This window comes from Mytilus edulis, chromosome 6 (genome assembly GCF_963676685.1).
Source record: "Mytilus edulis chromosome 6, xbMytEdul2.2, whole genome shotgun sequence".
Lineage (NCBI taxonomy): Eukaryota > Metazoa > Mollusca > Bivalvia > Mytilida > Mytilidae > Mytilus > Mytilus edulis.
Window position 1 is genome coordinate 70,097,629 of NC_092349.1, and position 72,089 is coordinate 70,169,717.

Consider the following 72,089-nt stretch of genomic DNA (forward strand, 5'->3'; position numbering starts at 1 on the left):
ACTTCTAAAGGACTGTTAGCGTTCTTTTGGTTTGGCGTGATAAGTCATTGTGTTTCATAAACGTTTCTTGCATGAATATTTATTTAAGCATCTTGAAAGAAGGTGTTTTGCCATTTGTTGTGACTAATCAAATAGTGTGTTGTCATTTGCTTAGGGTCTTTCCTCGGAGTTCGGTATTTTTGTTATTTTACTTTTGAAATCATTATTAAAGAAGAGGGACGAAAGATACCAAAGGGACAGTCAAACTCAGAAATCTAAAATAAACTGACAACGCCATGGCTAAAAAGGAAAAGGACAAACAGACAAACAAAAGTACACATGACAAAACATAGAAAACTAAAGAATAAACAACACGAACCCCACCAGGTGATCTCAGGTGCTCCGGAAGGGTAAGCAGATCCTACTCCACATGTGGCACCCGTCGTGTTACTTATGTGATAACAAATCCGTTTAATAGTCTAATTCGATAGGTCACATTCATGAAAGGGAAGGGGATTGTAGTTACGACGTAAAGAACATATCCGATATCATTTGTGAAACGGTTAAACCAGAACGGTCAACCAACTCGTTATGGCGTCCGTAAAATTTACGAAGGGATGATTTCAACTTCACCATTTGGAACTCTTGATTTAATAACTTCCTTGTGAGCAGCTACTCTCTATCAAGAAAATCATGATAGGAAATGCAAGCACGGGAATATCGTATCAATTGGGAGATATATACCCCGAATGCAGGTGCTGCTGGAATGTTGCTACTTAGAAATGGAAAGTTCACAATTGGAAAGCTGAAATCATCTCTTTTGTCGTAAAGTTTTGTTTTCAACAGACCCTCATTGTCATTTTCTAGATGTAAGTCAAGATATGAGGCTGACTTAACTGTATCTGTAGTATCCTTTATCTCTAGTTCGATTGGATAGATGCGTTCCACATAGTCACCAAATTTCTAATTATTTAGTGAAAGAACATCATCTATATAGCGGAAAGTAGAGTTAAAGGATATTGCTAACTTCTTGTCATTATTCCTAAGAAGTTATCTCCTGATTAACGTTGATATAAATGACGAAATGTGGTATGACTGCTTTTGAAACAGCTTTTCAGCAGTCTTAATTTGACCTTGCTACTATAGGTTTCTATACTTCAGCAATGAGCTCAAGTCGTATCCCAAGGCCGCAGGGGTCGAAATTGGCACTGGGCCGTTGGTCCGAGACCATTAGAATTTGCTTCGGACAAGTAGATTTTGTCGGCTGTTGGTTCGGCTGACCAAAAGAAATTTGTCGATACAAATCACTGATTGCATTGCAATCTCGATTTGTTCACAAAAAAATATTACCTGTAAAATCATTTACACGGTACTGGGGATGACATGTAAAAAAAAATTGAAAAAAATGTAAAGCACAATGGCCAGATTGATGAGAGTACAATGAAAAAAATACATACAATGTCACAGACATCAATCAATGAAAACAAACGAATTAGAGACGTCAGGTTATTATGTTTGTGAGTGCTACTCTTTAATACTAACATTGGACAATGGTGTAAGAGGACAATATAAGAACTAATTGTATAAATCAGTTAGAAATAACATGACTTTGACTCAAAGACACAACTCTCACTGGTTTTTTTTTCTTTGGAAGCCCAAACTTGCTAGAATATATGTTTGCAACCTGGAGGTTAGCTTTATCTCTCATCCTTTCTCCATTGCAGCTGTTTGAAATTCTAATTAGTCAACTTTTCTAAGTAACGATTGGCAACATTTTTTGCAATTGTCTTTTTCCATGTTACTAATTCTCTGGTCGAGTAGTTTTTATTATTTGCCTACACATTGTCTACCTTTTTCTGTCCGTACATAATCTGTTACTGTTTGTCGATATGGACCTAACTTATGCCAGAACTTAATTTTAACACATTATGCAAAACCGGTCTTACATATTTGACTTTTCAACGTTCATCGTCCTGGTCATTCTAAAGTGTTTCTTTTTGCTAAATTTGAGTTAAAGTCTTCTTTATCAGAGTCATTGGAAATATCTGAGGTTTATTTATTTCGTCTAGACATTTCATTTGTAAAATAGTAGACATGGCTTCCCTATCAAAAATTAAAATTAAAAAAAAAACGAACTCGGAGGAAAATTCAAAACGGAAAATCTTTCATCAAATGGCAAAATCAAAATCTCAAACACATGAAACGTTTTGATAACAGTTGTTATATTCCTGACTTGTTACATGCAGTTTCTTTTTTGAAAATGGTGGAGTAAACCTGGGTTTTTAATAAGTTAAACCTCTCATTTGTATGACAGTCAACCCTTTGTGATTTTGTCACACATTTTATCAAGAGGTCTTCCTTACGATGAAGTTCTGTATGATAGAGTTGCACGGTATTGCTTGAACATACTTAGTCATTAAGATTTGTAAATTGTGTATACTTGATGTCCCATATAAGTATAAATATATATAAGCCAAGGTGATCGAGTGGTCTAGCGCACCGGATACAGTGCAGGCGATTTGGTGTCACGATATCTCAGTAGCATGAGTTCGAGTCCCTGCGAGGGAAGAACAAAACATTTGCAAAAGCAAATTTAGAGATCTAACATTGTTGGGTTGATGTTTAGACGAGTTGTATATACACATATGGTGTGTTCAAAATGTAATGTTAATTTATAATTTGCACAGAATGTTTATGCAATTTACCACTGTTTTATGAACCGCTTACTACAAAAAGATGACAGTCCACAGTCTTTCGTTTCGAATATTTCTGTCATATTTCATGACTACATGAGACAATCTAATTATGGGAATTGTGTCAAAAAACATTATAAGAAAACAAAAAAACTTTACAGGATACGGTTTTTGTTATAAGGAGAATAATAAAAATAGAATTTTAACAATTCAGGTGTACGTGTTTCCCGTTTTAACAAGGGAAAACACTAAATTTGAGGTTGAAGTATAAAAATCAGAATTTAAGACATTAAGCTGATAAACTTGTTTTTAAATCTAAGACATTCTAAAAGCTGATTTACTTTAGGTTTTTTTTTATAAAAAGTACTAAATGTTAGGTTAAAGTATATGAATTTGAATTGAAGACATTAAGCTGATAAACTTTGTTTCTTTTAAAGATCACTAAATGCTCGGTTGATGTATATGCCTTTGAATTGAAGACATTAAGCTGATAAACTTTGTTTCTTTTAAAAATCACTAAATGCTCGGTTGATGTATATGCCTTTGAATTGAAAACATTAAGCTGATAAACTTTGTTTCTTTTAAAAATCACTAAATGCTCGGTTGATGTATATGCCTTTGAATTGAAAACATTAAGCAGATAAACTTTGTATGAATGTTATACTGGGCCAGAAGACCTGAGGATTTCGTTCCAACATCAGTAAAAGATAGTAAATCTCTTGTATAGTACAATTTTTTGTATAATTTGCCTTTTGCTCGTCTTTTGCTGATCTAAAGCATCAAGAGGATATAAATAGAGATGAAATATACTAATGAATATTCAATCTTATAAATCTATCTAAACAAACTGCAGTTGACAATGCCATTACAAAACCAAATAATTTAAAAGACAGTCAAGCAAGTCGTGATTGCATCCATAAAATCGTCGAATGGATGATTTCAACGTCAGGTTTAATAGATTCATTGTAAACAGAAACACGTCATAAACAAAAAACCATGATAAAAAATTATAAGCTCTTTATTATCAATTTACCTGGAAGATATATACTCCATACATATGTAGGTGTTGCTGGAATGTTGCTACATAGAAATAGACAGTTCACTATTGGGAAGCTGAAAACTTCGTTTTAGGGGTGAAGTTTGTCAACCATGATTGTCAATGTCTAGTCGCAATTCAAGATATGAGACACACCTTACGGTATCGGTTGTATGTTTTACTTATATTTCAAATGCCATGGGATCTATGTTTTAAAGATAGTCTTCAAATGTTTTATTATTTAGTGAAAGGACACGACATATAGAGAACCGTCAAGTTTAAGAATAATGCTAGTGTTTTCCTTATCTTTCTATGAATTCCTATATGAAGTCTGTCTCATATGATTAAAGGAATAAGTCGTCATGAAAATTAATATAGTTGATTCACATTGGAATGCCGATTACTTGTTCGGAATTGTCGCATTTATAACATAAAATTGTGAATGGAAATGGGGAATGTGTCAAAGAGACAACAACCCGACCAAATAAAAAACAACAGCAGAGGGTCACCAACAGGTCTTCAATGTAGCGAGAAATTCCCGCACCCGGAGGCGTCCTTCAGCTGGCCCCTAAACAAATATATACTAGTCCAGTGATAATGAACGCCATACTAATTTCCAAATTGTACACAAGAAACTAAAATTAAAATAATACAAGACTAACAAAGGCCGGAGGCTCCTGACTTGGGACATGTTTTTTTCTTCACCTTTGCTTCGTATAACATATCGTTAATGAACATAAGCAGTGAAATAACACAAAAAACTGAATTTCTAAGAACATTCTAAACGGAAAATCCTTATCAAAATTAATTACAAAATCAAAAGCACACACTTATTAAACGAATGGAAAACAACTATAATATTCCTGACTTGATACAGGTATTTTCTTATGTGAATTTGTTGATTAAACCTGTTGTTATAGCCATATGTAGCTAAACCTTTTACTTGTATGACAGTCGAAATACAATAAATTGATAAAAATACTCAACTGTTGTCCTCGTATAATAAGCTCAAAACAATATTATTCTTTATATATAAACGGATTACATAAACTGCTTGAAAAATGAATGAGATAAATCTATATAAATATTTGTAGAAGGGCAAAAAAACCCAGAGGGACACTCAAACTAATACCTCAAAACAATTCGACAACGCCATGGCCAATTCATGCAATTGGAGACTCAACATAAACCCCCACGACACCTATATGTACTAATAAGGAAATCACAAATGATCGCGTATATATTCCAATTCTCGTGTCCCATCCACCTCCCCCGAAAATGGCTTACCGAATTGGACTTAATACCGGTTGTGTATTTTCATGAGCAACACGACAGTGCCACATTTAGAGAAAAATCTGCGTACCCTTCCACAGCACCTGATATCACCCCCCGTTTTGCGTTAGTGGTTCGTGATGTTTATTCTTTGATTTTTCTATTTTATGTGTTGTAAAGAGTTGTTTGTATGTTTGTTTGTTTGTCGTTTTCTTTTTTGACCATGGCGTTGTCCGAATGTTTATGAGGTATGAATTTGTGTGTCTATTTGGTTTATTTGCCTCTCTTCAAATATTTTCTAAAATCCAAAGAAGTTTGGCTGTACCTGTAGATCCCAAATTTCTACGCTGATGTTGCTCATAGATTCCATAAGATTAGATAAGATCTATTATCTTTGCTAGCCCCTCGGGATCTAGGTCGTATCCCTCGGCTAGGGAATGACAATCCATGATACTTTCAATAAACTTTTTCTGAAAGTATATCTATAAAACACTGTACTTACATCTTAGAATATCGTGTTTATTGGTACTCGCATTTATTTTGTTGACGAAAAGTTTAAACATGACTTTATATATTGTCAAAACTGACAGCAAAGCCACGTATCAATTCTTTAGAGGGTACGTACGTTTAAGCACAAATTTGTATAATGAGAAGGATTTTTTCTTTATAACTCCTTGATTGTCTCTTAAAAATTTAAGAATAAATCAAAACTAACTAAATATTGTCAAACACGGCAGCTCATGCGATTTTTTCAATTCTTCAGAGGGTGCGTAAATTTAAGCCTAGATTTAAGATAAGAAGGACATTTTTTTTATAACTCCTTTATTGGTTCTTGACAACTTGAGAAAGAATTAAAACTACCCAAATCGTGTCTGCTCATCCTATGTTTTTTCTTCTTAAAATTGCACAATGACATTTGTTAATCTCAACTTTTTGATCAATTGTTTCATTACATGTATGTTTCTTATTAATCCATACTTTTATTAACTGACAAAATTCGATAGGCATTAAAACATTAGATGATATATATTTCGCACAAATAATGCAACATTCATTATAACACGTTTTTCTCTTGACAACGACACAAATGCATTGGAAATTCTAACAGACTACATTTAAAGAGTTTGATGTTGATAAGTGTTAAATACAAGTTAGCTTCATCATGGGGTTTTGGTTATGTGATGAATTGTCCGTTTTCATAGTGATTATTTGATTATCAGACCAAATATTTCATGATTATTCGATTATTTGATAATCGAGTACTATATTCTTTATTCTATTATCATGATTATTATCTTGTTTGAAAATAATTAATCATTATTTGCTAATATTGGCTAAACATTTGCGATTCTGTGATTACTTGGACACCCCAATGAGGGACTTCACAAGTAGTTACATGAACAAGAACTTCAATTACAAAATAAATAACTTAACGGAACACATACAAATTATAAATTTTACAATAAGCGGGGTACACATGTAAGAAGACCACTAACTAAATGTGCCTTAATATACAGCTACGCATAAACAGACACTTTTAATTGTGATGCAATCAAAGGTTGGGATATAAAACATCTATAAACACATTTGTTTGTTTTAGTTAATTGGCGAATTAAAAAAAAATCCTCTTTTAAAATAATACCAAGTGCAAAACTCACCAAGACATAAAAATAACTTCAAAGGTCTCAGAGTAGCGTGTTCGCTTCGATTGTGGATTGTGGTTGAAGCCCATGCCGGGTAAAATAAAACACCTTTTAAATTGGTATGTGTTGATTCTCTGCTCAGTTGTCAGAATAATGTGTCCAGGTATTGTGACGTGTTTTTCCATCGGCATTTACCTTGTGAACTAGCCCGTCAAAATCCAACCCAGTCTGTCTTTCTTATACAAAGCAAAGTAAATATTAATTTCTCATTAACATGCTCTCGACCCGAATACGCATATAATTTACTGCATAACGTTAAAATAACATCTATCATCATCATTATGAGACAAACAACCCATGCAGTACACTATGTTCATTAGTTAGCACTTAAGTGTTAGGCATAAATCGACTGTTTTAAAATGCAAAAGAAGAGCGTATCATTCTTCTTAGCGCAGACAATTATTCAGTTGAGTGTTCTTGTTGTTTAGTTGCTGTCTGATTATATTACATGATTCCTTTCTTTTAATTTCTTGAAATACTTATAACATTACTTTCAGAAATTGAGAACCTTACTTGCAGTTTGCAAAACCTTTCGGAATTTAGGGTCCTTTGTGTTTTTATTGGTTAGAGTGTCATTGATGAGTCTGTCTTTTGTTGACGAATCACTCGATCACCTTGTGTACAAAATTACAAGCCTGATATCTTTAATGGTTTTTGTATGCCCAGCGACTGAAAGAAGGGGGCATGTCGTTTAACTGATGTCCGTCCGTCCCATTATTTGAATTTTGTTATGACAGATATCACCTACAGTATAAATGCTAGGAGATTATAAATAAATACTAACACGCATACCAACAGAAAAAAAGTAAAATGAACTTCGAGGATAATTCAAAAAAAATGTCCCTAATCAAATGGTAAAGTCAAAAAGGCAAACACATCAAACGAATGGATAACAACTGTCGTATTTCTGACTTAGTACAGGCATTTTCTTAGGTAGAAAATTGTGGATTAAAACATTTTTTTTAGCTAGCTAAACATCTCACTTGTGTGACAGTCGAATAAAATTCCATTACATTGACAACTATGTAAATTAATCAGTCTCTGTACGAGTTTAAACCCCAATGTAAATGGATTGCTAATTATATTACCGAACGGTGTTAAAGTGTATTTGTCAGTTCGTGCTTCTTTTGTCGTCTGGCCAGAAAAAAAAGATAATTAAGTTTCGGAGTCCTGATAAATGCTTAATACGTTTTTGTATTTTTTTTAAAATAAGATGACAGTGCTTTTGTGTCGCTAACTGTTATTCTAATTTCTTCATCAAGTCCATGTGCGAGTCTTGGTATTATAAATATATAAATATATACGGATACTATGGATATATATAGTAGGGTTCAAATCCATTAGGATTTGAATGCCGGCTCCAATTAGTGCATAAGCTGCCTTCATTCCAGCACTTATCATTGAATTGTTAACATTCTTTGTCCAAACTTTAATGAATTGCCTCATTCAATACCCAGATGAACAGCAAAGTGTGACGTTGGAATGTCTTCTGAGTTCATGGTGACTTTACTAGATTGTTGGTCATTAAATTGAACCACAGATGATTTTGTTTTACTTTCAGTAGTGTCCTCTATTTGAATAACCCTTGAATGATTTAGACGAACTAAAGTTTTAGAATGGAAACGAAAATATTTTAGTTTTTCATTTGTAAAGGGGCATAACTCCAGATCAATAAAATTCAAACTTGATATGCGTTTTGTTGCGCAATGTCATTATATATATATATATAATAGGAACATCAGTTGTTCGACCTGTTAGTCAAATGCGTTTTGTTTAAATATACTTTTTCCCTTTTTTGGTCTTTTGGAAAATGTTGTTTGTGCTGTATTTAGACCCTTCTACAACGACATTTGTTTTACATGCACACGTATAAAAATTGCAGTTTTTATCCAACGCATTGCAATCATAGGTTTGAACGTCTATGACTCGTCTATATTGTTTTATTTATATACAAGTCACATTACCTGAAGATCTGCGGAAGCAGTGAAAGTACTAGTAAAAAAGTGATGCACTGAAACCGTTATTATCTTTTAATAATTTTCGTATATATATATACATATATATAATAATAAGCATTACTTAATAAGAGTCATAGTATTTAGTTAAGGTGAACTAACTTTGAGAACGGAAACGGACAATTCAGCATTTTTTCCAATACCTGTTGTAAAAAGATAAACTAGGTTTTTTTTAACTCTTGTCCTTGACAGCTTATTGTCTATGTGCGTGCGAGTTAAAATTTAATTGTATTTGAATTTCAAACTATATTTCCGACAATAGTTAAAGTTCTTTTATTGATCTCCGCTTCTATTAGAATCTGGCCAGACAAAAGATAATTAAGTTTCTAAGTCAGATGTTCTGTCGCATCTGATTAATCCTTAAACCGTTTGTGTAGTTGTTTAAAATAAGATTAAAGTGTTTTTGTGTCACTAACAGAAGGACGAAAGATACCAAAGGGACAGTCAAACTCATAAATCTAAAACAAACTGACAACGCCATGTCTAAAAATGAAAAAGAGAAACAGAAAAAACAATAGTACACATGACACAACATAGAAAACTAAAGAATAAGCAACACGAACCCCACCAAAAACTAAGGGTGATCTCTGGTGCTCCGGAAGGGTAAGCAGATCCTGCTCCACATGTGGCACCCGTCGTGTTGCTTATGTGATTACAAATCCGGTAAATAGTCTAATTCGGTAGGTCATATTCATGAAAGGGAAGGGGATTGTAGTTACGACGTAAGGAACATATCCGATATCATTTGTGAAACGGTTACTCCATAACGGTCAACCAACTCGTGATGGCGTCCGTAAAATTTACGAAGGGATGATTTACTGTTAATATATCTATTTTCAAGTTCATGTATGAGTCCTGGAATGATAAATATACAGATAATATTGATATATACAGTGAGGTTCAAACTGCTCAGGCTTTGAAGGCCACTGAGCTCCCATTAGTGCATAGGTTGTCTTCCTTAAAACACTTATCCTTGAGTTGCTATCTATTGTGCTAAACTTTGATGAATTTTCTCTGCAATACCAAGATGAACAGCAGATTGTGACGTTAGAATATCTTCTGAGTTCATGATGATTTTTTTTGATTGTTTGTCATTTATAAACTAAACCACAGATGATTTTGTTTTACTTATACAGTAGGATTACCTACTTGCATAATCCCTCTTATTTCAGCCAAACATATATCATCTGCTACGGTGTGTGTGCAACAATAATTTTTTCCAATGTATCTTACTAAATTTTGAGTCTCTATATGATTCAGCATTGGACTGATAAAAGTTTATATGCTGCAGGGGAGGTAACTCCATCTTTTGTATCCCTTGATGTTCAGAGAAGATTTTTAATAGCTTCACTTTTACATTTTATTCTTGATGTTAAATCATAAGTCATGAGTAATTTTGAATGCCACTTTAAGTAAGCTTTTCTAGCAGTTAGCTGTGCTAAACTAAATCAAAAGCCCTCTGGGTGTCAAGAAATGTAACATATATAATGGGATGTGCAAATAACTTAAGACCAGATATACCCCTAGTGAAACCCATTTGTAGTAGCACGTCTTCAGCATCTTCGCTAGCCAAGGACTACGATCAAGTCCCCTAATCTCCACTGGATCGTAATACTTGGCTATCGATGGTTATTTTGGAGTGTTTCATCTTTCTTTTCCAAATACGATGTTTCTAATATTTTATTTAGAATGCTGGTTATGATCAATTTTAGATAAAATCTTGTGTCTTTTAATTCCTTCCCTTTACGCTAATGCACCGGAGTAACTATACCAAGTTTCAATAAATCAGGTATTGAACATACATCAAGCTCCAATTCGTTGTTATATGAGACATCTTAATTATTAGAGCATAAAGGAAAAGCCAGTTCTTCAAACTAATCAGTCCACCTTTCCCTATTAGTTCACGGTTGTCGTAGGTACTGCTCTTTAATTTCAAATGCGATGTATTTTCCATACCAGTTCTTCGTTGATCGTTCGCCAATTTGAAGAAAAATAATATAGTCCAAGTATGTGAAAAATTTGCAGCCATTTTTTAAATTTGAACAGTTAATGCACATAAATACGTCACAATATATTTGTCTGAAAAATTTTAAGAAATTTGGACCATTTTTCATTTTTTGGGGTGGTTTCCATGGCAACGGCGGCCATTTTGAAAATTCTAAAGTCATATGTCTTATCTCCAATTACCAGTAATCATTTATAATAAGTTTTTGGAGTTTTTCAAATGATAAGGACTGGATACTGTGGTAGTGCGTTCAGTTTAGTTTTTCCAAGTTTATAAATTTTCTATCCAACACAGTCATTTTCTCCATGCTGTTTAACATTAATATAAACTCTGACAAGAGCCATAACAGGATCGTGTTGAGATGTGTTCATATAGTCTCTTTCCAATTTCAGGAACTAATCAATAAGATGATGGCTTTTTTGTAGTATGTAGTCAGTTAAAGACGATAATTTCCTGCTGTGGTGAAAATAAGTGTCACATGCATTACTGTCTGGTATGTTGAGTTCAAACTCATGCATACAAGCTTACAAAACAGCTTGTCTCTCCTGTTTATATTTGCCTTCATTATTTATGCATTTATGTCATCTATACTATTATGATATCACATGTTGGCTTAAATGTATATATCATTTCTTTACTTTCTTTTAAAACCGATATGAACTAATTTTCTTCATTTTCCGAGCCTCTACTGGGCATATATGTTAACGGCAATAAGTAAAATTAGGCATTATTCATAAATCCTCGGTAATAAGCTAACGCCGGGGCACTAAGTAGTTGCCGGAAATTTTCAGGCTTAAAGCTTATTTCCTGAAATCTGATGATGATTATTCGACCTATGATTGCCAACATTATTTCAGGCAATATGTTAATTTTTGGATATTTCTTTATCTTCCAAATCCATTTTATTTCTGTGAAATATTCTTGTTGAATAATATTAAAATAAAAAAATTAATATAACCTGATTTAATTATTTATCGTCTTCTTTGAAAACAAAACTCGTAGGTTTTTTTTGTTATTGCTCTTCAATGGTCAAGCCGGTTTCAGTTGGTCAAATTATACAACTGAAGATATGAAATTTTGCCATTCACATCATCTTTCCATCTGTTTTATTGGATATGTAAATTTTCTTAAGAAACAAAATCATTCTTTATTTTTTGCGGAATTTAAAATTTGAATCAGGGAAAACAAAAACCATATACCAAAGACAAAAGTTCCGTGATCATTTGGCTATAGACTATAACAATTAAAAATGGTATGAAAATATGTGCGATACCATTGGAGATTTCAAAGACTGGAGTTGGTTTCACAAAAAAACTTAGGACTAAGATTGATCTTAAGTATACTGAATTGTTTATGACTTATTATAAATCTTAGTCGTAATTAATTCTGGATTAAAGAATACTTAAAATTGTTAAATGACACTTAATTAAAAGTAGGCGCAATTAAGCTTTGAGCAACGGATTTTAAACTGTTGTTTAACTAATTATTATTTAACAAGTTATTAAGTATAAATTTTGTTTATTAAAGTGTCACATATTGATTGCCATAAAACATATACAACAATTATAATATTTACACATAAAACAATCAATATCCAGCCATAAATACTGACTTATGAGACACTAACATTATAAAACTTTATACAATTACTGATCAATAGTTAAAACAACTAAACATTACTCATTAAAATTGTTTCTTATACTTATAAAATTTTCCCATATCGTAGTTCTTATACTTGTAAAATTTTCTTATATCAAAGTTTTTAAAAACAAATTAAAAATCTGAATATATAATAATTAAGTATCATTCATCTTTTAAATAACGTTTAACTTGAATGACGTTTGTGCAACCCAGTCCTGGTAATTAAAGTAAAAGAGAATGATGAGGGAAATTTAAAAGTTGATGTTTTTCTAGAGAAAGCTTTATGGTATTTTGGAGAAAAAACATATACAGAAATATGTAAAAGCGGCATTATTACATTATTAAAGACCGTAGAATATTACAACTTAATAATGGCTTTGCAAACAATTTTCAGGATTCAATTGTACTTTTTCTTTCATTTTGTAAAAATTGTAACATGATGACATTTGCGAAGTGGACATTTTTGAGAATCTCCGCGAGCCAAGGATTACGGTCCATTCCCCTTATTTCCTCCGGATCGTAATCCTTGACTAGCGAAGGTTGTTTTTGAGTGTTTCATTTTTCTTTTCCAAATATGATTTTGTAATATTTTATTTATAATACTGGTTATGGTAATGTTTAGAAAAGCTTTTGGGTCTTTTAATTGCTTCCCTTTACGCTTATACAAGTTTCAATAAATCTGGTATCGAACGTACATCAATCATATTGATAAGTTTAGTCACTGCTAAAATTATAAATGGTCCTCCATTCTTTAAATGTTCACCTGTCTAGTTTGCACAATCGACAGCTTTAGTTGTGTATGAGACATCAAATGACTATAAGAGCATAAAAATGTTACCAGTTCTGTGATATAGATACAATGGATAAGCGTTGATTCTTGAAAAAGAAACCATGAGCCCGCAGGGCGAATGGTTTGTTTTTCATGAATCAACGCTTATCCATTGTATCTATCACTTAAACTATTGTGATAATGTCTTTGAAAATTAACGCCTATTCTTAATTAGAAGGTATTGTAAGTGAGTCTAATTAACCACGATATTGTGTCAAACGATCCATTACAATAAATTAGTTATCACAATAAAATGTTAAAAAAATACAAATATATTATAACACAACACGTCTGCGCTTAAAGATCTTCATATTATCAGGCATCCGAATGTTATCTGTTTTTACAAAATAAAATATATTCGAACTTATTTGTATTTAAATTGATCTTAATGGAAATGGAGAATGTGTCAAAGGGACAACAACCCGACAAAAAACATAAAGTGCGTATATTAAGTATGTTTCTGACATTTCCAGCAATAAGCCTAATTCAAGTAATATCAACATTTTCTAGCATAGGAATTTGCGAATTAAAATTTGTAAAATTATGTAGTAAAACAGATGAAATCATAAAATATTAATTTATAAAACAAAGATGGACCAATATTATGCAATCCATTTTTGTTTTGATTCAAGCATATGGAATAGCCAACCATTATCCGATAATAACGACCAAAATCGCTTTTTTTTTACACAAAATATCCATAATAACATTCAAAACAAGAACAAAAACTGGAAATCTAGACTATTGGAACAACAAAGAGAATTCAGGGATTCGAACCTAAACAGACAAGTCCTTAGCTTTAACACATTTATCTTAACTACGAAACCTCGAGGCTACCAACTCATACTATACAATGACCTATTATGTATATATAAAGGTACAAGCCATGTGTGTTCGTTGTACCGATGAACCGATGTATATCTTATATTCATTTATATATATAAAATAGACTTTTAAATCGTAACCGATTGGTAGCCCAGAGGTTTCGTCGATATGTTAATGTCAGTAACAAGTTACAAAATTTATGGACGGGTTCGAATCCGAGTAAAGGCATATAGAAATTACAAAAATTAAAGGTAAGTTTTTAAAAATAATTCCATTAGTGAACAGAAATCAGGAAATTAGTCAATTCAAACTTAATGATATTAGGCACACAAAGGAAACAATAGAATATAATCTGGTGAGTCCATTTCAGCGACGGATTTAGGAAGCGTTGATTCTAGAAAAAGAATCCACGGTAAATGAATAGGCTGACGTCACCACAATGGTTTAATTAAAATGATCCGCCCACCTTTCCTAATTGATTTAGAGTTGTCGTTCTTTCATTTCAAATGCATGGTCTTTTCAATATCGGTTCTTCGTTGATCGTTCATAGTCGAGTTTTGGTCGCCTTCCCTACCTGTCCTAATGTTTTCAAACTTTGTTTTCTAGGTACAGCCTCTAGATGTCTCTGAATTGACTTATGTTTGCTTTTTCCATTTTTACATATTTTTAAAGTATATGTTATCCTGATCTTTTGGTCGACCAGCCTTCTTCTAATTCCAGAAATCTTGTTGACTTGTGTATGCATTTTTGATTTGATCAGGCCAGTATCTCTTTCTTCAGCGGATTTTATTCTTTTTTCGGTTTTGCACTTTCCTTAGCTGAAGTGTCGACAGAGCATTTCCGTGAAGATATTTACAGTACTCATCATAATCAAGATTGTCATATCAAGTTTTTGCAGTTTTTCAGATAATATAGACTGGTTATTGTGGTAGTGTTCTAAGTTTAGTTTTTCCCAGTTTATTTATTTTTTTCGAACCAATATGGCCGTTTTCTCCATCCACAATTTTCTACATAAGAAAATGTCTGTACCAAGTCAGAAATGACAGTTGTTATCCATTCGTTTGATGTGTTTGAGCTTTAGATTTTGACATTTGATTACGGACTTTCCGTTTTGAATTTTCCTACTTTTTGCGGTGATAAAAACTCTGACAAGAGCCATTTTCGATCAATTTTCTGGCCATTATATTGTGTTTAATATAATTTTCATTGATGCTTAAGTATTTAAAAAAAATTGGAATATTGTATAAAAGCTCTGTTTCGGCTCAGTATGAAGAAACTTTGAAAGGTTGAAAGCCTCTTTTAATAATAGATTATCTAAACGTATATACTGTGACATATATATTTATACATTGTATTCAATAAACCGGCTCCAAAAATAGTCGGTAACTGCTCAGTTCACCCATAACTGCAATATTTGCTGCTTTTTTACTTACCCCAAGTATAAATTTACAAAAACTTACGTGAGCTTTCTCTACTATTGGAGTCTTCCTTTCCTTTTAATTTTAATTCTAGACTAGCAATGTATGATCAGAGACATATACACACATATATATGTCTATAGTATGATGTGAAAGCTTATCTAATATGATTGGGTCCCTCAAAACATAATTATAAAATAAATAATACAAGATTCAATAGTTTATTATTATTATTATAGTCTCACCACATAAATACAAGTATAAACATGAACACAATACAATATTAAGTACACAATATAAAAATTTAGAATGCATGTGCCATTCTAAAAGAACTATGAGAGATATAGATTCCACCACTGCATCGAGTGTAATACGATATTTATCCACTCGAGACAGTTAAATTTTCAATTTTAAAGTCCGAGCCGCCTCGGCGAGGACTTTAAAATTGATAATTTAACTGTCGAGAGTGGATAAATATCGTATTACACGAGATTTGGTGGTGGAATCTGTTTCTCTAATGATTTTCTAACATTATGCAGGCAAACTTATTCCTTCTTTTCGAATGATCTGCAAAAAGATGTGTTCTTTCTATGTGACGTCGTCAGGCATGGTCGCCTTTTTTCATGTCGTCACAATAGGAAATTCAGAGGACAGCAAGAAAATTCGACGTCACAATCGGATTTTAACCAATGAAGTACTGAGATCAAACGAACCACACGTTGATTAAATTTTTTTATACAATGGGTGCAGAAAGGGATAAATTGACGAAGAATTAGAGAAACTGTTATATACAATTATTAAACATTAGAATTCAAACATAGTTTTGTTATTTACACAAAATTTAAAAATGCAATATCACCTTGCGCATTCAAAGATAAAAAAAAGATTTAAAAAAAAAAAAAAAAATAAAAAAAAAAAAAAAAAAAAATAATATAATTATTATTCAACAGTATAAAATACTATTTCGTCGCAATAAAATATCATGGCAGGATTTGGCAACAGAACTACAAACATTTTCATTTTTGAACAAAAATATAAATTTTTCATCATCTGATAAAGTTAAAAACATATTTTAAAACTGATAGTGTTGATAACTCATATCAATAAATAAAGACTGTCTTAGATCTTCATATAATGGACATGTTAACATTTGAAAGAATCAATAATAAAGATAGTTGAACAACTAGTTTATATATATATAAAGTGTATTTAAAAATCAATAATTATGAATACTACAAAAAAAAAACATACATATTCGGAGGTTGCGGTTTCTCAAAATAGCGGGTGAGGGGAGATAATTCAAATTTACTAAACAGTTCTCGAGTGTGGAGGTTTGATCAGATAGGGCGAAAATGTCGAAAGATGACTCGCCAGGTAAACGAGAAAATACCTGATTTTGTTCATGCGATAAATTAAATATAGACATGAACTGCATTTCTGAAGAATGACTTCTGTCGGGGAGCAGGGACGAATTTGTGCTAAGTGTTCTAAAGGAATAGAGAGCGAATGTTACGTACAAGCTTTGAATTTCGATTGGCATCAAACCTGCTTCAGGTAAATGTAAACATGATGTGTTACCACAAATTAAGTGTATCAGAATTTAGAGAAAACAAGGTCTCATTTGTAACCCTCATTTGTTTGATATCTTAGTATCAATAAATTTAAATTATCTAAGTTAATTTGAAGTTAAAAAGTATTATGAAGATGTCTTCAAAATTATCTTCTTCCTTGTTTGATATGGATTGCAACAATTTTGAATACATCATTCACAGGCACTTGTTTCTATCCATTGGAAGAACCACTATCAACGTATATTTACATACGTTGATAGTGGTTCTTCCAATGGATAGAAACAAGTGCCTGTGACATCATTACATATATGTACTAAATATTTGTATTGTTGTTATATTCTGTGGAAAGCTCATCAGAGCGTTTATTTAGGTTGTTTGCAAATGTGCTGCATCAAAATAAAGATTTACCATCTTACATAAAATTGAAAATGGAAATGGGGAATGTGTCAAAGCGACAACAACCCAACCATACATTGTAGATCAGACAACAAATGGGTCTTCAATGAAGCAAGAAACTCCCGAACCCGGATTCAATAATACTACAAATGTCATCAATGTACAATGATGTAGGCATATTCAGGAGACTACCGGCAAGTGGGAAATTTCCCACAATTTCTCCATTTGAGCGGGAGTGGGTCCAAACCCAGGATAAAGGGGGTTCCAACCGTATGTCCCCATTCAAATGCATTGATTGTCCAAAAAAAAAAGGGTGTTCCAACCCCTGGATCCGCCACTGTGATGTACATGTACATTTTAAATGTATATCATGTCTATAACACAATAAATTTATTGGTAAATCAGTCCAGATACATTGTAGCTTTATACATTGTATTCAAACTGCATAGCTACAATGTTCACTTGACCATGATATCTGATGCTAAAAGGCCCTGGGGAGATCACTTTTAAAAAATAATTTGTAAACATAGTAAAATGGCAAATATATTGTTATAATTACATACATGTATACACATGGTGTGTTAGTGACAATACATGTACAATGCACATTCAGTCCAGTCAGTTCCAGTCTGGTTTGATTTTGATAACTACTTAGGAGTATTCTGGCTTTTATCTGTTTGATTGTAATGGATTGTAGGGGGTCTCATGAAACAAGGTATAACTGGTATTCACCTATTCATTACAATTGACCTTTAAATCGACCTTATTATTCAATAAATCAAATGATCATGATGATATAATTTAAAGCTCCCTGTATATTTTTTTACGTCACTGTACAGATGTCATACCTTTAGTGAATGTTTTCCTTGACGTAACTACACTTTGTATTAAAGCTTATAAACTTCATAAATAGATAAGATTTTTATATCAAATAATATAAACATTTTGTTTGCTTTTTCAAGTGTTGTCAATGTCAATCGATCATAACTTCAACTCTCTTGAAACATTTTTAAAGTGTGTTTCTGGCCTAGATATCTTTAACCTTAAAATCAAATTCTGTAGATTTTAGTCTTTATGGTGCCTTGTACTTCTTATACCACATGTTTTTAATTGCATTTTTCAGTCATATGATCAGATCAGAATATTTTTATTAATTTGTTATTTGTATCATGAAACTTTTACACAATTGGGCCACACTTTTGGTTTGCCCAAACCCTACCCAAAGGTTGAGACAGTGGGTAGGTAGGTAGGCCTTTTTCTTATTTTTTCTTCAAAAAAACAAATTGAAGTATCAGATGTTTATAAGTCTTCATGCCTATTTGATTAAAAAAAAACTTCTTCAAATCAGGAAAACAAAAGAATTTAAGTAGGCAGCTTTTTTCTGGGTAGGTAGCGTTTGGGCAAACAAACCTATTATTTATTATGGCCTTGTTTAAGTCAAACTGCTATATTCTTTCAACACTATTTTTACTTTTTGCAATATACATGTAGATGCAAAGTTGATGACCATGTTTTTATGATTTGCTTATAATGAGAGTTTTCTACCATGGATGATTAAGTTTTCAAGCATTTGCTGCTATCTGTCGGATGGTCTTTTCAAGTTAAAATTTTGGATTAAGGTAGTTCACCATGATGTTGTACTTGTGTGGTCAAATAAACTTGAAATTTTTTTCACCAGGGCTCAACAATAACGCTTGTCTTATTGTCCAGTACCGGAGGAAAAAAGGTTGTGACAATTAAAATCATATCAAGCTTGTCCGAAGGGACAAGTAAAATCATTCTGTAGAAAATAAATTCAATTAGATTTTGCAGGTCTTTATTGTCTCAGACTTAAACATTATGGGTTTTGCTCATTTTTGAAGACATACATTGCTTAAAATTCACTTGATTTGAAACCTGTTAGATAATTGTCTCATTGGCAATAATACCACATCTCAATAATGTTGGTATCTTGAACCCCTTTATTGTTAGAGCTTCCTTTGTAGCTGTTGGGAGGTGGTTCCACTCTAGTACATGTTGTATAGTCTGAGGACATTATAATGAATGATTAATATAAACTAATCTACAACTGATTACTGGCTTCCAAGAATTTTATTTTGCATCCTTCTTGATAACACATTAGTTTATAAGATATACAAATGTATATATGGTATATACATGTAGATATCAGGCTAAGTCAAGTTTATCATGTTTCAGTGAAAACTTTAAAATAATGTTGAGTTTACAAATTTCTAACTAAGGTATTTTTATTTTCATAAACAATAGTGAATTATGTTTGTACAATTCCCTGTTATGTTAGTTTTAAATGTGTGTCGGGTACAAAATGGATATAATCCAGTCCATTATTAATTTAATCTTTTTATTTATTTACACCTGGCCAGGTCTGAAACGGAGAAAAACAAAAACCAGATATGCATATATACAGCACGTGTAACCTGCCTAATCCGACACCTGAGTGTTCCATCATCCTGCTTTAACCGACTTTTCATGGTCCCAAAATATACGTATCCTTGCAGAAAAATCCTGAGTATTCCGACATCCTGCTTAATCTGACATTTTTTTCTAGCCCCCTGTGTGTCAGATTACAGAGGTTACACTGTATAACTTAAATTTATTTATTTACACCTGGGCAGGTCCGAAACTGAGATAAACAAAAATAAGCTCTTCATATGCCATGTATACCTATCATGCCTACTACATACACATACATGTAGTTGAAAGATTTAAGTATTGGATACTTGTAATAGACCCTGTTTAACATTATGACACCTGCTACAGAATATAATTAACATTCTTGCGCTGTAGGTGTTTTAAGAAATCAAAGTTTTAAAAACATGCTCCTCTACGTATGTAAAAGTCAGAACATATCAAATTAAATAAATAAACAGTTTTTGATTGTTTTACTATATGTTTACATAATTGTGGTTGTGTCGCCAATTTGAAGTAGGAGTTCCGTCATTAGACTTTTTGCTGACGTTTAAAGACAGACAGGTATATTTTACCTGTATTTCAGTACTGATTTGATCGTAATATTTTGCAAGCTATTTTGAATGAATTTCAAAATTTTTCAACAATGAAGCCAGATAAGAATGGATATTCTAAATGGTAAGAAATTATTTTATAGCTTCACGTATTAATTGAAGTATTTTCATGATTGTCTTTAGAAAATTTTATATTGTCAGACCCGTTATGAGAAATTATTTTAGATTACAATATTTTTTATCAATTTAAATTGAAAATTTAACTATTTATTACAATTCAAATTCTTTTTGACCACACAGTAAAAATTTACATTTAAGGGCTATAACTGTATGTTTTGACAATGGTTTTGTTAATTTGTATATATGTATATATATGCATATACTATATAAATATGTAAACAAAATTGTGGTTAAAATATTCTAAAAATGAGTTGACGCAGAAAATGACTAACAATTCTGTCTAAATCAGGTTAGGCGTTGGTCACCGTAAGTTCAGATTATAATGTGTGCATTTATCATAATTATAATCTTGGATGATTATCATGCAGAATAAACTGTAATCTAATTTCTATACTATACACTTTATACTAGTACATACATGTAAATGTATGTTCTTTTATTTTGATGATCAATGCATTTGAATGGAGACATATAGTTGGAACACAGTCCCCCTTTTATCCTGGCATAGGATCTCCCTATATTGCTGGATCCGCCCCTGCAGAGAGTAAGAGTTAATTGAACATAACTATATATATATTGTGCATATTGTTTGTCAAAGGTATATATTTTAAATGTTAAGATTTTTGTTCATTGATTAAAATTGTTGTGGTTAGGGGAATGCTATCAATGTGTGAGGTTTTAAATTCCTATCTCATACTTCATACATGCATTATATAATCAGTTAGATCTATGTGCAGACAATGGAAATATTTACAATTCATGAATTTTTATCAAGTATGTCATATTGAATTTTTATCAAGCATATATAGTCCATTGAATTTGGTACTCTTTGAATGAAAGTATTTTTATATACATGTGTTATAAAATTTTCATACTGACTTACTGTATCAGATACAATATACAATGTATATGTAGTCTATGAAAAATTTAACAACATAATCAGGTTTTTAAAACAATAAATTTAATGGTGTATTAAGAATTAAAAAGATTTGATTGATATGCTTTGTGGTAAACCTATATCAGTTATACAATCTAAAATCAACACATCCCCACCTACAAACAAATGGACACATCATATAAATAAAATTTATATCTTGTACATAATATTTGATTTATAGGAGTATATAGATAATTTTGTACACTAAACTTTCATTCATCAATAACCATGTTAAACCACAAGTAAGTTATTTATATTTATGGATAAAAGATATGGTTTTTATTTTGAATGTGACAGCTACCCAGAAACAGAATAATAGTTAGAGGTCATTATATTGACTTCAACAATAGAGTAGTATCCGCATCAAATGTCTGACTGTAAATTCCTCTTGTGTCCAGATAAGATGTTAATTAATTCAACATTAAAACATGTAAAAAGGGATAACCAAATTTTCAAAGTTTGATCAATAAAAAAATGTTTACCAAACTAAATGTTCTGTTCGTAAAATGCTGATTTATTGTCTTACAGAGATCATACATGTAGTTGAACAGGCATACTGTGTAAAAACACTTAACATTTTCAATCTAGGGGCCCCGTGTAAGAAAGGATCCCAAAAATAACATAACAAAGCACTGTGAATTTTGCTAAAAGTCCCCAACAACATATTAAGTGGCTTGTGTTACTGAGCCCTGCTAACACGTTTCTCTGCGTACAGTACATTATAATGTTACATGTACATTCACTATTCACCCTGATGTTCTGACATGCTAACTCAATTAACAGTTAAAAAGATATAATTTGATATGTTCAGTAAAATCATAGTTTACTTAGGAAATCTGTCTGTGACTCTTTTCACAAAATATCTAAGGTGAAAAAGAATTGAAGGTCCATGAACCTTTTTGGTACAACATAGGATCAATTTATATAGTTACTTGTTTTAAGAAAATAGCTACTGCACGTTAATTGACACTTTAAAACTGAAAAAACAACAGGATGCTAGTACGTAATTTTTAAGAAGGCTTTAAGTTAACTTCACCTTTCCGTTGTGGTGAGGTTAAGAACATGTACATGCAGGCAAATAAGGAGGAAAAATTTACAAATACATGAATTTTTATAAAGTTATCTATAAATTACATACAACTTAATTGCGGTATTTATTGTTTGTTTAGCTTTCTAGACATGCCTTATAATATCTATACTATTAAGCATAAGAAGACCTCATTTATGTCGCTTCTCTTCCTTCCACAATAAATTCATCATCATGCCTCTGTGTCCTACATACCACATATAGTCGCATTTGTCATGCATTCTTATGATCATTCAAATTGGGTTTAATATTTTGGAAGAAATAGAAAAAAAATGCATCCGGATATTGTTTCCGTCATTGGACGAAATTTTAAGTCCGACTAGACTTCCTGTTTGCGTTTTTCCATACTTTGAATACACAAATACTATGAATAAAGTGTATTTGCTATCTGCTATTATTTTCAAATTAACTATCCATGGCGGGCACAGAGTTTATTAAATAGAGAGGATATATATAATATGTCAATGACCGCTGTATATCAATTAGTAAACTGTGAATTGATCTATGAGTAAAAAGAAAATACACTTTATGTATAGTTATGAATATTTATAATAAAATACATATAAACGCTAACTTTATTTAATTAATTGAAAACAAACCAAATGGGAATTTTGGTGGGAAAAAAAGAGGAGATGGGCTAGAAAAACAATTGTCATATCCCAATGTACCTATGACTTTTGATACCTTTTCTGAAAGTTTCCAGTCATAAAATCTTTTACAAAAATTCATCGGGTCACTAAGTATATTAAATAGAGAGGGTCTCAATAATATATCAATGACCGCTGTGAATTATTTAATAAACTTAGAATTGAAAGTAAAAAGCAAAGACACGTTATTCATAGTAATTAAATGTTCATACTATACTAAATGTATGTTCATATTAAAATAAATAGAAAACCAAATTGTGGGAAATTTGGGGGAAAAGGTGGAGGGGTTAAAAAACAATTGTCCTGTACCTAAGTACCCATAACTTTTGATACCTTTCCTGAAATTCTCCAGTCATTTATCATCCTTGCTTTAAGTATTTCAGTTTCGGTTATTTTTCGAAGAAAACAAAAATAAAGACGTACAGATATTGGACTGACTTTTTGAGAAATATAAAAGAATTCCGCTGCCCTTTAGGCCTATTCTAAAATTAAACATAATTCGCATAAGTACTTGGGATAGAACAACTATTTTCTGTTTTCTGTATACTATAATCATGTATATACTATAAACAAAGTGTATTTGCTTTTTACTATCAATTCCAATAGTTTACTATCCATGGTGATCACTGTATTATTCTGTATAATACATACATAAACTTTGAATAAATTGTATTTGGAAAAAAATGTGCCCACTCCCCAAGTACCTTTGACTTATGATACCTCTCCTGAAATTCTCCAGTTATAATTTTTTTTACAGTTTTCATACGCTCTCTTTCCCGCGATTTCACAGGTGAGTTCTAGTAAATTTTAAATTGGGTATGCAAATTTCAGATGTCTTAAATTTTTTGTGAAGTTCACAGTATTACTGTAAGATGAAATTCAAATGACCATTGGTATTTAAATAACCAAAATAATTTGCTGCTTCTTTATTTTTTCCTGTTATTCAGAAGAATGAACGCATTGAACAAACTTTCCCCACAATATTCCAAAACTGTTTCTTTGGAAACAGACAAGTTGTCATGTCTAAATAAAACATAGAATCAAAACAACTTCTCATTTAACTCAACTAAATTTATAGTAAACTATATATTACCTAAAAACTGGTTATGAAAATATCAAAATGATGAGTTGTCTTATTTCTTTGGAAGGCCAAAACTGGTTATGAAAATATTATATTGATGAGTTGTCTTATTTTGTTTCAAGGCGGCTAAGGGATATTATTTTTAAATGATATATATGATTCACTAGCCTCACAGACTAAAAGTTTTATTTAAAATTAGATTAGAGGAAGGAAATATTTCTTTTCATTGTTAGTCATACAGGATCAAAAGTTTCACATGTTCAATTTAATATGTTGTATATATGCTGTAGATTTTCAAATTTATGGGAATAGCCTTCATGGCTTCTTAAAAAATTTTCATGAACTTTGTGTATGGTAAATGTATTTAACCTTTGAATATAACTTTAGTTTTATATACATGATATATATATATACAGCAAAAAATTGCTTTGGTAAATGATTGGGGGAAAAATGATATTGATTAACTATATAATCATTATAATAGATGTTTTATATAAATGTGCATCTGCAATTATGTGAGTCACAATGGTGCCTCCAATTTTTTTTCATCTTTCAACTTGCAGAAATTTATTTTGAAAGTTTCCATAATTCAAAATAAAAACAACCAAAGATTAATAGAAACACTGAATTTATATAGTCTGATACAATAATTGAAGCTCAGAGTCCACTCATGAGCAGCTTTGAATAAACAAAAGATTGCAGACTTCTGAGATCTGTTGTCAACAGTTCCCTAAATGACAAAAAGTATCAGGAAAAGACATACACATACATGTACAACAAGGTTCCTGACATCTGACTTCCTATTTTTACCTATAAATGGGACATGTATTTTATCTAGAGGAAGTTTAATACAGACAAAATCTCTACTGTACAAAGGTAATGAGGCATATTACAAATCCACAGCAGAGATTTTCTTTGAAGATTGGTTAAATAAATTGTGGTTTGTGGTAAAATATATTGTCCATAAAAATGTCAGATATATCCATATAAAAGATAAACCTTATGGTTTAACCTGAGTAACCTAAGGTATATGTAACAAATAAAAAAGAAAGTCCTATCAGTTCAACCCTAAATTAACCTTGAATATATATAAAAAAAAAAAAAAAACTTTCATTACCCAAATTTATACTAAACTATTGCATGCACTTGTTACAAAAATCAAAGATATAGGTAATATAAAAAATGCTTGAAACAGGTGCCTGAAAAATTTAAGTAATAAATAATAAAAAAGAAATACCTATGGTTTCACCCTTATGTGACCTTAGATAAATTGTCTAGTACATGTAATTAATAAAAGGTGAAATGCAGGGTATTGTACTTCTGACCAGCAAACTCATATTTTAGTATATATATTTACCATGTAAACTTCCCATTGATAAAGTTATCACAGAAATAATATACTGTAAACATTGACTCATTACCTACTACAAATTATTGTTTACCTTCTATTTATGTTACAAGTCACACCTGTGTTAAGTCAGCTTTTTATTAACTGATTAACATATTTTGATATTTTGTGTTTAGCTTACTTTATTATAGAGTAGATTTCATTGACATATATTATTAGTTACATAGTGTGCTAGTGACCTTATACAGTATATATGGGGTCAGTAAATTCCATATGTGGTGAGAGCGAAGCCATAATATATGTAACAATTAAGTATCTTTTATTAAAGATCAAAATATAGATTTACTACTTCAAGTAATTGTTTGTTCATGTTTATCATGTATATAATTATAATTATGATGGTAAACAATATTTAATTCTTCTTGTCCTTGATATCATATGGAATAGTTGCCACTGGACATTACTAGTTAACACATATATATGTTATTATTATTCATTGTTTTTGAAATGTTTAAATGAAAGTCTGATTTGGGGTTTTCAGTTAGAAAATCAATTTGAGATTATTTTGGATAAATCTTTCTGTAATTGAGTTTTTGTTATTCCTATGTTTAATAATTTGATTGTGATTTATAAAGCCCATGGGGAAAATCAAATTTAACTATTAAAAGTAGATTCAAGGTGACCTTTACACATATTATTCATGTATTTAAGCATCAAGGGTAGTCATGTAACATCATACCAATGATAAAGTATAAGAAATAAATTAGGAAAATAGTATTTATAACTAATTTTGTCATACATTGTCATAGGTACATGAAAATTATGATATAAACTAGTGGCTCTTTTTGGTTACAGAACATTTTGAATTGAAGGTTGAAGCCAAGGTTTCCTTAAGTTTTAAATTTAAATCTGGAAGATGGACCACATCAAAAAAGTTTTTCAACACCTGAGCTCCAAAAAATGTGCTGACTTTGAAGCCTACATTTATGATGAACTTTTATGAAAAAACTATTTTTGCTTGGCAGTTTTTGAAATATATCCATTTACCTTCTTAGTAATTTATGATTAAGTTGAAATTCTAGGCCATATTTTAGTCAAAGTCAAACTTGTCCTTTAAAACATTTATGAAGAAGTATTGTGAATCTCAAAATTATAATAAATATTTTAAAAATTTAAAAACAATCGGCAAACAAAATGTTATTACAATGTATTTACATACATATGTAACCTTAAAGGAATTTAGAAAGTTGTATGCATAATATCTGTACTGGCCACTGTTTCTAAAACCTATATGATAAATGTATTTGATTTACCATAAATTTAGTATTTTATTGGAAAGATAACAACCTAGATTTTCTACTAAATGTTATTTTTATTGGACTTTCTGTATCTTGTATCATTATTTGGATGAAATAAACCTTTCCTTCAGTCTAAAACTAAGTAAAAAGATATTTAGGTATGAATATAAATGAAAAGTTATCGAAAAGTACAATATACTATTTGAATCAACATTTACATGATTTAGTTACAAAAGAATATCTGTTGTATTAAATTCCGTCTGCACTTCAATTTGACATGCATGCATGGGTGGTGCAAACTATGCACATTGTTAATCCGGAAACACTACTTCAATGTTTTGTGTTTAAAATAATGATGTCATTACGAAAAATTGATAGGAAATAGGTGGGTGAATTCTAAAGAAGTCATGTTTTTTCCTCTTTAATCATTGCATAAGCATGCCTTGTAAATGTTTGTTTGAATGTGGTTTCTTGAAATATGTATGTATTGATCATGGCGATCTATTTTTGAAAAAATATTGTTAAAATTGATAAAATTTTGTTTATTTTTTTGTTTGAAATTTTAAAGTCTGTTTTAATTGTTAATTCTATGGAAAAGCAATTATATATTGTTAATTCAGATATTATTGAGCTGTTTATATTTATGCAAAAAATGTGACTTTTGGGGGTTCAAAATAGGAAAAAAATATATAAATTCAGTATAACTAAGTGTCAGTTTTTCCTTCACACTAACTTTTAAAAAATTGCATTGATGAGATCTTCCGTCTTTACCAGTAACCTGTAATTTGCAATAATACATGCATTAATTTCTGAATTTATATAATACTTGTGTTAAAGTTAGCACTGTTACCTTAAATAGGCTGCATAAATAATTGTTTGATCAGCAGGGTTAATTTTTGAGGAAATGACCACTTAATTAAATGATTTTTTCAATTGTCCATTATTATATACAAATGACAACATATATACTCAGTATTGTTAAAATGTGGATGACTAACAGCATAAAGTGTGAGAACAATTATATTTTGACATGATGACCAATTTATGTCACAAAACAACAAAAATTAGCTGATTTGTCCACAGATAATATTGTACAACAATATCGGTTAAGAATTGTATCTTTTTTATCCTCAGGCCAAAATATTTATATAAATCTACAACATATTTGAATGCAGTTGTTAAAGTATGAATATGTTTTATAATCTTAGGTGCACAAAATGTGACAAATGTTTGACTACTTGGTACTTTGAGAAAGATGGAAAATTATACTGTAAAAAGGACTACTGGGACATATATGGAGAGGCCTGTAATAGATGTGGTCTGGTAATTACTGGACCAGTTATGGTAAGTTAGAGTCTTAGACAAAGTACTACTGGGACATTTATGGAGAGGCCTGCAATAGATGTGGTCTTGTGATCACTGTACCAGTTATGGTAAGTTAATTTGAGTGTTAATGCCAAAGGACTAGGGATTATGCATCAAGAGTAAAAGGTCTGTATTTGGATGTTTTGTGATGACATCTTGGAATATCAATGTAAGTTGTTGCTAAAAGTACTATAGATGGTAAGCATGGTAAGTTAGAATCTTTGACAAAGTACTCTTGGATTAGGCATGGGCTGGTTAAAGGCCTGTATTTAATTGCTGTTCAAATACACAAAAGAATAATGTAGGTAATTGAGCAAGTCATTATAAGTTGTCTATGACAAGAGAACTATAAGCAAGGCATGTTGATTTACAGGACAGGTATTTAGCATCTATAATAGGACTGTGATAGAGGTGGCTGAGTAATAGCTTGAAAGTTGTCTTATTAGCAATCATACCAAATCTGGTTTTACAAGGTACTAGGTTAGTGTCTTTTCATGACAAACAGAAAGACACTTTAAATAGCAAAAACAATCTGCAAGACATTATAAACAGCAAAATCTATCAACAAACACTTCACATAGCAATAAACAATAAACTAGACTTTAAATAGCAAAAACGATTGGCAGGACACTTTAAAGTGCAAAAATCTCGACAAGACACTGTAGCACAAAAGATTGGCAGGACTCTTTGCCCTTAAATGATTATTTGTGTTTTAGGCAAAAACTGAAAAAAAGAGGGAAACTATAGGAGAAAAGATTCAGCTTTACCAGATTAACCAAAAAGATCTTTGTCATTATATCTACTCTACCGGTAGTCCACTATATACCATGTATTCCTAGGGGAGCAATGCACACTCTTATGTGCCTCTGGTTCACTTTCCACTAAAATTACTGGAGCAATTATCATAATACTTTTTTTTATCGAGAGAAAACAATGATGCATTATCAAGTTGCAAGTGTTCTTAATAATAATATCTGATGCATAATTAACTTGATTATCAACTTTTATGTTTTTTCCTGGTGATGTTTTAGCACTATCTAAATATATACCCATGTGTATCTGCGATCTTGGTAAATTGATATAAAATGCATTGAGATTATGGTTACCATGGTATTTTACAGAAAATTTCCCAAAAAAATAATTTAACTATAAATATGAGTAGTTTGAACATAAATTTTGATGATAATCCTAAAATTCATTTCGTATAAAGATCTTTGGGGTTTCCAATCTACATTCAGTTTATTACAGATATATATCTAACAAGGATGTTTTCTTTATTTGCATTGTTTTGTTGATACTTAAATAGAAATACTTTAGTAAATCAGTCAGGAAAAATAAATTAGAAATTTAAAAAATTATAACCAAACACTTTCAGTTTCTCCTTCCTTTTTGAATCATAATTATTATATATGGCATTGATCAAAGTTGTTGGTCATACAAGGTGGTAAAATACAATAGAATTGGGAAACAAAATGGGGAATGTGTCAAAGAGACATCAAACCAAACGGGGGCAAAGAGCAAATAAGAGTTCAAGGCCACAAATTGGTCTTCAGCAAGGCAAGAAAGCAAGCACTCAGATGCTGATATCAGCTGCCCTTTGGACAAAAATATGTACTATTTCAGTAAAAATGGCTGTCACACTAAACTCCTTTAGCCAATGTTAAATAACAAAATACTCAGAAATATGCACAGTAAAATTTAGTTTAAAGAGGAAGCCTTAATGAGGATCGTGTCAGAATAGGTAACAGAAAAAACTAAGGAAAATGGCAATCAGCAACTACTAGCAACTTGATTTGTATTTGTGAAGCTCTCTAAAGACGATCAATCTTTAATAAACTTAGGTTGATTGGCAAGAATGGAACATTTGTGGCACATATTTCCCCTTCAAAATCTAATTTTCATCTCATTGGAATCCAGTGCATCCCAATGAGAAAAAAAATTGGCTGGCAATATTTCAGATGGGACCCTTTCAAACTATCCTCTTCAGATCAAACAATTTCACTACCAGGGGCAATCGTTGTTTCTGATTTGATCAATCTTCTGTAACTCTACCAGGGGCGGATCCAGCCATTTCAAAAAGGGGGGGTTCCCAACCCAGGAAAAAGGGGTGGTTCCAACTATATGTCCCCATTCAAATGCATTGATCGTCCAAAAAAAAGGGGGGTTCCAACCCCGGAACCCTCCCCTTGGATCCGCCAATGCTCTACATAATCTACCTTCCAAAATCCTTCCTTAATTTCCTTTTCAAACCATTTGTAGTATGCAATAGGAAATTCAGGTCTTAAAACTCAAAACACAAGAATTTCCATAATCATGATATGAATTATAATTGCAAAAAAATATATACAAGGCAGTCTTGACATAAACAGTTTATATAAACAATGGCTAAATATAGATAAAATACCTAAATATACAACCTATTTAGTTACTCCCACATAATTATTGGTAATGTATGCCTAATTATTCTGTAACTGTCAGATTTCATATAGTATATAGTATACAGACAGGATGTTTGTGTGAGATTTATGTTTAAATTCATTTCGAAACTGTTCCAAAATTTCAAAACTGGAGAACTGATTTCAGGTTAGTTTTTTCTGCTTATTTTTTTTAAAGATATTCAGCATGATTTGAGTTAATTCTGATAAAAAATATAGATATTAGATTTATCTCTCGACCAAAAAAAAATCCCTTTTTATTGAGACAATTTTTGCATATATATTTGCAAAATAACTTAGGAAGCTCATTAGCAACTAATAATGAATCTTTTAGTTTGGAGCATTTTAATAGTTAATGAAAAAGGCTAAGTATTTGTTGTGTCCTGGAGAAATTGGTGTTGTCCATAAGATTCCAGGCCCGTTGCCAGGAATTTCCAAGGGGGAGTTCGTTGGACTCATGAACTTGACTTTAACAGTCACAATTTTAACAAAACATTGACTTTAACAGTGCTTATTTGATTTCAAGGGGGGGTTCAAACAACCCCCCCAAACCCCCTGGCTATGGGTATGGATTCAGTTCCTATAAATAAAACACTAAAATAACATAAAACATGCAAGAAAAGTGTCCTAACTAATTATGCCTTATAAATTTAAATCAAAAGGTGTTAAATTAGACAGATTTGGTTCCTCTCTTTGTATATAACTTTTAAAGGTGTAGAAGCAATAATCTTAAATTTTATAAGAACAGTTTTTAAGACATTTATTAAGTAGACAAAAACATAGATATAAAGTCCCATACTATCATTGTGTATTATTTCATGAAAGGGATAATTATATCATAATTTAGTAATTTACTATTAAAGTATGTGTGAAAATACATGTACTTCTGGGGAATCAATATCATTAAACAATTGATTTAATTATATAACAATCTGTCATTGTCAAGAATACATGCTAATTAAAAGATCATTAATTGGTTGGTCAAGACTAGACTGGACAGGTACCTAGAGTGACACCCCTTTCCTGCAGGATGTGGTATTTGTAAATGTTTTAATTGGGGAATTTTCTTTTGTGTATTGGTGTTGTTATTTGAGGTGACCTGGTGAGTAGAATACTTGAAATTTCCTTTACATGTTGATTTCTATAAGATTTTAAGGTTATTATAAGTTTCACAAGTAAAACTTATACACAAGTACTAAGTTATTTTCTTGCAATTTTCTTGCATTGGTTCAGCTTTAATATTGCATAAAGCTTTAGAAAAATATTGCAATTATTGAAATTGATAATATTTGTCATATAAAACTGTTAAGCTGATATTATTTACTGTAGATTTTTACATGAATGCATTCCATATATAACTAACTTTTGAGTTTGTGTGTAGAACCACTCTTTTGATAATGAAAATAGAATTGGCCAATTTCAAGAATACTGTTCAACATTTATATATGTTGTTGGTTTTAATATGGCTGTTAAGCCTTGTTTTGGTTACATTGAATTGTTTATATGTGCAGTTTCAATGACTTTCCTGCTTATCTCCCTTGATCTGTGGTAATATTTTATATTTTGCCATCAGTGAAATAATATATTATTGCATACAACTTTGGTAATGAAATGGTTCTTGTGAAGTTGACAGCTATTTACATATGTACATTGAGTTTGAGAAAAAATAAAAAATGTTATTTTATATCACATGTTTATGAAGGATCATGGGTATAAAAATCTGAAATGTCATATTGTGTAACTGATTTAATTGTTTTCATTTCTACTAATTGCCCTTGAAAGGTTAATGTAACACTTTATTTTGATTTTATAGTAAATAAATCTTTTGTCAGACAAATCTTGTCAATTGCGTCTTTAACAAGTATCAAAAGTTGATATCCACACATCCCATCAATCCACTTTAATGGCCTTGAAGGTACAATTTCAAAATTATAGATAATATATAGTACACAGATATTTCCACACATGTTCATATGTCATATTTGACTAATTTTTTGCATATTAACAAATAATAATTGTAATTAGTTAATTAAAGTAACTAATTGTATATTACAGGTAGCTGGTGAGCATCGTTACCACCCTGAGTGTTTCCAGTGTATAAGTTGTCGTAGTTACATTGGTGATGGTGACGCTTATGGTTTGGTAGAAAGATCTAAGCTCTTCTGGTAATTTCACAAAAAAAATTTCAACGGTGCATTTTTGCAGCATTTATTCTGTTTGAAATATTGCAACCAATAATTCAGAGAAAGCTAATGTGATGATACATGCTGAACAATCAGATTTGCAATTTGTATAAAATAAGACTGGAATAAAGGGGAATTTCTAGACTTTAAGTCTTTAGGATTAGTTTGTAGAACTTGAAATGATATTATTATTAAAATTAACATGCTCAAAATTGTTGATTAAAATTAAGGGCATACCCACCTGTAATATTATCTAACACACTTATAAATTGACTTTTGCTATTCAATGTATTTTTGACAAGAGTTTTGAAGAATTTTTAAAGTTTTGTTAAATGCATTGGTATCTAGGTGTAAACTTAGATTTAACTATTTAATTTTGTTTTATTGGAAGTTTTATATATGAATCATTTTGATGATGTATCACTGGACTATAAGAAGCTTTTGAACTTTTTTAGAGGGTTTTTGATAGTCAGGAAATAAAATAGGCTACCAAAGTTTGAATCTTAATCATTTTCATTAACAGCTGATCAATCAACTAGCAGACATAAGACTTCAGTTATATAAATTGTCAAGGTCTTAAAATAATACTCTTTCATAATTGGACTACATTTAGTACAAAAAGGCAGAGTTGAGAGATTTTTTTAGGCCGATAATCTGAGCCAATAATTTATTGTAAGGACTTTCAGCATTTGAACGTAATTGCATCTATAACCAGAGGAAGCAATTCAGTTAAAAATGAATGTTCAGATTGAATATGTGTAGTTGTGACAAAATTGTTTCCATCGGTTGAAACTTAATTTTTAAAGTAGCATAATTCAGTATTTTAAAGACAAACATTATACAAGTAAACCTTTGTGACCATTATAATGGATGTAAATCTTAATGAACTTAATGAACATGATGAAAGTAGAAATACTCATTAGATCAGAACAGCTGACAAATGACTTTAGATAGGCTGTGAAAGCACATCCAAACTGAAATGTAAGAACTAAATAAAACTATAAGCCCTTAACCCTAATTGCCATTATTGGGTGTATTTAATTTACACTAAGATAGTATGGTAAATGCAATATGATAAGTTTTAATAATTTAGGAGGGGAATGTAGCAGCACTTTGACCTTGTGTTAAGAAAAAAGATGATAAATGCAGGATATACACAGAACTATATCAAATAACATAGTGTAAGAAAAAAATAGTAACTTTAATTTTAATACTCTCTAAATAGAAAAAAAAATAATCATTTGGATAGATTCCCCTTTAAAGATTTTGCCAATAATCTCCTTTATAATTGGTTGTGATAGCATTTGCACTTTTCTCTTAAGTTAGTCATACATGAACAAATGAAATGATGATTTAACTAAATAATTAAGTCACATTGACCTATAAATAACCTGAAAGTGCATGACCTGAAAAATGAATCACTTCTTGATATAGTGAAAGCTAGGTCAAGAATTCAATTACTTTCAATTACATTTTATATAAATATAAATTAATTTTGATTAGATTAAAATGTCTGGTGATAATACAGGAAGCTTACTCACACATTAGGCGGTACTTGTTTAATATCATGTAAGGAGATAATGAGACGATAAGATGTGGTATTGTTGTATATTTTATAAATAACTTTTTCCACGTTCTTTAGGATATGACATAGGAATGGTTTTCCTGACTTAAATTTATCACTTTCAAGTTTTTTGAGGATTTTCTTCAAAATTATGAATTGTAAAAACTGTGAATGAAATGAAAAATGTGTTGAAAGGTGTCTTGGATAATTACTGTATCCTTTGTTGGTAAGGGATATTTTTCTTTTCACATGTATGACATATAATCAGAAATCTCTATACACCATCTATAAATACACTCAAAATCTAAAAGTACACCACAATTTCAATAATTTTCAATAGTCAAATTAATGGAATTTTTATAAAACAAGAATTTTCAAAGAGGCAAGTATTGATAGATTATATATACCTGCACAGAATTGTGGTTAATGATCACAATTTTATATTATAAGATTTAGATATTTTTTTAAGAAATCTTTCTTTTCAGCAAATTATGATAAACATTTTTTACTAATATCCTGGTATTTTTTTGAGAAATCACATGTTCAATTATTGTACTTATTTCTACATGTGAACCACAAGGCGTAGGAAACGGGGACCTTATGATTATGATCAATACAATAAATATAAAAAAAAATATAATCAAATGTGGGGTATTAATCAACGAGACTGCAAACAATTTACACAAACACAAATTTTCAACATCTGGTCCTCAAAAATAAATGATACATGCTACGCAAAAGTCAAGCTTTAGATGCCCGAATTGTATTGAGTAAATTTAACAGGGACTACATAATGTACCAAAACAGTCAAAGGTAAACCTCTGTCATAATACCAATATACCTAGATAATACAATAGAACCAGCTATGATATAAGAAGAGCACTGACCAGGCTCTTTACTTTGGACTAACACAAAAACATTCATAAGAGGCTTACAAAGTTTTGTGATATCTCAAATTCATTATTTTGATCATGTTTCTTTGGTTCTGTTGATTAATAAAGTAGAGTGTTTGATTTTGTCAGGTTTAAAGGATCTCTCCATTTTTTTAATAAACCTCACTTTCAATAATTTTGTTAATATTTTTTCTTATCTTTTTAGTGGGAGATGTTACAAAAAGGCAAAGAATCAAGAATCTGACAGCCGCCCGAGTGAGAATAAACATTCTATACAACTATTGGATATACCAGCCACACCTGATAAAAAGAGAGGACTAGATTATACATTGGAAAAACGATTGTCACAATACAGTCAGTCTGTTAGGGATAGTCTTCAGTTCAATCCACAGCTAACTATTACTGAGTAAGTGTCTTATGAGACTAGCTGACAGATTCTTACAGATTTTCCTAAAAAAATAAATAAATTTGAATTCATTTATTGGTTAATGAAACCAAAGCTTGCAGGAAAACTACTAATTGAAATGGCGAGAGATCTTCCAGTAGTCATAGAAAAAAGAATGCATTAAGTACATTTTATAACTATTTTTATATGACCCCAAAAGTTTTTTGGGATCGTATGATGTCTGCGTCGTCGTTGTCGTCCGAAAACATTGGTTTCCGGATAATAACTTTAGTTGAAGTGAATAGATCTTAATGAAATTTTTTCAGAAGGTTAAATACCACAAAAGGAAGCTTGGGATTGATTTTGGGGATGATGGTATCAACCGTTTAGGAATTAGGGGCCTAAAAGGGGCCCAAAACAAGCATTTTTCTAGTTTAAGTATAATAACTTGTGTACAAGTATTTCAATTGCTGTAAAATTATACCACAATGTTTAAAACCACAAGTAGAAGGTTTGGATTCATTTTAGGGGTTATGGGGCCAAAGTTTAGGAATTAAGGGCCAAAAAGGGGCCAAAACAAGAATTTTTTCCAGAAAACAACTTGTGTGTAATTGTATGGATCTCTCTGAAATTGTACCACAATGTACCATATACCAAAGGGGAGGCTGGGATTAAGTTTTGGGTTAATTGTCCAAAATATGTCGGAATTAGGGGCCAAAAAAGGACCAAAAGAAGCAAGTTTCTAATTTTCAAACAATCATGACAATAACTTGTGTTTAAGTGCATGGATCTCTCTGAAATTGTACTACAAGGTTCAATACTACAAAGGAAAGCATGGGATTGAGTTTTAGGGTTATTGTTGAAGGGGGTTTCAAAAAATGGGAGGGAGGGGTTACCATTTTTTTTAGGGATTCCTTTTTTTTCATATTTTTTCAAATTTCGAATTTTGAAAAGTTTCAAGAAGTAATCTTCAATTGCACAGTATTGTGCAATAAATTTGTTAGATCTTTGTCGACATTAATTTTGTGACTATATTATGTCAAAAAGTTGATCACAATCCCACAACAGTACATGTTATTTTGTTTTCTGTATGAATAATGAAATTAACTATCTATACAAATGCTTCAAATCTGGAATGAAAAACTATTATCTTTGTCTATATGAATATTTTCTATTTTACAGTTTAGATCTCAGTCCAGAATTAGATACACTCAGCGTTGGGGATCGTATATTAGAAGTCAATGGAATAAGTGTCAAGGACAATTCTATAGAAATGGTAAGGTTAAAGGTCATATTAACTAACTTACTACAAAACTTTGATATCATATACATGTAGCAGAATTCTGTATAGATGATTAAAAATATTGAAACTATCTTACACAAAGATATATGGAAATTGTGGAAATACAAAAGATATTTTTTTCAATAAAAACTATAAACAACATAATGTTTCTGGCTAAATAATTTTTCAAAATTCATCTTTTGCTTGTTTAACAGCTTTATGCTGTATGCATTTTGATATTTTATTTTTTTGGTATGATTTTTTCTTTCTTTTTTTCTTAAAAATAAATAAATGAAATACTTAAAGACATGATTAATATATTAAGAATGACAAAAAATAAAGATACATTTAAGTTTCTTTTATATATTAAGATATATCAGTTACTTATACTTGCAAGGAATTTTATTGTAAACCCACTAATCATAAGTTAACAGTCTGCACAGATATTCTTATTATTTGTATAACAATATTCAAAAGCCCATTCCAAAAAAAAACATGAAGAGAGGGTTGATAAGTATATAAAATTTGCAGAACCCAATAAAAACTGGCTGCTGAGATTAACAGTGCTGAAAGTGGAGTTCATCACCAATAGTCAATCAATCAATTAAATATTTGAATTAAAGTGGTACCTAACACTACAGGGAGATAACTCTGTAAAGTCAGCTAAACATTTTAATTACGTTGTGTTGTAAAAGGAATTTTAAGCTTCTCAATGATCAAAATTGGTGTTTGTCAAACTGCTATATAACCAGTGTAATTTTTCTGACAAAACGGTTGGTTCAAAATTTTTTAAATTTTTATATTTTTGTTAAAGGGTAAAAGTAAATACTTTAACTAAATTTTATGAAATTAAACAAGCCAAATTAATTTTAGTGAAAGTGTTGGGTACCACCTTAAAGAAGATAAAATCTTTGGCTATCAAGCCACAAAGGATATTAATGTTAAATAACTGCAAAACAGTTAAAGTAAGATTCTATAAACTTAAACATGATAAGCAGTCAACAATTCAAGCTTTAAAAACTACATGTGTTGTTTATATTTCAGATTGACAAGCTATTAAAGAACTCTAGTGAATCACTACAGTTAACAGTAGAACATGACCCAGTAAAGTCTCCTAGATTGACAGACACACCTCCATGTAGTCCCCGGTCTCTAGAGAGTCCTACACAGTCAGATGATGTTGTCATCATTAATGGTGTCCCTGTCAAAAAGAGGCTCAAACCACATCTCAGAAAGTAAGATAACAAGGGTTTTTGTAAACAAACAACCTAGTTGTTGATTATTCTAAAAAAAAAAAAAAAAAAACATCAGAAGTTCAACTGACAAAAAGAAATTTTCTGTAATGCGAAAAATTGTTTAAGTTGTGTGTCATTTATTCGTATATGAGATAAAACACTTACAGTGGATTCTTAATGAGCAATATTTATATAAAAAGAAGATGTGATATGATTGCCAATGAGACAACTCTTCACAAGAGACCAAATAACGCTGATAGGTCACAATATGGCCTTCAACTTTTTTTGCTTGTACAACAACTGTAGACCTGTGTTACTGAAATTTGTATAACACTATAAACAAGTGAAAGGTTTAACAAGCTATAAACCCAGGTTTAATCCATAATTTTCATCACAATATGCCTGTTGCAATACAGGAATATAACAGTTGTTTCAAGTAATTCTGTTGGTTGATATCATAGAAATTTTGGTTTTAAGGTTTTCTGGATTTCATGCCTTTTGAAGTTACCTTTGAATTCGGTATTTTTGTTGATTCTTTTTATGCCCCATGCACCTACGATAGTAGGGGGCATTATGTTTTCTGGTGTGTACATCCGTTCGTTTGTCGTACCGTACGTCCGTTTGTCCTGCTTTAGGTTAAAGTTTTTGGTCAAGGTAGTTTTTGATGAAGTTGAAGTCCAATCAACTTAAAACTTAGTACACATGTTTCTTATGATACGATCTTCCTAATGTCAATGCCAAATAAAAGTTTTGACCCCAATTTCACGGTCCACTGAACATAGAAAATGATAGTGTGAGTGGGGCATCTGTGTACTGGGGACACATTCTTGTTTTTTACTGTTTTGTAATGCTTGTTATTTTAATGGAATTGCTTCACACATTTTAATGTAGATATGTTTGTGAAACAATGACCCTGTAATTATTGAGGGAAGTTAAATACAATACGTAAAAGTTGTAATTTCAAGACAGGAAACTGATATTTATACACTTCCTTTCAATTCTACAAATATAATTTTCCCATGTACATGTAATGTCTAAATCGTAAGTGATTTGTTTATTTATATTTTTAGAAAATAATTTAATTTTACACTTATGTTCATTGTATTACAGACATGTTATAATTATATTTTTGTAATGTTGTACAGCGTAATTATTTTATTGTGAATTTTTTTATAGAACACCTGAAATATTTAGTGTAAATGGTCCCTTTCCAAAATATATTTTACATTTCCCTGTTATATGTAACAGATAATAAATCTGGCTTCCATGAATAATTTAAAGCACTGTCTCTACTTGAGACTAAATGATATAGAAGTTTACAAATATAGTGCCTTCAACAATGAGTAAAAGTTATAATGCAAAATAACCTATAAAAATTCCTGAAATTACAAATGAAAAACCATTCAACCAAGAAACTAAAAAGCTGATATATATAAAAAAACATTTATGCTTATTTCAGTTATTTCATTTGTCAGAATATAAGTATATTTTGTTGACATAGTGATTTATGAATATAAGGGCCTGAATTACTGGCAAGCATTATATATCTAATGAAAAATCAAAATGGGATTTTTAAACCTAGTAAATGTTATTATTTATTTACAGTTTAAGTCCTTCGAGAAGAAGAAGTAAATCGCCATCACCTTCACCTACTAGTCGCCAAAAAAGCGTTGATCTCACTCGTGCTCATTCCTTCCGTTTACAGAACCTCAATCACCGTGTCTTCCGTGCTAGTGACCTAATTCATCAAGAAGTTATAGGAGCTGGATTCTTTGGACAAGCCATTAAAGTAGTTCACAAAGTTACAGGGGAAGTTATGGTGCTAAAGGAAATGATTAAGTTTGATGAGGAAGCTCAAAAAAGCTTCCTAAAAGAGGTTAGTTGTTTTATCATCTTATCATCTAACAGTTATTGTTAATACAAATACTTTTACGTGAGAAAAAATATTATCCTGCTAAATTCTGTGAATTTTTTATTTGTGGATTTCCTGGATTTAGGGGAAGCTTAAATTTAAATAGTTCAGTGGAGTACAAATTTCACGAGTTGAATATTTTTTTATATTTGAATTCTTTCATTAGTAATTCGTTTATTACATTGACCATCCGCCTTTTAGTGGAATTAAAGTATAAAATACAAAAAACTATATCTTTTTTTACCCACTCCCAATATGTTTTGATGCAATGTCATCACCAACACACATTGTATTAGGTCAGAGGAGTGAAATTATCAGATTTATTTCACATTTGAAATTGTCCTTTTTCTTTCACCATGAAATCATGGTATTTCCTTGCAACCAATGTAATAATGGTGAATAATCCATATTTGAAAGTTAAGCTAGAAACAAGTGCCATTTTGAACCTATGCCTTTATCAGATTAATCCATCAAAATAAATATTTTTTTCATTATTATTTTATTTCAGTGTTATTTGGTATGAAATTTTTATTTTTTTTATTTTCAGGTATCAGTGCTTAGAAGTCTAAATCACCCGAATGTTTTACAGTTTATGGGTGTGCTTTACAAAGATAAGAAGCTAAATTTAGTGACAGGTTAGTCTTTTTAGGAATCATATTTTAATGATTGTTGATTGAAATGTAACAAAAATATTTCATGTCTGTATAGGTATTTAATGTGGATTCAGTTTTATGCCCCACCTACAATAGTAGAGGGGCATTATGTTTTCTGGTCTGTACCTCCGTCCGTCCGTTCATCTGTGCGTCCGTTCGCTTCAGGTTAAAGTTTTTGGTCAAGGTAGTTTTTTATGAAGTTGAAGTCCAATCAACTTGAAACTTAGTACACATGTTCCCCATGATATGATCTTTCTAATTTTAATGCCAAATTATAGTTTTGACCCCAATTTCATGGTCCACTGAACATAGAAAATAATAGTGCGAAGTTCAGGTTAAAGTTTTTGGTCAAGGTAGTTTTTGATGAAGTTACATCAACTTGAAACTTAGTACACATGTTCCCTATGATATGATCTTTCTAATTTTAATTCCAAATTAAAGTTTTGACTCCAATTTCACGGTCCACTGAACATAGAAAATGATAGTGCAAGTGGGGCATCCGTGTACTATGGACACATTCTTGTTTGTAGGTATTCTTTGTGGATTTTGTTTGCACACTACAAATTTAAAGATGCAACTTAATATATGTTTTCTTTCCTCCTGTATACAAGATATATCATAAATAAAACCATGTAACTATAGACACACAATTTTTCTTTTATATAAAAAAAATTGGTACTTCTGAAATAAAAAATTCTATGTTTGTTTTTACCTGATCAACAGAGAATGTTAAGTACACCTCTACATGCATTTCCTATTGCTGAAACTTATCCATGTAGTCTTTGCAGTGTAAACTATTAAAAATAACTGCATGTTCTATTTGACATCAACAAAAATCATTTCAATTTTAATGAATGTTTGATATTTTTTCTGATTTCAATAACTACTTGTTTTATTCATATCATCAAATTATATAAGTATGCTCAAATAAGAAAACAGTGATGGTGTATCTTAATTCACTTACGAATAACACAATATATTTTCAAGATTTAAAAATATTTATATTTTATAACAATTCTTACATGGTAATTTATTTGTGTTTTTTACAGAATATGTGCCATGTGGAACACTTAAAGATCTCTTACATGACATGAACAAACCATTGTCATGGATACAGAAAGTTAAATTTGCCAAAGATATTGCTGCTGGAATGGTATGTTGTAGTTATTTAAGTATTAGAGTGAATATAATTGGTCAAGGGGAGGCAACCACATATATTGTTTTACCCTCAAAACTTTGGTAGCCAGTTTGATCTCTTTAACTTAATTTTTGTTTCACTCATTGATACACAAAAAATTTAAGTTTAAAGAATATGGAAGCAAAAATATTAATTCTAATGCAACAACATTTGTAATGTACATTTTTATTGGATAACGTCACTTATTTACATGGCATCAATTGACAATTGATGCTATGGGACGTTCGCGCAAGCGCAGAGGACATATAAGACTTTAAATACATGTTTTAACGTTATTTTCTGTCAGTTTCATTAGAATGGAGATAACAATATTGTATTTTAAGATCAGACGGCATCAATTGGGGATTTGATGGTCACAAATACCTGTTTACTGTCTCTGCTAACGCCTCGCCAGTAAACTTAATTTGCGACCATCAAATCCCCAATTGATGACGTCAGAGCTTAAAATACAATACAGTTATCTCCTAATTCTGACTGTTATATCTAACTTGCTTCTTTCTCTGAAAAGATGCACTTATGATTTTACCCTTCTTTATTCCCATACTTGACTGAATTTTAGTAAAAAAAAAAAAAAAAATAGTTTATCAATTTTTCTGTAAAAGAATACTTCTCCTTTTATGATTTCTGTTTTATGCATTAAATTATGTACTGTGAAAGTACTTTTATTCGTGGGGTACCAATTTTCGTGGTTTTCGTGGCTGACTTTATCCACGAATTTAAGTGTCCAACGAAATAAAACAACCTGTGTCTAAACCAAGACATAGAAATATCCCCATGTAGGTTTGACTACTGATATGATTAAGAAAGTATATTGAATATCACCAAACTGTCTGAGAATACTACAATGCACGGCGTAGTCACAGATTAATGCAGTGCACTATAAACTACAACTGCAGGCAGGATTGTACCCATTAAATCTTTAAAAACGTAAACTGTCCAACTTTTGATCTTTTAATTCTCATCACAAACTATTTTTGATCAATGAAAGTCAGATTCCCGGCATTGATGTTCTGTGATAAAGTGTTCATTTCATGTCCTCATAGTTCATGTACGTATTTGAAATAATAATTTCATGGTGGGCTTGCTTTTGATAATAATTATTTTAAAATTCAAGATATGTTTATAGTATTTGATTTATGTAAATGTTTTCTTTAGGTGACATGTTTACGGCCTAATTAACACCTTGGTCTTTAATTTGTTGATCACTCTATCTCAGTTAATGTGTGATCACTACGTAGGGTTCAATGTTTACTTTGCACTTTCCTTCAATCAAGACAATTATATCCTTCATTTCTAATGGCTTCAGTTTTTCATTTTTTTTTAGAAAACTTAAATCCACGAATTTAAAAACCCACGAACATGTAAATGTTGGTCAAACCACGAAAATTGATACCCACGAATTAAAGTACTTTCACAGTATTGTAATATTTAAATTAAAATTCTTACATGGTATCAATGTTATATTCATTATCATTATGTTAATACTAAATCTTACTATTTTAATTTTTAGAGCTACTTGCATTCAAATGATATTATCCATAGAGATTTAAACTCACAGAATTGCTTTGTTAAACAGGTAGGTTTTAGAAATGCATTTACAATAGGAAAACTAGACCAAAATATTCTCAATATAACAATATAGTTCTCATTTTAAAAAAATAATAATTTAAATACCAGAGTTATCTCCCATAATATATATCTAAAATAATTCCTGTGAAATGTAAATGAATAACATGTGGAAATTTGTGAGGATAAAGCAAAAAATTATTAACCCTTTCAACGCTACACAAAAAAATAGAAAAATGGCTGCTGCTGCTGCATTTTTTTGTGTTCTTTCAATAGAACAGTATATTCCTTTAAAGACTGCTGTATCTTTTTTATTATAAGAGATACATTTATTGCATGAAAAATGCTCAGAATAGGACGAAATGTAATGTTAGGCAATTACTTCAGTAAAATTTTTATTAGGTTACCTGCATTTTCAGGTAATTAACAGGTAAAAGGAGTAAATTATTACATTTGTGTTGAATTTTGAATAAAAACTACTTTTAGTCTTCATTTATTTTATTGTTTTATCTGCCGCATTATAAAAAAGACACCAGTTGCTCGACTCCGTAGCGTATTGCACTATAAACAACATATTATGTAATTGTGGCACAAATAAGTAACTCTGTCCTCAAAATTTTCAGTCAACCTCAGTTTTCCCCCCTTTTTCTATGTCTCGTAATGATCGATCAAATCATATTCCCCTCACGAATCAAATATAATAAACACATTGAGATATAAAGAAACCTATTGACTAATCCTCTTTGTCAGTTTCGCCATAGAAATGCTGAAATATTTACATATTTACAGCTTCATTATTGATTTGTCAAAATATTTGTTTTTATTTTCCTTCTATTTTCCTTTTACTGCATGATTTTACTATTAAAATTGCTGGGATTTTGAGCACAAATGAGACCTTGTATATCCTCGATTCATACAAAGAAAAATTAGAGAGCACCCAAACGAAAACCGAATGGTTTAAGAGTCCTGATGAAAAATCCATTGTCATCACGACATGTTCCGGGACACTGGGAATAGCAGTGGTAGAGTGTACATCATTGTGGCATATGTAGTGTATAGCGTTGAAAGTGTTAAATATTTATACAGCATTTTAGAATTTGTTCTTGCAGTTTTAGCTTTTAACAATTTGGATAATAGCTCAATCAAAATAATTTTTTGAAATGAATGGTATTGCTTTTAAATGAACTTTATAAATTATTCTTTATTAATAGAATATGACAGTAGTTGTAGCAGACTTTGGATTAGCAAGGGTTATACCAGATCCTTATTTCCGGCATTCAGAAAAACCATCACCACCAAAACTCCATGGGAAAAAGAGATTTCAACGCAAGAAAAGATACACGATAGTTGGAAGTGCCTATTGGATGGCACCTGAAATGTTAAATGGACAGAAATATGATGAGAAAGTTGACCAATTTTCTTATGGTATTGTTCTTTGTGAGGTAAGGCTCATCTTATATTGAAAATTTCCTTCAATTGATGAACAACTTCAACAAGTAATATTAGCAGTATTAACATATAAGGTCAAAATTACAGATTCAAAATTCACAGGATTCCATAGACATTTAATAATACAACATAATGTTTTTATGTTAGAATATGGATATATAAAATGTGTTGGATTTGTTGATAATATAAATTACTACTTAAAATTGGAATGATCTTCACATAAATTTAGATTTGTCCTGATTTTCTGCAATTTTGTCTTTATGCAAAAATTTAAAAAAGAACATTCATTAAATTTCCCACTTTACAGAAGCTATTCATAGTTTTTTATTTTAGTATATCATATTATAAAAAAAGCTTTCTTTATACATTACAGGTGATAGGGCGAGTGTTTGCAGACCCAGATCTCTTACCAAGAACCATAGACTATGGTCTCAGTGTTGATATGTTTTATAAACAGTTCTGTGTAGAAACATCCTGCCCAGACCCATTCTACAAAATAGCTGTAACATGCTGTCAACTTGTTCCAGAGAAAAGGTAATGCTATCACCAAGATTACAACTGCTTTTACTGTCTTAGTGTTTCGCCAGTCATGAGAAACTTTTGATAGGTCTATTCGAACAGAAACATTAATAAACAGTTGGACCATGAGCACATGCTAGATCCTTTGCTTTTACAATGAATAAAGGTCAATAACTCAGAAATAAAACAAACAAAACTAAAGGCAGGTTATTTTATTGGATATTAACCCGTCATCAAAATTTCACAAAAAATGCCTCAATTAGGTAAAAGTTTTTGTTGGTATTTATTTCATGATTTTGACTTATCCTGTATTGCAACTTAAAGGAAATTTGAATTTTGTTAAACACTTTATTTTGTGGTTCAATTATTGCAATTAATAATTGTTCAGTGATTATCTCCCTTCTATTGTTTGAAATATTCAAAGCATATTTATTATTATCTTGAAAATATGATTGCAATATACCAGTATTAGATTTTTCATTGGTTAATTTTATCAGTATAGCATATTATTCAGGTTTTCCATAAGACATAAGACATTCCAATTGTTTGGAATTCTGGTTAAATATATGAATGGAGTATCTCCCACAGAAATTTATCATTTTAATTTTTTTTTTATAATTAAAAGCATATTCATTGAATTTTTTTACAATTAAAAGATGTACAGGTCATTACTGGGTAGGAACTTTGGTATTTTATTTCATTTTCTATCATTTGGATATGATAATATATATAAATCATTCACATAATTCATAAAAGAATCATAATTAATTCCAGTCTGAACCATGATGATTTTTTAAGATAAAAATTTAAAAGTTGGATACAGAAATTTATATTTGATACAACAGTTTATTAAACAAATGGATCGAAAAGTTCAGAATGCAACCTTTAGATAAACACACTATAAATTGACATGCATTAACCAATTCAATGTTGAAGTCATTTTAGTTTTACTGAGTGTCTTGAATATGCATGAAATAATTGCCACAGACCTGAGAGAAAGGAAAAATCAATCAATGGGTATTCAAAGAATAAATTAGAATCTTTTATTAGCCAAAATATCTTCCTTAACCTTTAGAATTTCATCAAAAGTCAAATGCAGCAGTTCTATCTTTTCAGAAAGATTCAAGAAAAGTTTGAAATTAAATAGCATCTATGTATTCATCAATTTTATAGTATGCAGAAGGTCCTATAACAACAACACTTTAATGAATGCTCCAATAATTTATTGTGATTGATATGTTTTTACCTTCTACATTTTATGTTTTTATCATAATAACAATGCATACCCCTGAGTATCCACTTTCTTGAATCTAGTCACAGAGGATTTACCAGGTGTTGGTTCACTTGTGTTTAATTAATTTTATGATTTGTTATTATTTTTTTTAGGCCATCATTTGAAAAAATAGAAGTTTTAACCGACAGTTTACTCCTGCATTTAGAACATGGAGGACCCCTTCCACCTGATCTCCGTGGTAACCCAGTGGAGTATTACTACTCTATAAGAGATGGACACAATACCCCAGCAACAAAATATCATATCAAAGAAACATGCTCAAATGGGAAAAGTTACGATAAAGAGACCGATAATGATACACATAGTGTTGATAACACAAAGGATTCTGGGAGTGATAGTGACTTGAATGGTAGTATTATAAGACCGTCAGAACTTGTATCTATCAATATATCAGATGTTTCAAATTTATCCGAATACTCAGAAAAATCAACACCTTCAGACATTTCTATATGTGAAAAAGTACCTTCTGAAAGACATAAAGATATGAAATTTGAATGTGCAAGACTTAATCTATTTCAAGATAGTGACGCATCTCATTCTAAAAGATATGGTAACGATTTTACTCAACCAGATGACGCAAAAAGATATGCTGAAGATTTGAAGGAACTCAAACATTCAAAACGACAAGCAAATGACTTTGAAGAAATGGACCACTCAAATAGACATGATCATGACTTGAAAGTTTCTGACCAAACTAAAAGACATGCCAATAAATTTAAAAGTGCTGACTTGACCGATAACCAAAGCTGTGATATTTCAAACAATCTTCCATCAAATCAATATTCTGTAGATATTAAAATACAATTATCATCTGAATTTAATGAAGTTCAAGATTCTAGAAAAAATGTAATAGTAGAATTACCTTCTGAATGTGATAACGTTCAGGATGTTAGCATGGAAATAAGTGCAAGGAATAAAACTTCAAATTCTCCTAACTATATACCTGTGATAAATAGCTCTGACATTAGCATAAAAAAAGACATATCCATGGAGAGTTTGAACGATTATTTTGATTCTCACGAAAAGTTTGAAGACAAAGGAAAATGTTCCAGTGCCGATATTTCAATGACTGATGAACAGTGCAATCAGCTAGATGTAAGCCGATCTGAGGAACGACTACACAAATTTATAACGTGCTCACCGAATAATTCTTCTGCTTCATCGTCTTCGTCTTCATATTATTCATTATCGTCGTCTCCAGGTGCTTCTTTAACGTTTTCATCAACATGTCATGTAGATGAAAAAATAGATGAAAATACTTAATGTATGAATATATTTGTATTTGTTAATTATTTATGACTCTTTGCTGACTTCATGAATTAAATTAAGTTGTTGAACAGATGGTTCGATGTTGATATTCCTGTCTATTTTATCTACGTTATTTACTATATTAAAGTCAACACACTTTTGACAAAAAGTTCACATATATATAATTTTCATTACACAAAAAAAGTTCTCTTATCTTCAAATTCTTGATTTTGAAAATTTTGTCAGAAGTTTATGATTTTTCTACATTTAATCTGCTATGAACTAGTTAAAAGACAATTATGTTATTTATTGTGTAAGTCATGTAAGTAAAGAAAAAATAGTTATAATATTGACCTCTGACGATCTTGCATGATAAAAATACACACTTTTCACAAATGTCACTCAAACATGTCAAATAACTTCAAATAACATGAATAAGTCAATATAAGTTATAATTCATTATTTTAAATACACTTAGATAATACTGCTTGATTTTGCATTTTAGCGGGGTTTTTTGTTGTTTTTTTTTATAGTGCTGAAGCTTAAAACTCTTAAATAATTTTTTTCTGAAATAAACCATATCATTTTGCACATATTTTTAGTGTTTCAAAATTTGTGGCAAGGTTTTTGCACACAAACATAAAGATAAACAAAAATTATTTGGCCTATGAACCTGACAAGTTCAACATGTTCAATAAACATTTGTTTATAATATAGGATGGTTGACAATTTTTTAAGTTTTGCCAAATTTAAAGGATCTAGGCTATTTTCTACCTTATAATGCTTTGATGGAGGTGATTTGCTATTTTCCAGACTAACAATGTTACATGACTTGAGAGTTTTTCTCAAGTACTTAAACATTTACATATTCACTTTTAAACAAATGTTTCCTTGATGAGGTACTCGATTGGGTTTTAAACAGATATATCATGTCAAGGAGGGGTATTTGCGAAAAATACCAGTCGAGAGAATGTTAAATTTCGCAAGCTCTAGGGCAAGGGAAATTTATTCTCAAGACTGGTATTTTTTCGCAAATACCCCTCAAGAACATGCTATATTTGTTAAATTACACCGAATGTTAATGTTCAAAAATGCATTGATGACCGTGACGTTACAAGCATCCAGTTGATTATAGTATTTTTTGGCAAATATCCCGTTGGTGTTAAAAAATGGACGATATTCATTTTATAACAGTAAATTGGTGAAAAATACACTTGCTATCAACCAATCAGAATCCAGGATTCTTACATAAGGTGTAATTATACAGAAAAGAGAATAAATGGCAATCAAAAAATAAAGGACCTAGGGCTGCCAAATCCAGACCCTCATGACAATTTTCTTTAAATACATTGTATAAGAAAGCTGAATTTTTCAATGAGTCAAGCAAATATTTATGTAGATCCTGTCTTCATCTTTTTTTTTTTATTATTAAGAGACATAAAAGCATTTTATTGTCAAATGAGAGTTAAGTTTTATTTAGTTTTCTATGGCTGTATGTATGCTGTTCATGATCAATCTTTTGAAGTGAAAAGTGTTTTTTTGGGGCTTTTTATTTGTACAACCTTATCAAACCGCATATTGCTCAATGTCCTTTTGACGATTTTAGTATCTTTTACATTCTTGTATATAATGTATATGAGATTAAATTCATTCATATCTTATGCAGGTATTTTTTTCCCAGATGGATTTTCAAAGTCAATTTCATAAATACATGCATTTATGAATGACTTGTAAAATTTATCATGTGCTTGTGTGTTTTAGGGTTTGAAGTGGCTTATGTTATACATGTAATCCTTTGAAAATTTAAGCGGAAATCTAGATAGAAGTCCTGTACTTTAATCTGGCCTGGAACCATCTTATCAATTAGATACTTGAAATACATGTACAAATGTATTTATAATCATATATTTATTAGTCATGCTAGTATGAAATATGTCATATGACTAGGCTAAGTCTGTATTTCTGTATAACACAAAGCTATTTACTGATTTGATGTAAACATTTATTTGTCGCACACAGAATTTAGTTTTAAAACATTGAGTCACTATAATCATGAAATGTTTTTTGAAGTCATAGTCAAGAAAAATTGAGCAATTATAAATGGTCTTTATACAATGTTATACAATGAAAAATAAGTACTGAAAAGTAGTTGTATATCCATCATGTCCATACATAAACATGATAAATAGACAAAACTTGCATTGCATATTTTTATAGTTGCTGGAAAGTCAAGATTTTTTGGCAGTGATCTAAATTAGTCAATAACAAACAATATACATACATGTACATGACCTGTAGCATATAATACTCTACATGCTCTAGCTGTTATATATAAAAAGTGAACATTTGTTATAAAATGTTCTGAAAAATTGTCTTAATTAAGCTAAGCTATTTATGACCATGAGTTTATTTTATACAATTGTATGAAGTACTTGCCACTGGTTATGGGACCATTTTATTTCTGATTTTTTTTTTATTATTCAAATAAATTTGTTTTAGTAAATAACACATTATATGTGTACAAGGCGAGTCTTTCAGTTATGTAATAATACATTCATAATGAATTAAGGAAGTATTTATTGAATTAAACAGGAAATTTTATTGCATTAAATTTTCTCATATTATTATTCCCACCAAATAGTTGTTATAGTTAAATTGTTAGAGATGTAAACTAATTAAATTGTTATACATGGATTGAATTATATTTGTACATTGTATTTATTATGCAAAAGCTATTGAATTGTTATTGCTTGTATTTATGAATAAATTTTGTTACTCCATTATATTTTTCATGAACTTCATGATTAAACATTTAAAAAATCAAATTTTTAAGTTAGTATATTATTTTAAAGAGACATGTTTATTTATATGTATACATTTGTTAAATAATGATTATAAAATGTCTCAAATATTTGTTTGCATAATAATAATAAGTTTGTGAAGTTGAAAATGGTCATATTGGTCATATTGATTGTAAAGAGATATAACAAAAACAGTGTTTAGATGTTGAGATATTAAATATCATATGTTACTTTCAAGCAGGTTCAGTTAGTTGGGCCATTCCAGTTAATTTCTGACAGGTGGGGATGGATGAGGAGATTTTTGTTCATACCTATCAGAAAAAAAAACATCATGAAAAACTACCTATCAGATTTATAAATTAAGACCTATCAGATGTAGAGTTTCTGTTCATATTGGGTAGATGGGCTTTCATGGGAAAAATTGACTGATCAGAATTTTTTACTGTAAGGATTGTACCCATCAGAATTTTAAATACAATACCAGATAATGCATGATACGAAACTGTCTTCATTCCAAAGCAACCCTAAGATCTGAAATAGGTATTTTTTGTAACCCCTAAGATGTAATTATTTTTGATTATTTACTGCTGCAAGACCCTCAGATATTTTTGCGTATACTGAGTGTACGTGTCAGATGAAAAGACCCAAAATTTCAACCCTAAGTAGTAAGATGTATAAATTTTACACCCCTCAGAAAGGACCATCCATCCCCCTTTAGCAGATATTAACTGGAATGGCCCATTGTTTTGATGAGCAGATGTTGAAATCTTTTGAGTTCTGTGTCAAATGTGTTTTCATAAGAATCTGCAAGTCTTAGAATACTGTTTATCCCATATATATGTAGATATTTTTTCCCTTAAAAAATCTCAAATTGACACAAATTTGAATATTGACTTTTCCGAGCTCACTATTTAGTAATTCTGAGTATGTCTGTAGTCGTAAAGTGAACTATTTTTAAGTTCTGAGTAATATCATAATCAAACCTTCTCAGTAGTAGCATATTACTGCAGAACTAGTTTGATTTGGATATGCTGCTCCTGGGCAGTTCCATGTCTGATATGAGATTGAACTTTGAGCCAACTATTATTTTTTAATAAAAGGAAACAAGACTACTTTAATCTTTTAAAAGAACAAGTCTTCTTCTGACCTTATGTGTCTTTTTACATCTGATTCATCTTTTTCATTTGAATCTTGCCCTATCTAGGAAAAAATTGTGTTGCCAAGTTTTGGAACTTATTACTTAAACAGATTTTTTAAATGTGCATATCCTGCATGAAGAATTTTGAATTTAAAATCTGGCCCTGTCTATGAAAAAGCTGTTCTGCCACGTTTTGGAAATGATTATTTAAACAGATTATTTAAGTTTGTATATCCTGCATAAAGAATAGGAAATTAAGTACTTAAAACTTTTATCTGATAAGTATATATTTAAGGAAATAAAATCTAACGGAGTGTTTCTCAAAAGCTTTTGAATAGAGTAAAACAAATATAAAAACTGAAGATATTTAAAGTGTAAAATCTGAGTTAAAAGAACTCTTTCTTATTAAAACATTGTGATGATGTTGGTGACTGGAGATGTTTTCCTGTTGATAAGGATACAATGTGATCTCACACCCTGCCATCTGTTTCCTGATGACAAGGTCATAAGGTCATCAACATTGTTTTGTAGCAGATACTTACTGGAAAATGTTTTAAAATAGGTTAATTAAAGTTTTTCTGTTAATTAATATAAAATAAAGGAAAGCAGAATATCTTTTTCCTACATTGGTTGTCTTTTAAATTGCTTGCAACTAAAAATGTCTCAAGTGAAAAACAATTTTCTTGCATTAGACTTCAGTTTTATTAACCGGATTTTTGTGACAAAAATGTCGGTTATTGATTTGGGGATGTACGGCGGGCGGCCGGGTGGCAATCAAATGTCCGTGCATTATCTCATGAACCGTTCAGCCAAAGCTTTTAAAATTTTAATATGTTGTTACTGACAACTAAATGAAGGTCAAGTTCAATAATGGCGATTTTGACTTTTACCGTTCAGGAGTTATGGTTCTTGAAAGATTGAAAAATGGAGTTTCCAGTCGTGTCCGTGCATTTACGCATGAACTGTTCTACCAAAGCTTCCCAAATTTTAATATGTTGTTACTGATGACAAAATGGAGGTCAAGTTTAATAATGACGATTTGGACTTTTATGGTTCAGGAGTTATGGTTCTTGAAAAATTGAAAAATGGTGTTTCCAGTCGTGTCCGTGCATTTTCTCATAAACCATTCAACAAAAGCTTTTGAAATTTTAATATGTTGTTACTGACAACTAAATGAAGGTCAAGTTCAATAATGGCGATTTTGACTTTTACCGTTCAGGAGTTATGGTTCTTGAAAAATTGAAAAATGGTGTTTCCAGTCGTGTCCGTGCATTTTCTCATAAACCGTTCAACAAAAGCTTTTGAAATTTTTATATGTTGTTACTGATGACAAAATAGAGGTCAAGTTCAATAATGACGATTTTGACTTTTACCGTTCAGGAGTTATGGTTCTTGTAAGATCGTAAAATGGTGTTTCCATTCACGTTGTTGCATTTACTAATGAACCATTCAATCTAAGCTTTTCAAATTTTAATATGTTGATACTGACTACAAAATGGAGGTCAAATTTGATATTGACGATTTTCACTTTCAGCATTCATCAGTTATGGTTCTTGTGATATTGCCAGGACACAAATAAATGTTAATAAATCCAGTTTGCTGTCGTTGTGACAGCCTCTTGTATTGTTGTATTTTTACGACTCCTCAATGGTTATTAATAGTACATGTTCCATGACAAACTATTTGCAATGAGGTTTTTAATGTCCTCCAAGAATAGAACTTTAAGAAATACATGTATCTTAGATATTAAAGCTAAACATTGAACTCTGTTAAATCTCAAGTTAAACCATGCTTTTTCACCTGCCCCATATTATTTCCAAAACCTTTTAAATGCCTAAATGTTTTAAAAGTGTTAGATAAATCCCCAAACTAACCTGACCATTGGGAAGACAGTGGTTAAGACTTGTCCAAGTTTAAGTGTAGCGGATGTGATTGCACCATGCTGTAATTAGATAACATATGTATTTAGAATCCTTGGGCAAAAGGGTCAAAAAATTTTGCTATATAAATTTTATTCACTTTCAGGAAAAAAATCCAATTTCAAAGTTATTTGTGTAATTGTACATCTGGTAAGTGTTTTTGGAAGCGGTCAAACCGAAATCTTTAATAAAAATGAGGATAAGGTTCACTTCATTGATAAGTGGTATGTAGTTCCAAAGTATGAGGCAACAAGTTCATCAATTTCTTCCCTTTCAAAGTTTGAAGGGCTAAACTGAATTTTCTCTTTTTGAAAAGTTGCATGATGTAATCGTACTATAATTTTTTTTTTTGAAAAAGGAAAGTTATTGTAGGTTACATGATAAGTTTTGCACTTGCACTTATAAATTTAAAAGTCACTGTACTTAGTTAATCTTATAGAATAAATCCTGTTCGTATCAACAGCCATATAACTGTCCCAAAACTGGGACAACCATATTTGGACATGTATACAAATTTATTAAGTTGAAAGCTATGTATCTAAAGTTAATTCATGTTAAAAATCCCTTGAGAATAGATAAATAGATTTCATAGTTTATGATAAAAATCAAGGAAACAAAACCCTAAATAACAGAGTAAGAAACTAGAATAAGATATTAGCTGCGTCGGATAGAAATCGACCTTATGTAAGTTCATGTACAAAGATACATGTATAAGACTTTGATCGATTTTGGAATTGCATTTTGGTCCGTTTTAAAGGTTTGTCTTCTTATGAAAACCTACTTTAGGAACAATTACAGACTTTTCGTAGAAATTATTTCAACCCAAAATAGGTTAACAGAGGTATTGATTTTAATTTGCACATAAGGTCAATTTCTATCCACGTAGCTCTTATCATGTTTTAGATACAAGCAGTACATAGTTTTTATTAACACATTAAGAATACAATCCTTTGTCAAGAAAAACAATTCTGTAATATCTCATGTAATTTCATTATATATCATAACTTGTAAAAATCCTCCTATGCACTCATCAAATATTGAAATTCTGTGTGCTGCTGTCTTAACAAAGTATTCAAAATCTTAAAATAATGAAATTAATTTAATGTTCAACATGTTCATTTCATAAATCTTATTTCTTATTTGCTGTTCTTTGTAAGTTTTTTGTTCACTGATGGCTTGTGTTATTCTTAGATGGCTTGAGTCAATAAAAAAAAAACTCCTGTGTTTTAAATTCATAGAACTAAGTAGGAAGGAATTGGTGTTTAAATTATATGGGACCATAGCATTTTTAATTGACATTTTTTACTCATTTTTATATCAGCTTCATTATTGTTGGTACAATTTTATAAATGTTACTCTTAATTATATGTCATATAGCATAGAAAATAAGGTGCTATTAGTAAATGTCATGTTTTATATATGTGATCAGGTAAATGTACTACTATGCAGACTTTAGAATGAATAAACAATTAATTTATATGTAACATTGTCTTTTTTATACACTGGCCACTATCAACCACTAACCAGTGGTAGTCACATAGGGGCTAACTGAAAAACACATCCTGTGCGAGATTGTCTTATTGTAATGAAGACCCATTGGCTTTTCTTTTGCTCTTTGGTCAGTTGTTGTCTCTTTGACACATCTCATTTTACATGTATACCATGGAACCCAAAGGTCCCAGGTATCAAGTACACAATCCGAGGGCTCTTTGGCCTGTTAAGGGACTACCATTCATATATTGCAAGTACTTTGTCTATCAAATAAAAATGTAACAACTATATCAGTTTGGGGTCTTCACTGGCATGATACCCTTCTGGGCTAGACAGACAATAAACTTGTTTTGCTGCTTCTCCAAAAATCACGTGCAATTGGCTTTCAGAAGCTTATGCCAAAGCCCAAGTCTGTTCTGAGTCGGCATGTTGTGTCAGAAGCTTATGCCAAAGCCCGAGTCTGTTCTGAGTCGGCATGTTGTGTCAGAAGCTTATGCCAAAGCCCGAGTCTGTTCTGAGTCGGCATGTTGTGTCAGAAGCTTATGCCAAAGCCAGAGTCTGTTCTGAGTCGGCATGTTGTGTCAGAAGCTTATGCCAAAGCCCGAGTCTGTTCTGAGTCGGCATGTTGTGTCAGAAGCTTATGCCAAAGCCCGAGTCTGTTCTGAGTCGGCATGTTGTGTCAGAAGCTTATGCCAAAGCCCAAGTCTGTTCTGAGTCGGCATGTTGTGTCAGAAGCTTATGCCAAAGCCCAAGTCTGTTCTGAGTCGGCATACTGTGTCAGGAGCTTATGCCAAAGCCCGAGTCTGTTCTGAGACGGCATGTTGTGTCAGGAGCTTATGCCAAATAAAATTGAGAAAGGAAATGGTGAATATGTCAAAGCGACAACCACCCGACCATAGAGCAAACAACAGCCGAAGGCAACCAATGGGTCTTCAATGTAGCGAGAATTCCCGCACCCGTAGGTGTCCTTCAGCTGGCCCCTAAAATTTGCATAATAGTACAGTGATAATGGACGTCATACTAAACTCCGAATTATACACAAGAAACTAAAATTTAAAATCATACAAGACTAACAAAGGCCAGAGGCTCCTGACTTGGGACAGGCGCAAAATTGCGGCGGGGTTAAACATGTTTATGAGATCTCAACCCTCCCCCTATACCTCTAGCCAATGTAGAAAAGTAAAAGAATAACAATACGCACATTAAAATTCAGTTCAAGAGAAGTCCGAGTCTGGTGTCAAAAGATGTAACAAAAGAAAATAAATAAAATGACAATAATACATAAATAACAACAGACTACTAGCAGTTAACTGACATGCCAGCTCCAGACCTCAATTAAACTGATTGAAAGATTATGTCTTCATCATATGAATATCAGGTACAATCCCTCCCGTTAGGGGTTTAGTATCATACTATCATAAAATATATGAGAAGAACATAACCCGTGTCATGCCAACAACTGTTTTTTTAAGAAATAAATGTGTTTAGTTCCGATGCAAAGACCCTATCAGTGAATCAATGTTAAAGCCAAAATATGCAATCTTTAATGACCTGACAACAGTATCGTAACTATATCCCCTTTTAATAAGTGAGACCGAGTCTGTTCTGAGTCGGCATGTTGTGTCAGGAGCTTATGCCAAAGCCCAGGTCTGTTCTGAGTCGGCATGTTGTGTCTGAATACGGGATATACCTGGGACTATTATACTAGTATAATAGTCTTAGGATATATGTTATTTTGTGAGTCTGGCATTTAGGATCAAATAGTTGTTCTAGTAATAAAACAATAAGATTAGTTTGACTTGTTTATATGGTATCGTCGTGTATTTACTATTTATTGGATTTAAAGTAGCTTTCAGTACCTGTGAGTACTCATATATCTGTCATGTGTGTCAGTTATCTTTGTTTAAGTTGTTTTGTATGCTTCATGTCACACCGATTTCCATCTGTTTTTTAACAGATTTGTTTTTGTCGAGCCTGCAACTCTGTATACAGATGCTTTATGTTACAAAGTTTCAGTCTGTCATATGTCCATTGTTCTTGACCTCATTTTCATGGTTCAGGGACTACCTTAAAAAAAGAGTTTATATAATGTTAATTCTTTCTCATTATAAATAATATGATTCCTATGTTTAGTATGTGCGTACCTTGCAATGTTGTGCATTCTGACAGTTTTCACTTGACCTAAACTTCATTTCATGGACCAGCGAACAAGGAAGTTTTCGTGGTCAAGTCCATATAACAGATACTATAAGCAATAGGTCTACTATATTTGGTGTATGGAATGCTTGTAAGGTGTACATGTCTATTTAAACTGGCAGGTGTCATATGACCTTGAGCTCATTTTCATGTTCAGTGGTCAAAGTTCAGTTGTATTTGATTTTTTTCCTAATACCATACGCAAAAGGTGAACTATATTTGGTGTATGGAAATATTTTATAATGTACATATCAGTTTCGCAGGATTATTTGACCTTGACCTAATTTTCACGGTTAATTGCTCGGTAATAAGTTTTTATGTTTTCGTCTGTTTTTCTTTAACTATAAACAATAGGTGAACTATATTTGCTGTATGGAAGGATTGTAAGGTGTATATGTCTATCTTGTAGTTAACATTTGACATTAACCTCATTTTCATGGTTCTGTGGTCAGTGTTATTAAGTGTTCAAGGTTATGTTTGTTTCTTAGATACTATAAGGAATAGGTCAACTATATTTAATGCATAAATTGATTGTAAAGTGTACATGTCTGTCTGGCATTGTTCTCCTGACCTTGACTAAATTCATTTTCAGGGTTCATTGGTCTATGTTTAGTTTTCTTGGTTATGTCTGTTTCTTAGCATGTATAAGCAATAATTCAACTATATTTGCTACATTGCATACTTTTAAGGTCGTTTGGTTTATCTGACCTTGACCCGAGTCATTTTCTTGGATCATGTCAAGCGTATGGAATACTTGTAGTAAAGCTTTATACTAAAGACTATCAAAATAAAATTAAAGTTTAAATGAATGAATTTTATTCTCATCAACTAAATACATAGTTATAGAGACAGTAAGTATAATATACAGTGCGTGTGTGAAGTAATGATATACATTAACCAGGAGGAGAAAAGAAAAGTAAGTTAAGAATGTGAGACATTTTAGCGTATGCACTCTTGTTATATTGTGCTGCTTACACCATTGTTCAAGGTTAGGATGGGGTTGATCTCTCACAAACATGTTTTACCACGCCTTTCCTAAGTGAGAAAGGATACTATATTTTAGTGGTTGTCGTGTATGTCCCATAAATTTTTCTAACAATATATTTTTCTGAAATCCGGTCGTTATTGTTTTATTTGTTTGTATTGTTGCACATTTTGTCATTTGCAGACCTTTCATAGTTGACTGATACGGTATGGTTTTTTCTCATTTTAAGACATTCCGTACGTTAACCTAAGGTTCCTTTAGTTACATCACCGTCATTTGAACTCTTTTGTATAGTTTTCTTATTGCCAAATCTACTGTATTTTCTATGTAGTAATATTTGTCACTGAAAGTTAAGATCAACCAACGTGCCTACGTTGTTGTGATTTTCTACCGATGTCATTGATAAATACTAGTACCCGAACTTATGAATCAGAGGCCACATTGGGTTCATAATATAAATATCTCTCTCTCTCTTAATACAAGGACATGTCCTAAATGCATAACTAAGATGCATTGTAAGAATAATACACGCAATTTAAAGATCATTCAACAGGCGAGAAAACGAAAGGGGGCGTTTAACGTCCTGGTAAAATTTTAAATAAGGCTTACAATAAGGAAATTAATAAAATATTTGATTATAAATATCTCATTATTCTGTAGTCTGTAATACCCAAATCTTGACTTGTCAATGTGAACTCAGGAAATAATATCTATTGAAACCGCGATATTATAAAAAATAATAGTAAATATTGCAACTTTAACACAGATTTTCTGAGACTAAATATCTTGTCGATCCATTTCAATTGAAAAGCAACGTTGAAGTGTACTGTTATCATAACACAACTTTTTTACAAAAAAAAAATATTTTAGTGATATCTTCATACATTTGTCATGTTTGTATAAGAAGAAAAATGGCCAACAGGTAAAGTCTAGTTTATTATTGAAAGTAAAAACAAAATTTAAATATTAATTACTGTTAAATGTAGAACCGTCTTTGTATCTTTATGTTTTTACAGTAATTTTCATGCAGTTAATAATTTATATTTCTTTTCATGAAACACGTGTCTGATTTGTCTCTGTTATATATTGATGTATAGCTTTAAAGCATTTTTTTTTTACATAAAACCACTGTTGAAGATTTCCTTGTTGTGTGCAACACGACGGATGCAACTAGTGAAGCTGATGACCCTTTAAAACTTTACAAGCGTCCAATTTTTTTATATTGTTTATTTAGCACAAATATGATTTACTCATAGTAGGTGGTAAGTGTGCGTAAGAACACACATAAGCAATTTGCTGGTATCCTTGATCAGTTCTAGAGGTTGCTAGTATGTTCTTAAATTAAGGTTATGGTTGAATAATTTAAACTGTCTCATGCAGAGCCACAGGCCCTGACATAGGACTTCCGACTTAAGGTGAAGCTATCAAATTTGTCTTCAACAGAGTTGGTGCGGTTGATGGTTCATGCGAACTTATGTGGAAAAACCCAAGGCAAGGAGATTGTTGTGTACTTGCGTTGTACTGGCTAAGGTCAAAATTTTGGCTTATATGATGTGTCCATTGCAGGAATTTCAACTTCTTTTTTATCGCTTGTCCACTAGTTCACTAACAACAGATGTCATTTGTTGAAAAGAACCCTGCTGTCAAAATGCAATTTTGAATTGAACTGTGTCTCCTTCCTCAGTTGTTGTCAGCTTGTCCATCCGTCTCACCACAACATTGAATTGTTCATTGGTCTGACCGTCCATTCCTCAAAGCGCTTACCACTAGCCTTGTGGTCTATCCTGTCTTCAGACTGCTAAAGTTGCTGAGATGTTGCTCTCATCTGTTCATTATTAATATTCATTGCCTCTTTCTGTTCACCTTGCATCGTTATGAGACCAACACACATTTTATCAATTCGCGCTTCGCTCTGTTTTATATTGCGGTCAAGCTCAGCTGTTCTCTGAGCATTATATTTCCTATCTGCTAAAAATTCTTGGTACAATTGTTGAAAATCCATTTCTGAGTTTTCCTCTGTAAAAGTGTCTTCAGTTGTAGGTTTCTAAATATCCCCAAGTGATTCAGTTTCTGCCATTTCAATGTTCTTGTCCTTGTTGTCCTCAATTCCTGCCATTTCACTGATATATGTTTATACAATTCTCAAATCACACTATACTATCTCATCTTACAAAATAATGCAACCCAAGAAATAAGATAGGCACTGTAGTGTAGTTAATAATCATTCAAAAGAGTTCTCAAGTAGATACATGATTTATTTATCAACTTAAATCCAAACCATAATTCATGATTACAGGAGTCTATAAAGAAAAGGGAAAGAAACTATTACAATGTCTATTACTAATGACTAACTACCACAAAACCAAATAAACATAATATACTACATTCACCCCCTCTAAAAGTCAACACAATAGTTCAATTAAAAATTTCAGTTAATCGTCAAATCCAAATCTAGATGGTTTCTTAACTTCACGTGTAGAACGTCTAATAACGGGAGATGTTTCCATAGTGTTGTTGTCCGTGTTGTTGGTAGCTTCCTGTAGTGTATTTTCAACATCGGTTTCGGAAATGTCCATAGTTGTATGATCGTTCAAAACGGAATGATCAAGATTGTCATTGCTTATTGATTGTCCTCTTGGTGCTAGATGTCGGACTGATACAGTAGTTTCGCGTCCATCAGGCAATCTAACATGAGCATAAGTTGGATTAGCTTCCAAAAGATCTACTTCCTCGACGAGAGGATCATATTTAGTCGCACGCACATGCTTTTTCATTAAAATTGGTCCAGGATTGGCTAACCACGACGGAATAGATTGGCCAGATGATGATCTTCTTGTAAAGTTGAAAAACCTTTCATGTGGAGTACAGTTTATTGATGTACATAACAAACTTCGAACAGAATGCAGTGCATCTGGCAATACACTCTCCCACTGCGTCTCTTTAAGTCCCAAAGATTCTAATGCTAGTGTCACGGCTTTCCAGATGATACCGTTATAGCGTTCACATTGCCCATTGCTCTGTGGGCTGTATGGCGTTGTCCTGCTAGTAGCTACTCCATGCGATTGTAGAAAAGTTTTGAGTTCGGCACTCATGAAAGATTGACCACGGTCCGAGTGAATATAAGCAGGCATACCAAAAAGAGCAAATAACTGTCGTAAACACTGAATAACTGTTGCGCTTGTCATATCGGAACAAGGAAAGGCAAACGGGAATCTTGAGTATTCGTCAACAACGGTAAGAATATACTTCTTTGTACTAACAGACGGCAGTGGTCCTTTAAAATCAATGCTTAAGCGTTCAAATGGTTGTGTAGCTTTCACAAGTGTTGATGCATTCGGTTTAGCATACTGAGGTTTTACTTTTGCACAAATCTCACACTGTTTGATTGTTCTCTTCACGTCATCAACTGAGAAAGGTAAGTTCTTTGAACGGACGAAGTGAAGAAGTCTATTGATGCCCGGATGGCAAAGTGCACTGTGTAGTTCAGAAAGAGAATCGGAGCTGATGGATGAGCAGTAAGCTCGAGAAAAACAATCGGCTGATGCATTGTCTTGTCCAGGACGATATTTTATATCATAGCTGTAACAGCTCAATTCAGTTCTCCATCGAATTATTTTGTCATTTTTCACTTTACCGTGCTTCTTTGAGTCAAACATATAAGAAACTGCTTCCTGATCAGTGACAAGAGTGAAGTGTTTCCCACTAAGTAAGTGTCTCCATTTGCGAACCGCATCTATAATGGCACATGCTTCCTTTTCTACAGATGAGTGTCCTAATTCATGAGCATTTAAAGTTCTCGAAAAGAAAGCAACAGGCCTTCCACCCTGATTGAGACTTCCGGCTACTGCAGAATCTGATGCATCGGTTTCTACGACAAAAGGAATAGCTTCATCAATTGCACTTATGCTTGCGTTTTCAAGATCGGATTTCAAATCATCGAATGCTTTCACTGCAATAGAGTCTAACGGAAAAGAAGTAGCGTTAGCTAAAGGTTTGATTTTGTCTGAGAATCTTGGTATCCATTGACTATAATACGAAAACATTCCCATGGCTCTTTTCACTGATTTAGGACTGTGGGGAACAGGGAGTTCCCTTAGCGGCTTCATTCGATCAGGGTCAGGTCGTAAAACACCTTGACTGATGGTATATCCAAGTAGATCAACTGACTCGACAGAGTACACACATTTGTCCTCATTAAATGTTAGCTGATGTTTGTCGGCAACATCAAGAAATCTACGTAAGTTTTCGTCATGTTCGGTTTGGTCCATTCCGCCTATTGTGATATTATCAATATACACAAATACTGCTTCTAATTTGTTTTCGGCCACTAGACGGTCAATTACCCTTTGAAAACAAGCAACTCCGTTCGTAACGCCAAAGGGGACTCGCCGAAATTGATACAAACTGCCATTGGCTTCAAAAGCTGTATACTTCTTTTCATGTTCACGTAACGGAATTTGGTGATAGGCACTACGTAAATCAAGCGTACTGTATACCTTGTATTTGGCGATATCTGAGACCATTTGATTAATGTTAGGAAACGGATAAGCATCAAGTTCAGTAAATCTGTTTATAGTTTGAGAGTAATCGATTACTAATCTTTTCTTGTGCCTTTCATTTGAAGTTACTAAAACTTGAGCTCTCCATGGTGACATACTAGGCTCAATTATACCTTCGGAAAGTAATCTTGTTGTCTCCTTTCCTATGAATTCTCTATCGACTGCACTGTACTTCCTTGATTTTGTAGCAATAGGTCGGCATTCACTTGTCAAGGTGGCAAATAATTCTGGGGGATCAACACTTGAAGCAGCTAAACCACAAACTGTATTTGAATCATTAATTTCTACGGCTGGTCTGCTTCCACCGAAACTTATTTTTATACTGTCGTGTCTTTTCATGAAGTCCTGTCCCAAGATAATGTCACAACAGAGTTTATTGAGGACAGACAACTGCATATTCCGATAGAAATGTCCATCAATGTTTAAGTTTACTTTGCAAATTCCTACTATAGGACTACTGAGAGCACTGGATGCCATCGATACACTTCCGGTAGCGTCATTTATATTTACTGACATTAATTTTGCAAATTGTCTATCAATGAAACTTTCAGAACTACCCGTGTCTATCAAGGCTTTGCACGGACGTTCATTCACACGCACATTTATTACCGCTTTCTTTAAACATTGCGGAGATGCAGCAGTCACGGTTGCTAATATGGGAGTACAAGAGGCAGATGTCCCAGTACTTGTTGTATTAGATTTACACACTTTCGAAAAGTGTCCCTTCTTACTACAGTTATGACAAGAGGCATCCTTTGCCGGACAAAAACGTCTCGCGTGAGCATTATTCCCACAAAAGAAGCACTTTTGTTTACTTCCGGGTCGTTGTGCAGCAGCTGCTGTAATCTTGTCTTCTTCAGTAACGAATTGAAGTTTTGTTGTGCTATCTGGAACACTTTCATCTGATTTTTGTCCCATCGCGGCTGTCACAGAAAATGGCTGAACATACACTTCATTACTGCGTTGAGCTAGATCTAATGTTCGCGCCTGATCAAACATTGTCTTAAGGTCAAGAGTTTTATTTTCCAACAAACGTTGTCGAACAATTTGTGAGCAAAGTCCATTTACAATTTGTGAGCAAAGTCCATTTATAAAGGCGTCCCTTGTGTATTCTTCCTTGTATTTATCGGCCGTCACTGGTTGAAAGTTACAATCCTTTGCCAATACTTTAAGCTCTTGTAGAAACTGGTCAAGTGTCTCACCTGTCTGTTGTCTGCGTGTTATCAACAAGTGCCTAGCCAGAACCTCGTTTTTTGGTCGAACATACACAGCTTCTAACAGTGATATAGCGGTATCGTAAGTTTCACATTCACCAATATACTCATATACACGCGGCGAAACAAAATTGATCAACATTATTAGTTTGTCTGGAGCTTCTTCTCCGGCAGAGGTTAAAAAGTTTGTAAAAGTTCGTTTCCAGTGAAACCATTCTTTTGCTGCTGTAGGTGAATCAGGATTGGCATCCAATCGTTCAGGTCTGAGGTATTTATGCATGATGATTTAAGTTGATAAAACTGTAGTGTAGTTAATAATCATTCAAAAGAGTTCTCAAGTAGATACATGATTTATTTATCAACTTAAATCCAAACCATCATTCATGATTACAGGAGTCTATAAAGAAAAGGGAAATAAACTATTACAATGTCTATTACTAATGACTAACTACCACAAAACCAAATAAACATAATATACTACAGGCACTAAATAGTATATATCTTAGGGCAGATAAATCTTAAATCCCAGTTTTTATAAGTGACCCAAGACAAAAAATATTGCAGCTTTTAATGAAAGTTAATACTGCAGCTTTTTATGAAAGCTACTTTGTATATGAAATGACAAGCCAGGCAAAACCATAAGGATAGAATTGGAACAGAGACTAAATGACACTTTACTTTATTAAAATGCTTAAATTTAGGTCAATTCTCAATGATGAATATTAAAAAAATATTTTCATGAAAATAGCCGCCATTTTGAATTTCTAAGATAGATCAAAATAAAATCTTGCTTAGTACACCAAATATTTCAAATATGTTGAATTTTGTGCTTCCAGCATCAAATCTACTGGTTTGTGTAATACTGGAAAATATTTTAGAATGTATGGCGGCCATCTTGAAATAAGCAGCAATATTAAATTTTGAGGATGGTCCATAGCTTATATTGCTCAGTACACAAAAATGTACCATCATGCAAAATTTGGTGCTTTCCTCATTAATTGAGCAATTATTTCACCGATCAGCCGGACTAATAACGATGCTGAAGTATATGAAGATAAATGTAACCATAAAAATTTCCAGAGAGACAACATGATGAATAAAAAGATAACAGAAACCCATCCTCTCATCAAAAACAAAGATTCCTATCGAAAGCTTTATTTTTGGTGTTATCAGTTTGCAGATAAAACTTGAGATAACTTTATTTTTGTACTTATATCTTACTTCCGGAACTTTGGTGTCAATTCATGAAAACACACCCATATATTATATCTCTTTATAAGTTTCAAGGACATAATTGAATTGTTCACACGAAGTGCGTACAGCAAGAACTTGACACCGGTATCATGAATTGAATGATAAACATGCATGTATGATATCAATGCGTCTTAAATTGGTTTCTATCTATGGGATTTTTCATTTACAATCACACAATAATTTATGTTTTCTTTGAAATTTCGAGCTCGTAATAATTTAAGTTTGCATGGTTTATACTAGCTTGGAACAGTTAATAAAATTTTATATTATTTCATGAAAATGCTATTGTAACTGGGGCCCTGCCTTAAATTCGGGGATAACATCATTTATTTATTATATTCAAAATATAATAAATAAATTATGTTCTCCCTGACTTCGTCTGATAGTTTTACGAATATGTGGTATGAGTGCCAACACTCGATCATCCACGCTACCGCAATGTATAAAAAGAAAACAACTATAATTAAGGCCTTCAAAAAGAAAATTTGTTTCGCACCAAAATGCAAGCTAGGTCCAAAATGACTACTGGTCCGAGACCACAATTATTTCGTAGTGCATTTCTTTTAGAACATAAATGAAAATTAAAAAAAAATCCCACCTGCGCTTTCTCAAAGAAACTTTTACAGTGTGTTGTACTACTTTTGGGACAAATTATATCAAAATTATAGAAAACTTCATCGGCTCTAACTCATAATATGGACAACTTTATGTTGAGGGCGTCTTGAAATCTTTTGACAGCTTCCAAAGTGCTAATTGTCAACCTTTTTCAGCTGGACCAAATCACTACTTTCCTTTAAAATTTTTGACCCAAATTTCTTTACAGTAATTTTACCTCCCTACTTGCAATTTGAGGCATTAATCATGGAGATATAAATTTGGAAGGGGTATAAAAATTAATGGCAAGTAACCCAGTGTCAACACTAGGGACTATAATCAAGGGACGATAATTGTGGTCTCGGACCTAATAACTGCATGTAAAACACAGGAAAACCAACGATCTACACAGAAAACGAAAAAAAAATGTGACTTGGATTCAGGAGCTGCGAGTAGGACTCTTAGATTGACAACGAGTGTCTTTTTGTCTTTTGTCTTTATTGTTGTTTATATGCTTGCTGTCAATCGTATGAGTCCAACTGTTTGCAAATGATGTTCTCATGTTAGACAACTGTTTCAGATAAGGGGGTAATTGAGCAAATATTTGTTGTTTTATTAAGGACTCTTTGTGGGCAGCAGAACATTTACACACACACAACATGTTTCGCCCGCCACATTCTTACTGTAGATATAATAAGATGTGATATGATTGCCTATAAGACAACTCTCCATCCAAGTCACAATTTGTAAAAGTAAACCATAGTGATTATAATTCAAGGTACGGCCTTCAACACGGAGTCTTGGCTCACATCAAACAGCAAGCTATAAAGGGTCCCAAAAATGACTAGTGTAAAACCAATCAAACAGAGATAAAATCAACTGTCTTGTCTATATAAGAAAACGAGAAAAACAAATGCAGCGGGTTTAAACGTTTAAAAAGGTACCAACCTTCCACCTTAGCTGAAACAAGAGTAAAACATCGCAACATAGAAAGACACATTACTAAATGATGAGTTGATTGTTGGTTGCTGTCTGTCAGATTTGTTTATCATTTATGTTTTGTTATAAATCTAGTCGTTGTATTTTGTTTGAAAATTCACTTTCTTTGCTGACTAAACGGATATTTTACTAATCGTTAAAGGTAGAACATCGACTATACGGATAGTTTACTAATCGTTAAAGGTAGAACATCTACTATTATACCGATATTTTACTAATCGTTAAAGGTAGAACATCGACTATACGGATATTTTACTAATCGTTAAAGGTAGAACATCGACCTATGTTACTTACATCGATCCATGTCATTTAAACTGTGGAAGATACCGGTCTATTATACCTTAAAATTGTTATTATAATTCAATAAAGCGAACGAAGTTACTACAACACAAATTAATAACAAAACACAAATAAAGAAATAAACATGAAAAATCAAATATTTTCTAAAATGGGAGAAAAAAAAAATCATATATTACACACGAATAAATGACGACAAATCGAGTTTAGACATGCACAAACAAAGCAGTTGTTACAACTTTATTCGTAGAATTGTATATAAGTAGGAAATAGTACATTTCTAGAAGTAGGAAGTGGATAGAACGCTTCCGCAACTGATTATAATCATCTTGAAATTAATCCTTTCTAATACCAATTTTATATAATGGACGAAAATATTGAATAAATCACTCGAGACACGACTGTTTTGATAGGAAATGTGATCGATCTATTGTTTCCGCCTGAAACTTGATGATATCCGAATCATGGTTGTAAACATTAGTGTTATACAAATATGTATTTATTTTTGTTCAAGTATTTTATTTTTATAAGAATAAACGATAATTTTAACTGCAAACGAGATTTTTTAAACCAACTATTAGTTATATCGAACTTTTGAAATAAGTTAACTACATGTTTATAACAAATAAAGTCTATAAATACACAGAAACACACTTGGTGACCTAGCTACATCTGTTAATTGGTGTTTCATTTGGTCCCTTGTGGAGAGTTGTCTTATTGGCAATCATACATGTACCACATCTTCTTATTTTATATTGTATATAGACTTTTTCAGTTTTCATTTAAGACTTTTCTCAACAAAATCTGCGCAGTATAAGAGTTTCAGTCAACTATCTTAAACGCCATAGCATAGACTTTTTCTTTTTCTTTGATTGAAATATTTTGCAGTATCTATTTATCAGAATATTTGAATAAATAAGTCCAACATTTCCACAGCTTTTTACAAAGATTTTCTCTCGTTGATAATTTAATCTGATAACAGCATCAAATAGGAATGTCTTGGTGGGGCAAACAATAATAAACAATCGGCAAAAAGGGGAGAAAATGGACCGTTGAAAAAATAAATAATATACATTTTTTCGTTTGAATTGTTTTACATTTGTCTTTATAGTTATGCAGTAGGGGTTTTGCTTATTGATGAAACCCGAATGGCGACCTGTAGTTGCTATCTTTGTCAATATTTCTTATAATTCTATGGAGCGCAGACATAAACTTCTTCATGACTCAGAAAGGAATTGATTCAGAATGAAAATTGTGAAAATATAACATTTTATTTTCTTGAGAATGTGACTTATATATAAGTGTTTTTACTTGTGTGCAGCATTTATTTAAAAAGTCTGTGTATAAGTCTTTTATTCAACATTGAAAAACTCTGTCATTTTACTTAGAATTTTATATATTTTTTTTTAATGAAAATGTTAATAGTTACAATATAGCATCTGACAAATATTTTAAAAAAGTATGCAAGTTAATTATGTTATCTTCATTCTTTGAAAATGCGGAGTAATTGTTTAGAAATTTTGGAATTTAAATTACATAAGAATTTATTACCGCAATCGCATACCTAACATGATTCTAACGTATTTGAAAATGAGTTGGACAATAGCTGTCAAAGGTACCAGGATCATAATTTATTACACCAGACGCGCGTTTCATTTCATCTTCATAAGACCCATCAGGGACTCGCAGATTAAAATAGTTAGAAAGCCAAAACAAGTACAAAGTTGTAAAGCATGGAGGACACAAAATTCAAAAAAGTTGACAAACGTATTATTCACACAAATAAGTGATGGAGTCAAAGACCTTTTTTATGGCGCAAGAAATAAATTTAGAAATATTTTGATTTGTAAATTCTCATGGAATTGAAATAAAAAACAACAACAACAACAACAACAACAAAAAACAAAAGAATTTCAACAAAATAAGACAGCACCTTGAGCAAACATTTGAAATAATTTACATGTTGTTTTCGAATAAAAAAAAGTCTAAGTTTTAAAGCTACTTTTGCATAGGTACTATTTCTGTACTAAAACTATGCAGTACTATTTCTTTACTTTAAAATTATGGTAATATTTAGGTACTTGTATTCTACAGTACTTGATTTGCACTAAATATTTTTGTACAGAAATAATACAATATTCTATATTTGAAAATCATAACTTTGAGAGATTTGAAATAGAAAAATCTTACAAAATGCTGAAAATGTGACGGTAGTAACCAAAAATCTGTAGTACCTAAATTTCAAATACAAATACAGCACTGTAAAATACAGGTACCTAAATATTACCATAATTTTGTAGTAACACAATAGTACTTAATATTAAAAGTAAATTTCCAGTACTACAAATTTTTAGTACAGAAATAGTACCTATGCAAAAGTAGCTGTGTAGAACCATATGTAATTCTGTCATACACAATGGTGTCGGGTATAGCTTAGATCGTGTACGATTTTAAAAATATAATTGATGGAAAAGTTTTTCCACGATAGTAAAGCTATTATTTTTTATATACTATGTTTATTATACTTTCAGACTCGTAAAGGGATTAGTATTAGATCCTTCAGATATATGACATTTACCCCTTAGAAGTTGTATAAATAAATTTTCAAAATAAAAAAAAAATCAAGCTAATGTCGACTATTGTAGACTTATATTTTCTTCCTTTTTTGATGTTTCTTAATTCTTTGCAAAGATGATCATATGCATCTGGACAAACAATCAAGTAAACAACTGTCATTCATGACACCTTACGACTGCTATTGACGGCAATGTACGAAGAAAAAGCATGATACGATATTGTAAAGTTTTTATGATATAAACTGTTTTTACTGGTATGTTTCTATCTACGACAATAAATTGCAAAAATATATTACACAAACGTGTACAAAACACTTATTATACGTGGACTATTTGGGAATCTTTCACTTGAGTACAACAACATCGCATTTCATCCAGTTTCCGCAACACTTAAAAATGTTAAGTAGATTTATGTACGTCAAAACTAGTACATGGATTGACAAGCCGGATAGAACGTCCTGCCGGCGGATGTATTGATACTCTGGCAAAATGTCTGGATTTAGTTGATATTACAATAGCGGATGTACACATTCTAGTTTGTAGAGAAAGCCTGACTTACGAAAATTTAAGCTCTCCAATCGGATTACGTGTTTTAATTTGTCCGGAAAATATATAAAAGTTGCGTTCGACCAACAACTTGTATCAGTTCACAATTTGATTTGGATTTGTTCATTTCTTTTGTGTATTTTTCCTTATTGTTGGATTTTTAAAAGAGACATTTTAACTTGTGTTAGACTGTGTTGCGGGTCCTGATTCAAATCGGTTGATGACGGGTCTTGATACGTCACAACCTGCTTGAATGAGGTGCTGCGGCGCGGATGATTTTCATCACTTGATCGATGTCTTGCTGGTAAGAGCGGGAAATATTCATTACGAGAAAAGTCTTCAGCGTGAGCACTTATCCAAACTGGTTGTGGTGTTGAAAAAAATTCATCACAACCTCCTTGAATGAGTGTCCATATTGAAAATGTACAACACGACCCAATCCGAATACATCAAGCTAAGTAATGTAAGTATTGGCATGACTGAATTGTAATACATTTTTTTTCTTCAAAATATATTATTTCAATTTTCTTCTTCTTTAGTTGGTCCAAATTTACAAATTTTATTGACAACTGATAAATTTAATAAGCAAATTCAAATATGTCTCATTTGGATGCAGTTATAGCTGCCTGAAATTAAATATCAATTTTCAAAAGCAGCAACATAAATGCTTTTGCACAGTTTATATATATTCCGTGAAATGTTGCAAAACTCTTATTTCAGACTTCAACGTTATTTCTTAATTTTATGATTTAAATACCATAGAATACCATTAATTTGGTTAAATGGACATACATGTATTTCTTCTAAAATTTAATCCGATCTAATATTTCCATTGATAATTTGACCGCTTCAACATAGTTTTCCTGCATTTTTTTTTATCAATAATCTCTCATAATTTTATACCAAAAACCAAAGTAGAGATTATTTCTTAGCACTGTTGTCAAAAATGCACCAAAAATTCCTGTTTTTTTATTGTGTGTGTGTGTTCGTTTTCTTAAATCTCTGTTATGTTAAATAACTGCTAAACATTGCAACCTTACTTGTAGACAGTAATCTTTAATATGTAATAATTTGCACGTCGCATGCTCTATATCGTAATATTTCCCTAAATATATATAGCTTTACGACTGAAAATGAATTCTGATGAATTGGTAGACAGAAATGTAATGCGATGAAAGTTCCACTCCAATCTATTCCTATTTTAATACTCAATCAGTATGCTTTGCGAACTATAATTAAACTATCTGTATATTCAAATGTTTTGGAAAATAGTTATGTTCGAATAAAGTCATGCATGTGTTTGATATAAATTGTGTCTCTTGTATTCATCCATTATAATCTTGATTCAGTGACACAATGTATTTTATTTTTAACCTTTGTTGCACGTGCCATGTGGA

General features: G+C 31.5%; 1 protein-coding gene across 5 annotated transcripts; it reads left to right on the forward strand.

Annotated features, from left to right (window-relative positions):
* The first annotated feature begins 16,717 nt into the window (after positions 1-16,717).
* On the forward strand, positions 16,718-48,292 carry LOC139528266 (LIM domain kinase 2-like). 5 transcript variants are annotated; one of them, XM_071324160.1, is made up of 13 exons: positions 16,718-16,970; positions 28,151-28,286; positions 32,798-32,907; positions 35,588-35,788; positions 36,950-37,043; positions 38,094-38,284; positions 39,890-40,160; positions 40,744-40,831; positions 41,899-42,002; positions 43,558-43,623; positions 44,825-45,055; positions 45,436-45,596; positions 46,968-48,292. In XM_071324160.1, exons 1-13 carry the CDS (start codon positions 16,861-16,863, stop codon positions 48,136-48,138), a joined length of 2,934 nt encoding a protein of 977 aa, XP_071180261.1. In that variant the 5' UTR covers positions 16,718-16,860; the 3' UTR covers positions 48,139-48,292. The 5 variants fall into 5 exon arrangements, with proteins under 5 accessions (XP_071180261.1, XP_071180264.1, XP_071180265.1 ...); XM_071324163.1 differs by lacking the exon at positions 16,718-16,970 and adding an exon at positions 20,316-20,488; XM_071324164.1 differs by lacking the exon at positions 16,718-16,970 and adding an exon at positions 27,143-27,422.
* Positions 48,293-72,089: the final 23,797 nt, after the last annotated feature.

Excerpts from the sequence above, each read along its gene's own strand:
- LOC139528266 (XM_071324160.1), top strand. The coding sequence starts at position 16,861 with ATGACTTCTGTCGGGGAGCAGGGACGAATTTGTGCTAAGTGTTCTAAA. Across the intron at positions 38,285-39,889 it reads CTCAAACCACATCTCAGAAA|TTTAAGTCCTTCGAGAAGAA; the intron begins GTAAGATAACAA and ends ATTTATTTACAG. Across the intron at positions 43,624-44,824 it reads AGAATTGCTTTGTTAAACAG|AATATGACAGTAGTTGTAGC; the intron begins GTAGGTTTTAGA and ends CTTTATTAATAG.